The sequence below is a fragment of the Pistacia vera genome, unplaced genomic scaffold (genome assembly GCF_008641045.1).
Source record: "Pistacia vera cultivar Batoury unplaced genomic scaffold, PisVer_v2 Contig22, whole genome shotgun sequence".
NCBI lineage: Eukaryota > Viridiplantae > Streptophyta > Magnoliopsida > Sapindales > Anacardiaceae > Pistacia > Pistacia vera.
The window spans coordinates 591,266-663,354 of NW_022196024.1; the positions used below are offsets into that span (position 1 = coordinate 591,266).

At 32.6% G+C, this 72,089-nt stretch overlaps 6 protein-coding genes and 1 pseudogene across 6 annotated transcripts; 6 read left to right on the forward strand and 1 right to left on the reverse strand.

Annotated features, from left to right (window-relative positions):
- The first annotated feature begins 7,570 nt into the window (after positions 1–7,570).
- LOC116130413 (transcription factor MYB46-like) lies at positions 7,571–9,876 on the forward strand. The gene is made up of 2 exons (XM_031416166.1): positions 7,571–7,926; positions 9,223–9,876. Exons 1-2 carry the CDS (start codon positions 7,595–7,597, stop codon positions 9,818–9,820), a joined length of 930 nt encoding a protein of 309 aa, XP_031272026.1. The 5' UTR covers positions 7,571–7,594; the 3' UTR covers positions 9,821–9,876.
- Positions 9,877–18,856: 8,980 nt separating this feature from the next.
- LOC116130357 (pentatricopeptide repeat-containing protein At3g46790, chloroplastic-like) lies at positions 18,857–19,753 on the forward strand. The gene has a single exon (XM_031416106.1). It carries the CDS (start codon positions 18,857–18,859, stop codon positions 19,751–19,753), a length of 897 nt encoding a protein of 298 aa, XP_031271966.1.
- Positions 19,754–20,439: 686 nt separating this feature from the next.
- Positions 20,440–36,025, forward strand: LOC116130382 (tRNA-specific 2-thiouridylase MnmA). Its single transcript, XM_031416124.1, has 10 exons — positions 20,440–20,847; positions 32,310–32,384; positions 32,657–32,710; positions 32,958–33,036; positions 33,126–33,253; positions 34,023–34,106; positions 34,256–34,339; positions 34,679–34,830; positions 35,102–35,252; positions 35,484–36,025. Exons 1-10 carry the CDS (start codon positions 20,494–20,496, stop codon positions 35,943–35,945), a joined length of 1,623 nt encoding a protein of 540 aa, XP_031271984.1. The 5' UTR covers positions 20,440–20,493; the 3' UTR covers positions 35,946–36,025.
- Positions 36,026–36,673: 648 nt separating this feature from the next.
- On the forward strand, positions 36,674–43,880 carry LOC116130391 (GTPase Der-like). Its single transcript, XM_031416142.1, has 12 exons — positions 36,674–37,169; positions 37,489–37,556; positions 37,872–37,955; positions 38,116–38,409; positions 39,004–39,143; positions 39,590–39,677; positions 40,701–40,883; positions 41,169–41,330; positions 42,247–42,440; positions 42,806–42,956; positions 43,250–43,415; positions 43,564–43,880. Exons 1-12 carry the CDS (start codon positions 36,707–36,709, stop codon positions 43,584–43,586), a joined length of 2,016 nt encoding a protein of 671 aa, XP_031272002.1. The 5' UTR covers positions 36,674–36,706; the 3' UTR covers positions 43,587–43,880.
- Positions 43,881–50,515: 6,635 nt separating this feature from the next.
- LOC116130358 (uncharacterized mitochondrial protein AtMg00810-like) lies at positions 50,516–50,950 on the reverse strand. The gene has a single exon (XM_031416107.1). It carries the CDS (start codon positions 50,948–50,950, stop codon positions 50,516–50,518), a length of 435 nt encoding a protein of 144 aa, XP_031271967.1.
- Positions 50,951–56,480: 5,530 nt separating this feature from the next.
- On the forward strand, positions 56,481–61,553 carry LOC116130360 (annotated as a pseudogene).
- Positions 61,554–69,163: 7,610 nt separating this feature from the next.
- On the forward strand, positions 69,164–69,619 carry LOC116130361 (F-box/LRR-repeat protein At3g48880-like). The gene has a single exon (XM_031416108.1). It carries the CDS (start codon positions 69,164–69,166, stop codon positions 69,617–69,619), a length of 456 nt encoding a protein of 151 aa, XP_031271968.1.
- The last annotated feature ends 2,470 nt before the right edge of the window (positions 69,620–72,089 follow it).

Here is a 72,089-nt window from a genome sequence, read left to right on the forward strand (position 1 = left end):
TAGGACCTAGATTACACAAACTCTTATTCATAGTATTGATCATTATGCTAATTTTATTAAGCTCTTCTTACGCCAAACTCCTAAATTTCTAATAATTTTCTCTTGAACAATTATCAAATTAACCCCTATTACTAACCCAATTATCTCTAATCAAATTTAAGCAATTGGAGATCATTACGATCTATGAATTTACCAAAACCTCACAAGTCGGTAACCTTTCTTAGCGTTTGCTCAACCTATGGTTTTACTACCGTAGACATCTAAGTATCATCTCTCGATCTCAACCTAGCTCCTGGTTCATTCAATTCTTGGGCACAGAATAAAAAACATTAGGCATAATAATAAAACTTAGGAAGGAATCTTAATATAAATCAACATAAATAAATCAACACATAATCAAGAGAATGGCTAATCTTAGCCTAAGAATAAATTTAGTTCATAATCAAATGAAAGAAGCAATATTTTATTAAATTAAGACAACCATTAAAAAAAAAAACAAGAAGAACTTCCCTATATTGTGATCAAAACTTGAAATTATGACATTTTCTTCTCTACAGGTTTCCTTCTCTTATTCTCCTCAAAGAATCCCCTAAAATAATGTTAAAAGCCTTATTAATCCCACAGGGTTAGGGTTTTATTTTTTTATTTAGTTTAGACTCTTAATTGTTTTTTAAAAAACGAAAGAAAAATTCCAACTATTGACTGATGCCCTGGCACTGTGCTGTGGCACAGTCGATTCTGGACAAGTGTGTTGCGGCACAGTGAAAACTTCTTCTTCTTTAGTTTAAATCTCACCTCATTCCTTGACTCCAGAGATGATGATTTTTGAGCATGATAATGATGAAATCTGACAAGTAGTAAACATATGAAATGTAGCTTTGAATCACTTTCCAACAGTCAAAGAATTGTCTTAATAAGGTATCACTCAAGTTATTGTCAAAACACCGAGGCATGCTCAAACCAAAAGATAATATGAATCTTTTCTTTACTTCAAAGCTCCATAACTTCTTCAATTCAACTCTGATCTCGATCCGTTTGTTTCTACTCATTAATCATCGTTGCCATATGATTGTCATCTGGCATAATATTTAACACTAATAACCTGAAAAACACTTAAAACACCCTGATCCCATAAAAGATAAGTTATGAAAATATTAGCAACTTTTCAAATTAAGCTATTTCTCACAAATATCTCCATAAATCACTAAGTAAATATGTATTTTTAAGCTCTTATATAAGTTACCTCAATATTACAAAGTAACTACTATTGGTATTAAAATTATCAAAATCTTATATTACTTGACAACAAACGTGATAATTAAGTAACATAAATGACATTACTAATAATCCCAATAATCCCCAACCAAACCCCCTATAAAGTTTTTAAAAATAAAATTGAGTAAATCATTGATATTTGTACTATTCCTTTCAATTTTTTGAGGTTTAATTAAATGACAAAAAATCATGAGATTTCTAAAATAACATAAATCCTCTTGGGTTAAGTTTAGGTATTAAAACAAACTATAGAAGGAATTCAATAGATACCTATTAACTCATAAATTTTTGTAAGCTCTACGATCCTTGGAAGAATCCTCGTAGTGCAAAAAGGCTCAACAGCGGACTAACCTCTAAGATACAATGACAAACTCTATTTAGAGTGCACACTCTAACATAGGTTTAAAATAGTAATAAAAAAAATCTAGCGTGATAATATGATATCAAAATGACAGCTGAAAAGTTTTGACATAATATGAAAATAGGAGCTAAAATAATCAGATTGTGTATTCACAAATGACAAGGAATTAATCTATTATACACAAATTTATTTGGACCTACTCTCCCAAGAATTATATAGTAACAACCATCCATTTTATTTAAAATAAATCAAACCGATTTCCAAATTTAATATTATAACAACTCAAATTACTCCAATTTATTAATATATAACAGCTCTTATTACTTTGAAACTGTCCATCTCATATAGCCATCCAAAAAATTAAAAGTAATAGTCACACAAAAAATTGCCACTTATTAAAATTTGATATTTTGAAATACTATTATAACAATTCACGATTATAACAATGAAGAGACTTTTGTTAATTTATAAACCTTAAAAAGATTTTGTTATTACAAAAAATCTCAGGAGTTTTCACTATAGACAAACAAAGATTTAATTAACTTCGGTAGCTTTCATTTGACATGATATTTTATAAATTATATGCCTAACTTATCAAAACAAGTTGAATAATTATTTTCAATGGCTACATTATATACTTATAAATACATCTATTATTAGTCCTCTATGCATTTGAAAATTGCTAGCTTGCTTTGACAAGAGTCTTATATACAGGGCGTAGCCAAAGTATACTCAGTGGGGTCACTTGACCCTACTGAAATTATGAAATTATTAAAATATATATATGTTTTATAGTAATTAACAATTTTAACTCCACTAAAATTACTCATATTTTATTGAGCATATTAAGATATTTTCATATTTTATTGATCTTCGGATTCAAAAATACCCATATTTTTTCATGTCTTCTCTATTCCTTAGTTTCTCTCCTCTTCTCTTCTCTCATACTGTCTTTTTTCTTTAATTTGATTAATAAAAAAAGACTACTCTTTTAGAGGTCACAAAGCAAGACGATACTCATTTTTTATTATTTGTTATGTATAACTTTTAAAATTAAATTTTAAAATTACTTTTTTTATGTTTATTATTTTGGTATATATTTTATTGTAAATTTATCGACTAAAGTTTTTTGACTCCATTAGCTGGAAATTCTAGCTATGCCCCTGCTTATATATAATATATTATATTAATTTTTTTATAATAATAATAACCAAAATTTTACTTTAGTGAACTACAAGTCTTTTCTTGTAGAACTTGCATGCTTGCTTTTAAGTAGAGTAATCTTTACTATTATTAAACAGTAAAGAGAAAGCATTCACAACAAAAATATTTTAACCATGGAAGACTGCATACTTTTACATTAATATATAATATTTATTTTAATAATATATGTTTTTTAAACCTTGACGTACGAAAAACTTTAAACTATCTACGAAAAACTTTAAATTATCTTATTAAGTGAACCCTTATTTCTCAAGAAGAAATTTAAAATAATATGGATTTTTTTTTAGCATTCAAACAAGAAATATTTGGTATAGAAATTGAAATGAAACATAAAGGGAATTTGTGGCTCCTTTTCCTAGTTATTCTAAAATTGTATGTCTTTAGGAAAACTATTTAATAAAAAATACAATTGTAAATAAAAATAGAATTCATGAGTCTTATTAGAAATTGAAATATCAATTCAAGGTTATGAGAGAATATGAGAACATATGCATGGGTAGAGTGTATTAAAAACTGAATTGTTTTCCACTCTAGGTATTAGGTTGAGCATGGTTAGAAATTAGGATTGTTTCTATTCTATTAATTATGTATCAGATTTATGGTATTGTATACTTTTGTATATCATATTTATAAAACTATATTAGATTTTTTTCATCCGTAGAAGTAGGCGGATTATGCCGAATTTATGTAAATATCATGTCTCTTTTTGTAGTGTGATTTTATTTTTATGTTACTAATCTCGAACGTATGTTTTTCACTGCGCATCTCGATTGTTTAAAGGATATAGATAACAAAAAAAATTACACAATTTTTATTATGTTTTGTTTTGTTTTGTTTAACATTTTAAACATTTAATATGTATGATTAATTAATTTGTGCTGAGAAAATGTAAAATACGTTTAATTTTACTTTGAATATTCTATAAAAAATTTTCTATATTGTTACTTGAATATTCAATAATTCCAATAAAATTGGTAAAAATTAAGATACAATATCCTAAAGTTCTTGATATTCTTTATATGTTTATAAATGTTTATATATATATATATATATAAAATATCCAAAAACCCATTTTAAAAATCATTCCTGAAAACAATTTAAGCATATTTTTTTTAATTAAATTTCTTATATTCATTGTTTTCAGATGCTAAACCAAACAATTTCTAGACTTTGTAAATTATACATACTAATTAAACATGATTAACTACTCACTTGTGGCTGGATGGATAGAAGGGTGCATGGTTGAAAACGTCATGCCCTTTGACTTGAGTCAAGGGTTGGTCAATTACCATACCTAAAAAAATAAAAAATAAACAAGATATTACATTAAATGCAAATTAAAATGGAATTTAGAAGATAGAATTTTATAATTTTATGCATATTGTAACTTGATTTTCTAGTATAATTGTTGAGTTTGCACGTGAAAATGGTTTGGTTAGTAGGTTGAGCTTAATTTTCATAGAAATTAATTATGGTAATCATGAGATTATTTGAAGTCAATTTAATATGATGAGCATTAACGAAGTGATTAAGAATTCTGATGCGACCACCCATAAGCTTTTTTTTATTTTTTTTTATTTTTTCTTGAAAGAATTAATTTGACCTAACTGATTAAACCAATACACAAATTCTAAATTGCCACGCATATATATTTGACGCCAAAGAGTTTCATAAATACTCCAAAGAGTTTGATAATTGAATTTCTTTTCTCATCCCAATTAATCATACTCCCTCACATTTTTATTTTTATTTATCTTTTAACTAAGATAATTAAGAGTATTGGAATAAAAATTAAGATTTTTATTTTTATTTTTTCATCATTTTTCTTATTAACCTCTAATCACAATCTCGCATCTATTTTCTGGTCTCTCATGGTATGAGTTTTCCTAAACTTTTAAACATCTTTTAACATATGTGATTGACTTAAGTTTTATTTTCTCGTGTTCTTTTTGTTAATATTTACCGATCACAACTTGAAAATTTTCAAAGATAAATTGAATAAAAAAACTATCTTTACATAAATTACACCCAGAATTGACAAATGTCATACCATATGAGAAAGATCTTTACATTTTTTGTTTCTTTTGTTTTATGGGGCCTTAAAATCTATAACATTTGATTGCTCATTCTCCCCATTTAAAAATTTTATGCCTTTATTACTTTTTTGGCATCCAACGAGGGGATGGTAATTGAAACAATGAAAAACAGCAATGATATAAGAGCACAGTTAGATTGCAAATAAATCTATAACATATGTCACAACCCAAGCAAAAGCTTTTAATAAAAAAATCTTTAATTTGATCTTGTCTCTCAAGAGATTATATATTATATCTTCAACGTTTCAACGATTTCAAAAAATTATCAAATACCATTTAATAAGAGCCTTTTTTTTTTTTTTTTTTTTTTTGGAAAGGTTTATTCGGTTAAAATTGCTGAAACACTTGAAACTTAACAATCTTTGAAGTGAATAGATAAAGTTAACTCTAAGAAATATTTATACATATGTTTTTGCCACGTTTTGTAGATAGATTTAATAAAATTATCAAATATAATATATGAATAAATAGATCTTTAAATCTTTTTGACCGGGGGCATGTTTGAACAATTCAAACACAAATTAATTATATAGTTGGCCATACCATTAATTATCAAATGCATTCATTTGATGAAGCTTTTTAAACTTTGCCAATGGCTTTTTGAAATGTGTAAATTTGGATACCCCATCGCCCCTTGAAATATCATTGAGTCTAGAAATAAGAAATGATTAATTGTGGGATCATGAATCACATAAATTATTATTGTTTTTATTAGCTTTTTTCTGTAATTTTTGCATTCTAGAAGGTAAGAACTTTGTCCCCCTGCCGCCATTGACTTCAACTCTTGGATACCCACATTTGAATAATTGAGGTTGAATTTTAGCGTTCTATAAGGTAAATTTGAGATCAATCGATCACTTTATTTAATAAGTTGATATATTTTATTTGAGTTCAAAACTCAAATATTTCCGTAAATGGTATTTGATTGTATCTACAAAGTCTTAAAACTTTGCAACAGCCAACAAGAATTTGAATTCTTTGAAGTTCTATAATATTCAAGTATTGTAGAGAGTTAGTGGCTCCATTTTAGGATATATCATACTCAAAATCTTGATTTTTTAGGCCTCGCTACCAACTTAATTTAGGGTTGTTGGCACCACTCTAGCTAAGGTGGCTAATAACATAAATGAAAACAAAAATTATGAATCTTTGGAAAGAAAATACATATAGATATTAGTATTATCGAGATATTGTTATTCTTAACCAAAATATCGTTACATGATGTATTAAATAAATATTATCCGATAATGTTATTGTATATGTAAACAATTAAATGAAAAATATATTAAAATGGTAATGTCCTTTTTTTGTCACTACTCTTACATGACAAAAATGCTTTTAAGATTTTATAAAATATATAATAAATTCCATATTCACTACATGATGGAGTCATTTCTACTTTTCCCTTTCTTTTATGAATCATATAAGTGTTCAATACTTTTAGCCTATCACTAATAAAGAAACTTGAAGATTTTTGGGGGTAATGGGTATGTGCCACGTGTGTACTATCCTCTCATTATTTCTTCATTATCTTACCATCTATCTTCCCATACACGTGTGGATCATCAATATGAGAGATAGATAATGTGAAGTGGAAGCAAAAATCTTGGCTTCGTTACTAAACAAACTCCCCCAATATTTCCCATTAATCTATTATCTTCTTCTTCTGGTTTATGTTACCACAGTCTAACATTGGTATTACATTTATGTCAATTGTATACACTACCCAATAAACCATTTTTAATAAGCGTGCATAGAGCATGCTTGTATTTTCATTGATTGATTCTATTATTGAGCAGCCTTCTGTAATGTAAATAGAACATATTTTAGACTGATCCTAAAACAGATTAACCTTCCGTATATCCTATTACAATATAGCTAGTTAATGAGAGTATTTTATGTTCTCGTAAACAAAACATGTTTTCTCATCAACTGATTGTATTACAATGGAATACATAATCATATTTTTTTAATAATGATCAGGGGTGTTTAAGTTAGTTTATGCGTATTTCAACTAATCTTTTGGACCCTGAAACTATCGGTCGGATAAGAGTTTCAGTGGCCACCCCTATTAGCAATCGTGGAAACTCAAACTTGAGAAACCATATTAGATTCTCTTCTTACTCTTTTACCATTAAAAAGACTAGAATTTAAGAGATCATAATCTTCAAACAACATGTTAAATACTCATTTGAACTTTTATCACACCAACCGATGGTTTAATTGTATTACATACTACATAAGTATTATAATAGAATACACAGAAATTCGTGTATTTTAAGATTACCTTGGGAGTGAAGACTAATTTCATGGCAAAAAGACAGATTTATCATGGAGTCAAAGACAAGAAGACTCTCTCCTTTTCTTTTCTTTCTTTCTCTCTCAAATGTCCCCATCCAAACCGTTGTCTACCCAGACTCATCACCCAACTTTTCTCTCTCTCTCTCTCTCTCTCTATTTCCTATATTCTAAGCAAACCCTACAACCATCACCATCATCATGATCTCATTTCCACTTCATGAAGCCTCCTCCCTTTCTCTCTTTCTCTTTCTCTATCTCTTTCTGTTATAAACTCTTTCACTCATCTACATCACACCAGTTGGGAGAACATTAAGAACTCCAAAATTTATTCACCAAAATGAGGAAGCCTTCAGACACTTCACCAATGAAGACTACTTCCAACAATGTTTTGGACAGTAATGGTGGTGGTGGTGGTGCTGCCTCAGCCGGTGGCAGTAAGCTGAGGAAGGGCTTGTGGTCTCCCGAGGAAGACGACAAGCTGATGAGCTACATGCTCAACAATGGCCAGGGTTGTTGGAGTGATGTTGCTAGAAATGCTGGTTTGCAGAGATGTGGAAAGAGTTGCAGACTTCGTTGGATCAATTACTTGAGACCTGACCTCAAACGAGGTGCCTTTTCTCCTCAAGAAGAAGAGCTTATTATTCATCTGCATTCTCTTCTTGGCAACAGGTATTCTTCCTTCTTCCTTCTTCCTTCCTTCTTCCCTCCCTCGCTTTTCGTTGTGTCATCGTCTACATGATTGGTCTGTTTGCGATCTGTTGTTAATCGAAAGCTGTAAAATTTTGTCTTTTATTATTTATTGGTGTTAAGAGACAGGAGTCTGGATTTTGAAAAAGATCTCCTCTCGTTTTTATCATCTTCATCTACATGATTAATTTGCACTCTCTTGTTTATTGAAAACTATAAAATTTTGTCTTTTAATATTTATCCATATTAATAGGCATGAGCCTGGATTTTGGAAAAATAAGGACACCTGTATCTAAGAATTCTTCATTAGCACGATGAGATTACCAATTTGTTTATCTTAACCCCAAAAAGTGGAGACTTACTGTAATGTTTCGTGAGATGTTTCACGAAAAACTAACAATTAATGGTAGGTTAATATTGTCAAGTTTTCTCGTATTGAAAACAGTAAAAAATTTGTCTTTTAATATTATATGTAGTTAACTGATATAATATAATTAACCAATAGAAAAAGAAAACAAAAATGTTATGTGTTTAAAAATTCTTAATTTTAACTATTTGTCTGTCTTTTAACCCTAAAAGTAGAGACTTACCATGTTCAATATGACTTTTTGAAGATAACATAATTTGGTAGGACAATAATGGTAGATTTTAGTAAGGCTAATGCATGCTTATTAGTGGAGAAATGGTCTCATTTTTACTCAATGAGATGAGCACTTTTTGTCTCTAACCCTTTTCCACAAAGTGTCTCTAAGGCTTTGATGTTGAGTAAGAAATTATAGAACTAAAGGAATAAAAAGTAAAGAGTACATTTTAATTTTGTTGTTTTGCCTTTATCATCGATTGCCCCATATGAAGGCTAATTTAATACAAACAAAATAATAGTAATAATAAGAATAATAACAAATACGATAACTAATTAAGACAAATACTATCTCTATATATAGATTATGAAATCAATTCATGTGTTATAACTAGGCCGGACCACCACGCGGCGGCGGGGCAACAACCAAAAAAAAAAAAAAAAAAAATAATAATAATAATAAAAAAAATTGAATATAGTGATTTTTACTCTTGATCTTCCCTTGGAGTTGAAGACACTCTACTAGATTAATTAATTCTCCATTTTGTATCATGATTTTTGATTGATAATTAGATTCCATATAGACTTGCATGCATGGACTTTGATTGAATAATTGATTTATTTATTTATTTTAAGGTGATTGAGACTGACTGATGTTCTTAATGTTGATTTTTTTTTGGGAATCAAAATCAATTAAGGTGGTCTCAAATTGCGGCTCGTTTGCCTGGGCGTACAGACAATGAAATAAAGAATTTTTGGAATTCAACAATCAAGAAAAGGCTTAAGAATTTATCTTCGTCTTCTTCAACAACAACGACAGCACTCTCTCCCAATAGTGCCAGTGATAATTCTTCACCAAATATGGCTAATGGATTCATGTCCATGCATAAACATCAACATCATCAACAAGGTATGAACATAGCCGCCATGTACATGATGGATGCATCATCGTCGTCATCGACGTCATCATACATGATGGATGCATTGCCTCATAATAATCAAGGGGTGCTCAACATGTTTGGAAATAATTCAAGAGGGAATTGGAATCATCATCATCATCAGCAGGAGATGTATGTGCCTCCACTGATGGAGAGTATAGGCAGCATGGAGGAGAATGTTAATGTGAAGATTGAGAATAATCATAATAATTCATATGAGCATGAGAATAATAATGGTTTAATTAACAACATGAATAATAAAATAATAATAATAAAGGAGAGAATTTACGGGGTTGGGAGCTTTTGGCAAGGATCATCAGAAGAGATCAAATTTGGAGAATGGGACTTGGAGGATTGATGAAAGATGTTTCATCTTTCCTAGTAATTTTTTGGATATATTCTAGTTGATATATAATATCGATAAACTGTCTTTTCATTCCCTCATTTTTTTTTTTTTTTAAATCCTTCTAAAAAATTTGATCATACCCATCTTAATATTTTCTTTTCTTCTTCACCCACCAACCCCACCCCCCCCCCCCCCCCCCCCCCTCTTCTTTTTTTAAAAAAAAAAAAAAACAACAAAATACCCTTCAAACTTATAGCTTTTGGTTTGGGTTTGAAATTAATGTGTTGATCTTTGAATTACTCTTTGTTATAGATAGAAGTGGAAATTAGAGTCAGGAATAAGGTTGAAATAGAGGATTATTGAACGGGAATTTATTGTATTTTATTTTATATGATGTAATTAAGTAGAATCTCATGTGAATTGCCATGAGAGCATATATATATATATATACTTTGTGATAGTTGTAAGTTAGTTGTTATGTATCAAAATTATTGTAGTAAGTAAATATACATGATATATATATATATATATATATAATGAGTGTACAAATTAAGAAATTTGTTGTGGAGATTATTGAAAGTGGTCATTACATTAGTGGAGATAATTGGTTGTATTACATGATGAGAAATAGAAATCTCTCTCTCACTCATTCCCTTTGTGACAATCAAGCTTCTTCTTCTTCGTGACAATGAAGAAATAGAATCATAATAATCAATCCCAAATCTTTTTGTCTCTCCTATGTGTACAAAATATTCTTTTTGAATTGGGGTAGTTCAATCTACATTCATCGATAGTGTATGTGTATCATTGAGTAGAGATTATTAATGGACTACCATTAATCAAGTTAAGCATGCATACTTTGATTATTTTTACGACAAAGACTATATATTATTCATTGTTTCTTCAAATGGGGTTTAATTATATGTATAAATCTCATTAGTTAGTTAAGATGTCCATTTCAAATAAAAATCAATTAGGGTTTGAGAGCAATCAGTGAAATTTGGGTTTGATTGTCATTCGAATTATTAGTTAGTTAGGCTTAATGGTTGAATTTAAAAGAGTAATTATGCTCTATTTCACCTTTAATTACACTAGAAAATGAATGTTTATTGGTCATAAAAACATTTCCATTAACAAGTAATTAATAACTTGTGCAAGAAGTGAATACAAAAGTAAGTTATAATTATCATGATCATGAAAAAACAAAAGGTGCTCACCAATTTCACTTGAGACATAATAAGAAGAAATTAATATCCATTGCATTATGCCACTCTAAATCATTTCTTCTAGATTATAAAATTAAACCTAAACCCACCATGGGTAGCCCAATCGTAAAGGCAAACCGAGGGGGCTACAAATGGTCCACCATTGTCTTAGGTTCGATTCCTGTGGCGTAAAGGTAATACATTTGCCCATGATTTACCTAAGGGCCATGGCATGAGTTGTGTGGAATAGCTCCCCCTGAGATAAATCGAGGTGTGTAAGCTAGTTGAAGACTTCTTATTTTAAAAAAAAAAAATACACCTAAGACACATGTTTTTCCATACAAATAATAATATTATGTATATACTTAAATTAGTGACAATACAGGAGACATAATATTCTCTTTGACATTTTATTTTTAATTGTAAATATATTAAAAGACAAATTTTTTTTTTCCTTATGTAAGAGATTGACTAAGTTTTGTATTAATGTTGCCGTCAAGAATAGACGTTTGGATTTTAAAAAGATCAGATACGAAATAAATGAAAGATTAGGACATCCAATATAGAAATTTGACATTCAATTTTTCTTTCTCAAAATTCCTCTTTAGGTGATGTTTAATTAGGGGTTGGTGTTGAGTTATGAAGTTTACTTCATCTTCAAGAATCGTTATTAAAAAGTGACATATAAGTTGAGATATTGAAGAAAGTTGGTAGCAGAATCTAGCCTACATCTAAAGTTGAATTTTTGTCATTCATATATGGCTAATTCATTTGGCTTCTGAATTATTATTATTATTATTATTATTTGGTATATGAGATATCCAGGCCCACATTGGAGCCTGCCTATTTCTCAGGTCTATAAAACACCCTATAAGTCCAATTGACCAAAATAATTGCACAAATGTGATAAGTACCCCTCATGCGACTCAAACACAAGACCCATTAGGTAGAAATACTTCACATATAAATAATTGATTAATGTTATGGGAGAATACTAAATAATGTACTTTCTTTTGGTAGATAATACTAGGGTGCGTTTGGTTAAGAGAATATTGTATTACTGAGAATGTTATATTAATGGAAAGATGCCTTGAAGATTACTAAGAATGTTTAGGGAAATATGTTTGTTTAGGTTGAAATAAATTGGTGGATATGTTATATAGATTACTAAATTGACCTTCTTTTTAAATATTAATATGATAATATTTGTATTATTATTTTTTGAATCATTTTATTTAACCCCTTACATTTGAAATTTTACTAAAATACCCCAGCTTATATAAAACTTTAATTTGTAAAAAAATCACCCCCACCGACCCTAAGCCATTGCCGACTGCCAGCCATTATTGTCGATAGTGGTAGGAGTGGTGCACGACTGGTCAGATCTGGTCGTCGTGCGCCGATCTAGCCGTGGATCTGGTCTTTAATGGCCAGGTTTGTGGCTGTTATGCACCATGGATCTAGCGGCTAATGGATAGATCTATTCCTGCATCCATGACCATGGATTTGGCTGTTTCTAGCCATATCTATAGCCGTTTGGCCGTTTTCGGCATCAATATGGCTAGAAATAGCCAGATCGGCTCACGACCGACTAGATCCGATCTGTCGTGCGCCGTTCTGGCAACTGGCTAGGGGACGACGATGGTCTTGGGTGGCTTGCAATTTTTTTTTTTAATATGAGGGCATTATTGTCCAAAAATTTAATTAATTAGTGGTAAAATTGTAATGGAAGATTCAAGTAAATTAATTTCAAAATAAGAGCATTATTGTCCAAAAATTTTATTAACAAGGGTGTGTTTAGATTAGGGGCATATAAGATAACGGGGGTAATCTTCGTTTATTTTACAAGATTTTAGTGTTTGATTTGCAAGTAATAAAATATTACAGGTATCTTTTATTACAAATAGTGTTTACTGTTGGTAATATAGGGTGTGATCCAGTACCCTCTCCCAGGGTTGTTATTAAAAGATTACTAGGTAATAATTTTTCCCTTAATTAAATACCACTTCAGACACAATTGCCCTCAAATATTTACCAAATAACCATTACCCAGCCCCCCTTATTTTTGAGAATTTAGCTAAAACTAGCCCGGTTTGGGTTTGAAATTAATGTGTTGATCTTTTGAATTACTTCTTTGTTAATAGATTAGAAGTGGAAATTAAGAGTCATGGAATAAGGTTGAAGTATAGAGGATTATTGAACGTGGAATTTATGTATTTTTATTTTATATGATGTAATTAAGTAGACATCTCATGTGAATAATTGCCATTGAGAGCATATATATATATATATACTTTGTGAATAGTTGTAAGTTAGTTGTTATGTATACAAAATTATTGTAGTAAGTAAATATACATGATATATATATATAATGAGATGTACAAATTAAGAAATTTGTATGTGGAGATTATTGAAAGTGGTCATTACATTAGTGGAGATAATTAGGTTGTATTACATGATGAAGAAATAGAAATCTCTCTCTCACTCATTCCCTTTGTGACAATCAAGCTTCTTCTTCTTCGTGACAATGAAGAAATAGAATCATAATAATCAATCCCAAATCTTTTTGTCTCTCCTATGTGTACAAATCATATTCTTTTTGAATTGGGGTAGTTCAATCTACATTCATCGATAGTGTATGTGTATCATTGAGTAGAGATTATTAATGGACTATCCATTAATCAAGTTAAGCATGCATAACTTTTGATTATTTTTACGACAAAGACTATATATTATTCATTGTTTCTTCAAATGGGGTTTAATATATATGTAAATATCTCATTAGTTAGTTAAGATGTCCATTTCAAATAAAAATCAATTAGGGTTTGAGGAGCAATCAGTGAAATTTGGGTTTGATTGTCATTGAATTATTAGTTAGTTAGGCTTAATGGTTGAATTCTTAAAAGAGTAATTATGACTCTTATTTCACCTTTAATTACACTAGAAAATGAATGTTTATTGGTCATAAAAACATTTCCATTAACAAGTTAATTAATAACTTGTGCAAGAAGTGAATACAAAAGTAAGCTTATAAATTATCATGATCATGAAAAACACAACAAGGTGCTCACCAATTTTCACTTGAATGACATATATAAGAAGAAATTAATATCCATTGCATTATGCCACTCTAAATCATTTCCTTCTAGATTATAAAATTAAACCTAAACCCACACATGGGTAGCCCAATCGTAAAGGCAAACCGAGGGGGCTACAAATGGTCCAATCCATTGTCTTAGGTTCGATTACCTTGTTGAGCGTAAAGGTAATACATTTGCCCATGATTTACCTAAGGGCTCATGGCGATGAGTTGTTGTGGAATAGCTCCCCCTGAGGATAAATCGAGACGTGTGTAAGCTAGTTTGAAGACTTCGGTTATTTTAAAAAAAAAAAAAAAATACACCTAATGACACATGTTTTTCCATACAAATTAATAATATTATGTATATACTTAAATTAGTGACAATACTAGGAGACATAATATTCTCTTTGACATTTTTATTTTTTTAATTGTAAATATATTAAAAGACAAATTTTTTTTTTTGTTCCTTCTTATGTAAGAGAATTGACTAAGTTCTTGTATTAATGTTGCCGTCAAGAATAGACGTTTGGATTTTAAAAAGATCAGATAAGAAATAAATGAAAGATTAGGACATCCAATATAGAAATTTGACATTCAATTTTTCTTTCTCAAAATTCCTCTTTAGGTGATGTTTAATTAGGGGTTGGTGTTGAGTTATGAAGTTTACTTCATCTTCAAGAATCGTTATTAAAAAGTGACATATAAGTTGAGATATTGAAGAAAGTTGGTAGCAGAATCTAGCCTACATCTAAAGTTGAATTTTTGTCATTCATATATGGCTAATTCATTTGGCTTCTGAATTATTATTATTATTATTATTATTTGGTATATGAGATATCCAGGCCCACATTGGAGCCTGCCTATTTCTCAGGTCTATAAAACACCCTATAAGTCCAATTGACCAAAATAATTGCACAAATGTGATAAGTACCCCTCATGCGACTCAAACACAAGACCCATTAGATAGAAATACTTCACATATAAATAATTGATTAATGTTATGGGAGAATACTAAATAATGTACTTTCTTTTGGTAGATAATACTAGGGTGCGTTTGGTTAAGAGAATATTGTATTACTGAGAATGTTATATTAATGGAAAGATACCTTGAAGATTATTGGGAATGTTTAGGGAAATGTGTTTGGTTAGGTTGGAATAAATTGGTCGATATGTTATATAGATTACTAAATTGACCTTCTTTTAAAATATTAATATAATAATATTTTTATTATTATTTTTTCCATTTAACCCCTTACATTTGAAATTTTGCTAAAACACCCCAGCTTATATAAAACTTTAATTTGTAAAAAAATCATCCTCACCCACCCCAAGTCATTGCCGATAGCCAGCCATCATTGCTGACAGTGGCAGGAATGGTGCACGATTAGTCGGATCTAACCGTCGTGCACCGATCTAGCCATGGATGTGGTCGTTAACAGCTAGGTTTGTTGCTGTTATGCACCATGGATCTAGCCAGATCGGCGCACGACCGGCTAGATTTGATCCATCGTGCGCTGTTCTGGCAATTGCCGGTGGTGGTGGCTGACAGACGACAATGGTCTTGGGTGGCCTGCAATTTTTTTTTTTTTAAATATAATGACATTATTGTCCAAAAACTTAATTAATTAGGGTAAAATTATAATGGAAGATTCAAGTAAATTAATTTCAAAATAAGGCATTATTGTCCAAAAATTTTATTAACAAGGGTATGTTTGGATCGGGGGCATATAAGATAATGGGGGAAATCTTCGTTTATTTTGCAAGATTTCAGTGTTTGATTTGCAAGTAATAAAGTATTATAGGTATCTTTTATTATAAATAATGTTTACTGTTGGTAATGTAGATGGTGATCCAGTACCCTCCCCCAAGGCTGTTATTAATAGATTACAGGTAATATGATTTTTATACCTATTTTTCCTTTAATTAAATACCACTTTAGACACAATTGTCCTCAAATATTTACCAAATAACCATTACACAGCCCCCTATATTTGAGAATTTAGCTAGAACACCCCAGCCACAAAAAAATTTAAAAGTTAATAAAATACTCTCATCCACCCAAGACCACTGTCGGCCATCTGTATCAGTCGTTGTAATGGCACATGACTAGTGAGATCTGGCCGGTCATGCGCTGATAAGGCATTTTTTGGGAAATAGCCAGATCTGGCTGTTTCTATGGTCGTAAAATGGCCATAGATCTGGCTGTGAAACGGCCATGAATTTGTGATCCATGGTCGGAAATGGCTTTGCTAGCACACGACTGGCCATATACGGTTAGTCGTGTGCCATTCTGTTGACTACCGGCGGCGACCGACGGTGATGGTTGGCTATCGACAGTGGCTTGGAATGGGTGGTAAGGCTGTAAACGAGCCGAGCTGAGTCAAGTTTTTGACTTATCGAGCTCAGCTCGTTTGCTACAGGATCGAGCTCGAGCTCTCGAGCCTGTGGAGTCATGGAAAAGGGACTTAAACTCAAGCTTAATTGAGTTCAAGTCGAGTTCGAGCCGACTCGACTTCATCTTCATCATCTGCATCTTTATCTCCATCATCTTTATCTTCATCCTTTTCTTCGTCTTTATCTCCATCATCTTCATCTTCATCTTCGTCTTCGTCTTCATCTCATCTTCGTCTTCGTCTTGTAGAGCATTACGAGTTATGCTGCTACCATCTCTATCTTCTTCATCTTCATCATTTTCTTCGTCTTTATCTCCATCATCTTCATCTTCATCTTTGTCTTCATCTCATCTTCATATTCATCTTGCAGAGCATTACGAGTTACGCTGCTACCATATCTTCTTGAGCCACCTCAGGCTCGCAAAGCCTACAAGTCAAGCCTCCCCATGTTCGAACTTGGCTCATTTTATATAACGAGCTTGAGTCGAGTTGACTCGGGTAACTATGAGCCAAGTCATAAACGAGCTTCAGATCGGCTTGCGAGCCGTTCGACTCGTCTAACATCCCTAGTGGATAGGGGTGATTTTACTACAAATTAAAGTTTTATATGGCTAAGGTGTTTTAGCAAAATTTCAAATGTAGGGTGTTAAAAGAAATGATTCAAAAAATAACAATTAAAAATAATATTATATCAATATTTAAAAAGGAGTGCAATTTAGTAATCTATATAACATACTTATCCATTTATCCTCCCAACCAAACATATTACTCACCAATTTATTTGAACCAGACAAATACATTTCCTAAACAATCCCAATAATCTTCAAGGTGATATATATTTTCATCAATATAACATCTTCTATAATAAAACATTATATGATCTAAATGCCTGCTAAAGGGATAAAATTGTAAAAAAAAAAAAAATAAGATTACCAAGTAATTTTAAAATGTCTAAGAAAATGGAGGTAATCAGATTACCTCTTATATAACCAACAATAATACTATTGGTTTTGGAAGGTTATCAGAATCTTATATTACTTGACAACCAAACGTGATAATCTAAGTAATATAAGATGACATTACCTCAGTAATAGGGGATTACCCCCAACCAAACACACCTTAAGAGTTTTCTGAATGTGTAACTAAAAACTTGTAAAAAANATTGGGGTGTTTTTGTAATTTAAAAAAAATATTTAGAGGTATTTAATTAAATTATCAAATTTAAGGGGTTTAAAAAAAGTTGAATAATTTTGGGAGTAGTATTCCCAAAAATCTGAATTTTTGGGTATTTTACTGTTTAACTTTTTTGGGAATACTAAAAGTAGTATTCCCAAATGTGAAACAAACGCAGCCTTAATATTTACCGATTTCTCGAAAACATATATATTTAACCCTCTCAAGTGCCTCAACGATTTTTGAAAACTATTTATTAAATCGACTGCAATATTTCTCTATTCATGAGGATTCCACTAGAATACCTTTTATTCTTAATAGGACATGAACTAAATCAGAATCATTATTAACAAGTCCAAATGAAATGATCCCCATTCTTTCATGGGGCTCTAGTGGAGACCAAAGGTCCTAAGCAAGCAAATTACACCTACCTCTATTTTCCAAGGCCAAAGTAAGCTCAAAACAAACCTACATAAAGTTTGTGAATGTAGTCCATTTGATCAAATAATTTCAAGAAACTCTTTACTTAGATGTCACTAAAGCCTCACAAATCTACCCTCACCATCAAACAAATAAACCAAATCCATGCCCGAATCATCAAAACTCTACAACCCCAAATCTTAAACCCGTTTCTAAAACTCTTAGCAAATTCATCCACTCCACAAAACGCATTTCTACTTTACAATAAAATGCTCCACTACCCTTCTTCCCATAACCACTACACTTTCACTCATGCTCTAAATGCATGCTTCTTGGCCCAAAATTCCCCCCAAAAAGGCCTTGAAATCCATGCCCATGTCATCAAACATGGGCACTTGCATGATGTTTTCATCCAAAATGCATTGCTCCACTTTTATGTAACTCAACATGATGTTTTCTCAGCCCACAAAGTCTTTGATTCTATAAATTACCCTGATGTTGTTTCCTGGAGTAGTTTGATTTCTGGGTTTTGTAAACGTGGTTTCTTTAATAAGGCTATTGATTTGTTTGTTGATATGAATGTTAGACCTAATTGTGTTACTCTTGTTAGTGTTTTATCTGCATGTTGTGGTTTACGGTCTTTGAAATTGGGGAAAGCTGTTCATGGATATAGCTTGAGAAATGTGGATGGATTTAACATTGTTTTGGGGAATGCAATGTGGATTTTTATGTGAGATGTGGATCAATTTTGGCTGCAGAGTATCTGTTTGTGAAAATGCCTGAGAGAGATGTTGTTTCTTGGAGTATTTTGATTGGTGGGTATGCACAAAGAGGGTTTTGTGAAGATGCCATAAGGGTTTTTAAAGAAATGGTGAAAACTAAAGAAGCTGAGCCTAATGAGGCCACAATTGTGAATGCATTATCAGCATGTTCATTGATTAGTTCTTTGAGTTTGGGCCAAGTAGTGCATGACTACATCAACAATAGAGCTGACCTTTTGGTGAGCAATGTTGTGATGAATTCTTTGTCCAATATGTATGTCAAATGTGGAGAAATTCGCACAGCAATTCAGGTCTTTAATAAGGTTAAGTACAAAGATGCCATCTCATGGACCACTATTATTAATGGCTTGGCCTTGAATGGTCTTGGCAAACAAGCTTTGCAACTCTTCTCTTTAATGCATGTCAATGGGGTCCCTCCTGATGATGTAACTTTCATTGGAGTTTTATCTGCATGTAGCCACGGAGGTCTTGTGGCTAAAGGGGTGATGGTTTTCGAGGCCATGTGGAGAGTTCACAGAATTGTGCCAAAAATGGAGCATTGTGCATGCATGGTTGACATGTATGGGAGAGCAGGGCTTGTGGAGGAAGCTGAGGCTTTTATTAGGGAGATGTGTATGGATGGAGAGGATAGGGAAGAGGGATTCATGTGGGGGGCTTTGTTGAATGCTTGTAGAAATCATGGAAACGGGGAGATGTTTGAAAGGATTAAGCAAAAGATTGTTGGGAATGTGAGAGGAGTTAGTGTTGGAACTTTTGCATTGTTGTCAAACACTTATGTGGGTTTTGATAGGTGGGATGAGGCTAATAAGGTTAGAGATGAGATGAGATTCATGGGATTGAAGAAGAAGGCTGGTTGTAGTTGGATTGAAGTGAATCAATCAATCTCTTGAAAAACCAATCATATATCATTCTTAAAGGATCTCGAAATTATTACTCGGACTGTAGTAACCATCTTTACCCATCCCTAACACCAATCTAACTAGAATGTAAGGCAAAAGGGTATCAGTAATACAATTTTCAATCTTCAAAAAAGTCCATTCGATAAAAAAAAAAAAATGCGAAAATCATCATTTAGACGATAATTTTGGGGAACTCGTTGAATAAACTATTTTTTCTTTTCAAACTAATGTAATATTTCACGTATTCTGATTTGTGTAATTAGATTTTTTTCTTTGTTTGATTATAGATTTGTTGAATAATATTATATCTTAGAAAAGTGTTTCATGTGTTGCCAATATGTAAGGTGGTTCGTGAGAACGTTACGATCACAATTTCGTAAGAAAACCATACAAAGTCATTTGTATATCATTCAATAAATGATACAATCTTTTTTTGATCTAATTATCACTATATCTACTAATTTTTTCACTAAAAATTTAACATTTATTTTGAATTTGAATCAAATTAATCTCACAAATTGAATCAAACTTTAATCTCAAATTTTAGGAATCTAAAATATTTTATTTAAAAAAAAAAAAAAACTGTCAAAACCAGAACTTTGTTAATTTTGCAAAAGCACCCTCGTCTATAATATCAAAGACAACATACGGTTGTTCGTTATAAACCAAACCTCCTGAGTTGAGTTGAGTTTCAGTTTCACCTTCTCTTATCCTTGTACTCTTTCTCACAAATGCTAAAGCTGAGACCCACGTCTTCTCTTCCTCTTTCTCACTTCAAACCCTTCATCTTTTCTCTATTTTCTCCAAAAACGAGAACCCTTTTCCCCTCTAAAACCTCAACACTCTTTCTTAAACCCATTTCATTCTCTCTTTCAACATCTGCAGTTTTACCACAATTACAAACACAACAGAATAACTCTAATGTCAGCCTTGAAGCCCACCATCTCTCTTGCTGTATGCCCCACCAAAAAGGCCTTAAAATTGCTGTTCTTGTAAGTGGGGGTGTTGATAGCAGTGTTGCTCTCAGGCTTCTTCATGCTGCTGGCCACTCCTGCACTGCGTTTTACCTCAAAATTTGGTTTCAAGTATGCTTCTTTTAATTCTATTTTAATGTGTATTTATAGAGATTTTGTAGCTGTATCGGGAAAGTGAGATTTTTTCCCCATGTTTTTTGGAGAGTAATTTTGTGGGGGGATTTGTTTTGTGTTTTGTGCTTTATCTCAGTTTGGAAATATGAATGCTTTGTGTAGTTCAGCTAAAATTGGCACGTTAATATTGAAAATTTGTGTTCCTCTTAAGTTGTGGCTATGATTTTTCGTAATATGGAGGAGGGTCAATTTGGTTAAAAATTGATTAGGTTAGAGAGGAGATGGGTTGTTTTAGGTTCTATGTAGTTTTATTTTGGTGCTTAGTGTGTTAATTGTTTGAATTTCTGTGTGGTTTACAGCTTCTGGTTCTTCCATGTCCATGGTAAAGAAGATGAATCTTATTCTGAATTGTTTGAATTTTTTTTGGTGGCACTTCCTGTGATAGATGTGAGAAATGGATGGATAAGAGAACATTCCGTTTGCATATTTGCGGGGACCATGTGCGTCATTAGTCTGTTTGATCAAATTAATAAAGTTAATGCTCTCGACTCCGGTGCATTATCCTTCCAACCAAACAATATTACTCGCCAATTTATTGAACCAACCAAATAATTTTCTAAACAATCCTAGTAATTTTCAAGGTGATAATCTTTCCATTAATTAAAATCATTTACAATAAAACATTATATGATCCAAACCCCTTTAAAGGGATAAAATTGTAAAAAAATAAGAATATTTAATCTTAAAATACTTAAGAAAATTGAGGTAATCAGATTACCTCTATATAACCAATAATAATACTATTGGTTTTGGAAGGTTACGGATCTTATATTACTTGACAATTAAACGTGATAATTAAGTAATATAAAATAACATTACCTCAGTAATTGGGGATTAACCCCAACCAAACACACCCTAAGAGTTTCTGAATGTGTAACTAAAAACTTGTATTAAAAAAAAAATATATATTAAAAGATATAACCACTAACTACATGTGAAATAGTAGAACGTAGAAGTGATGCAGTCTTAAGTACACCTTAATTTTCTCCATTTCCGACACACTGAAAGCAAAGCATTTTCTTCAAATTTAAACCTTGCACAGGGGTCCTAGAACCTCCATCATCTTGAAAAAAACCATTAAAAGTTGCTTGTTATCATGAACTATAAAGGATAAATTCATCTCAAACGTTTGATGATTTTAGAAGCTAAATCCGATTAAGAAAAATGAAAACCCATTTGCAATATAATATAAAAGAAAAAAATTTCCCCAAATATATGAAGCTTAATATTTTCTAAAATTCCTTAAGACACTTAGGCTGCGTTTGGTTCAAAATTTGGGGGTTTTGGGAAAAGTTTTTTGAAAAAAGTTAAAAAAAAGTTGAATTGGGCGGGTATTACGAGGTAAAATTATAAATTAATAAAATCTCCTTTATGTTTGTTTTTTTACAAAATACCCTATAATAAAACATTAAAAGTTAACAAAAATACCCCTAACCCCCCTCAAACACCCAGCCGGCGACCACCACCGGAGGTGGCCGGAGTCAGCCGTATGGGCGCATGAGACGGTGGATCTTGCCGGTCATGCGTCGCTATGGCCTTTTAGGCCAGATCTACGGTCAGATCTGGCCGTCAACGGCAGATCTGGCCGTATTTGCTCTCAACGACGGCCAACAAACGGTCGTCGTTGATGGTCAACGACGACGTTTGTTGGCCGTCGTGACCGAGTGTACGGCCAAAGATCTGGCCGGAAAAAGGCTAGATCGGTGCACTGCGGCCAGATTCAGTCGGTAGTGCACCATTCTACCAGATTCCGGCCATTTTCGGTGGTGGTGGCCAGAATCTGGTAAATGTGGAGTATTGGGGGTTTTTGTAATTTAAAAAAAATATTAGAGGTATTTAATTAAATTATCAAATTTAAGGGGTTTAAAAAAGTTGAATAATTTTGGGAGTAGTATTCCCAAAAATCTGAATTTTTGGGTATTTACTGTTTAACTTTTTTGGGAATACTAAAAGTAGTATCCCAAATGTGAAACAAACGCAGCCTTAATATTTACCGATTTCTCGAAAACATATATATTTAACCCTCTCAAGGCCTCAAACGTTTTTGAAAAACTATTTATTAAATCGACTGCAATATTTCTCTATTCATGAGGTCCACTAGAATACCTTTATTCTTAATAGGACATGAACTAAATCAGAATCATTATTAACGAGTTGAAATGAAATGATCCCCACTTTTTCATGGGGCTCTAGTGGAGACCAAAGGTTCTAAGCAAGCAAATTACAACAACCTCTATTTTCCAAGGCCAAAGTAAGCTCAAAACAAACCTACATAAAGTTTGTGAATGTAGTCCATTTGATCAAATAATTCAAGAAACTCTTTACTTAGATGTCATAAAGCCTCACAAATCTACCCTCAGCATCAAAAAAATAAACCAATCCATGCCAAATAATCAAAACTCTACAACCCAAATTTAAATCCATTTCTAAAACTCTAGCAAATTCATCCACTCCACAAAATGCATTTCTACTTTACAATAAAATGCTCCACTACCCTTCTTCCCATAACCACTACACTTTCACTCATGCTCTAAATGCATGCTCGGCCCAAAATTCCCCAAAAAGGCCTTGAAATCCATGCCCATGTCATCAAACATGGGCACTTGCATGAGTTTTCATCCAAAATGCATTGCTCCACTTTTATGTAACTCACATGATGTTTTCTCAGCCACAAGTCTTTGATTCTATAAATTACCCTGATGTGTTTCCTGGAGTAGTTTGATTTCTGGGTTTTGAAACGTGGTTTCTTTAATAAGGCTATTGATTTGTTTTTGATATGAATGTTAGACCAATTGTGTACTCTTGTTAGTGTTTTATACTGCATGTTGTGGTTACGGTCTTTGACATTGGGGAAAGCTGTTCATGGATATAGCTTGAGAAATGTGGATGGATTTAACATTGTTTTGGGGAATGCAATGTGGATTTTTATGTGAGATGTGGATCAATTTTGGGCAGAGTATCTGTTTGTGAAAATGCCTGAGAGAGATGTTGTTTCTTGGAGTTTTTGATTGGTGGGTATGCACAAAGAGGAGATAGAAATACTTCACATATAAATAATTGATTAATGTTATGGGAGAATACTAAATAATGTACTTTCTTTTGGTAGATAATACTAGGGTGCCTTTGGTTCAGAGAATATTGTATTACTGAGAATGTTATATAAATGGAAAGATATCTTGAAGATTATTGAGAATGTTTAGGGAAATGTGTTTGGTTAGGTTGGAATAAATTGGTTGGTATGTTATATAGATTACTAAATTGACCTTCTTTTTAAATATTAATATAATAATATTTTTATTATTATTTTTTGAATCATTCATTTAACCCCTTACATTTGAAATTTTGCTAAAACACCCCAGCTTATATAAAACTTTAATTTGTAAAAAAATCACCCCCACCCACACCAAGCCATTGCCGACTGCCAGCCATCATTGCTGATAGTGGCAGGAACGGTGCACGACTGATTAGATCTGGTCGTCATACGCCGATCTAGCCATGGATCTGGTCATTAATGGCTGTTATGCACCATGGATCTAGCTGCTAACGGACAAATCTATTCCTACATCCACAACCATGGATTTGGCCGTTTCTGACCATCAATATGGCTGGAAATAGCCAGATCGGAGCACGACCGGCTAGATCCGATCCATCATGTGCTGTTTTGGCAACTGCTGGCAGTGGTGGTTGGCGAACGACGGTGGTCTTGGGTGGCTTGCAATTTTTTTTAAATATAAGGGCATTATTATCCAAAAACTTAATTAATTAGGGGTAAAATTGTAATGGAAGATTCAAGTAAATTAATTTCAAAATAAAGGGCATTATTGTCCAAAAATTTTATTAACAAGGGTGCGTTTGGATCGGGGGCATATAAGATAATGGGGGTAATCTTAATTTATTTTGCAAGATTTCAGTGTTTGAATTGCAAGTAATAAAATATTACATGTATCTTTTATTACAAATAGTATTTACTGTTGATAATGTAGGGGGTGATCCAGTACCCTCCCCTTGGGCTGTTATTAAAAGATTACGTGGTAATAATTTTTCCCTTAATTAAATATCACTTCAGACACAATTGCCCTCAAATGTTTACCAAATAACCATTACCTAGCCCCTCTATATTTAAGAATTTAGCTAAAACACTACAACCACAAAAAAGTTTAAAAGTGAACAAAATACCCCCATCCACCCAAGACCATCGTCGGCCGTCTGCGCCAATCGCTATAATGGCACATGACTAGTGGGATTTGGCCGATAATGCATCGATAAGGCCTTTTTTGGGAAACGGCCAAATCTGGTTGTTTCTATGGTCATAAAATGGCCATAGATTTGGCTGTGAAACGGCCATGGATTTATGATCCATGGTCAGAAATGGCTTTGCCAGCGCACGACCATATACGACCAGTCGTGTGCCATTCCGTTAACTATCGGTGACGGTCGACGGCGGTGGTTGGCTACTGGTAATGGCTTGGAATGGGTGGTAGGGCTGTAAACGAGCTGAGCTGAGTCAAGCTTTTGACTTATCGAACTCGGCTCATTTGCTACAGGATTGAGCTCGAGCCTGTCAAGTCAGAGAAAAGGGACTCGAACCCAAGCTCAATTGAGTTCAAGCTGCTTGACTTCATCTTCATCATTTTCTTCGTCTTTATCTCCATCATCTTCATCTTTGTCTTCGTCTTTATCTCATCTTTGTCTTCGTCTTCGTCTCATCTTCATCTTCATCTTCATCTTGCAGAGCATTACGAGTTATGCTGCTACCATCTCCATCTTCTTCATCTTCATCATTTTCTTCGTCTTTATCTCCATCATCTTCATCTTCATCTTCATCTCATCTTCGTCTTCATCTCATTTTCATTTTCATCTTCGTCTTCATCTCATCTTCATATTCATCTTGCAAAGCATTACGAGTTGCGCTACTACCATCTCCATCTTCTTCATCTTCTTCCTCAACACAACCATTATTTTGATTTTGATTTTGATTTCTGATTATGAATATTTGCAAGAACAAATTTAGGGGTTAGGGTTTGTCGATTTGGGAAATCTAATTTGGGGCTTTAATTTTGTGTTTTAAAACTAATTAGATCAAGGGGGTTAAATGTTATTTTTACAAATTTTTAAAATTAAAGAATAAAGATAAAACTTCAGTCCCCACAGTTTATAAAACTAGCAAAAGGAACCTTGCTTAGCTGAGCCACCTCAGGCTCACAAGCCTATGAGCCGAGCCGAGCCTCCCCATGTTCGAATTTGGCTCGTTTTATATAACGAGCTTGAGTCGAGTTGACTCGGCTAACTATGAGCCGAGTCATAAACGAGCTTTAGATTGGCTCGCGAGCTGCTCAACTCGTCTAACAACCCTAGTGGGTGCGGGTGATTTTGCTACAAATCAAAGTTTTATATAGCTAAGGTGTTTTAGCAAAATTACAAATATAGGGGGTTAAAAGAAATGATTCAAAAAATAACAATTAAAAATAATATTGTATTAATATTTAAAAAGGAATGCAATTTAGTAATCTATATAACATACTTATCCATTTATCCTTCCAACCAAACATATTACTCGCCAGTTTATTCGAACCAACCAAATACATTTTCTAAACAATCCTAGTAATTTTCAAGGTGATATATCTTTCCATTAATATAAAATCATTTACAATAAAACATTATATGATCCAAACACCCTTTAAAGGGATAAAATTGTAAAAAAAATAAGAATATTTAATCTTAAAATACTTAAGAAAATTGAGGTAATCAGATTACCTCCTATATAACCAATAATAATACTATTGGTTTTGGAAGGTTACCGGAATCTTATATTACTTGACAATTAAACGTGATAATTTAAGTAATATAAAATAACATTACCTCAGTAATTGGGGATTAACCCCAACCAAACACACCCTAAGAGTTTTCTGAATGTGTAACTAAAAACTTGTATTAAAAAAAAAATATATATTAAAAGATAAACTCACTAACTACATGTGAAATAGTAGAACTGTAGAAGTGATGCAGTCTTAAGTACACCTTAATTTTCTCCATTTTCCAGACACACTTGAAAGCAAAGCATTTTCTTCAAATTTTAATCCTTGCACATGGGGTCCTAGAACCTCCATCATCTTGAAAAAAACCATTAAAAGTTGCTTGTTATCATGAACTATAAAGGATAAATTCATCTCAAACGTTTGATGATTTTAGAAGCTAAATCCGATTAAGAAAATGAAAACCCATTTGCAAATATATATAAAAGAAAAAATTTCCCCAAATATATGAAGCTTAATATTTTCTAAAATTCTTAAGACACTTAGGCTGCGTTTGGTTCAAAATTTGGGGGTTTTGGGAAAAGTTTTTTGAAAAAAGTTAAAAAAAAGTTGAATTGGGCGGGTATTACGAGGTAAAATTTATAAATTAATAAAATCTCCTTTATGTTTGTTTTTTTACAAAATACCCCCTATAATAAAACATTAAAAGTTAACAAAAATACCCCTAACCCACCCTCAAACACCCCCAGCCGGCGACCACCACCGGAGGTGGCCGGANCTTGTAGAGCATTACGAGTTATGCTGCTACCATCTCTATCTTCTTCATCTTCATCATTTTCTTCGTCTTTATCTCCATCATCTTCATCTTCATCTTTGTCTTCATCTCATCTTCATATTCATCTTGCAGAGCATTACGAGTTACGCTGCTACCATATCTTCTTGAGCCACCTCAGGCTCGCAAAGCCTACAAGTCAAGCCTCCCCATGTTCGAACTTGGCTCATTTTATATAACGAGCTTGAGTCGAGTTGACTCGGGTAACTATGAGCCAAGTCATAAACGAGCTTCAGATCGGCTTGCGAGCCGTTCGACTCGTCTAACATCCCTAGTGGATAGGGGTGATTTTACTACAAATTAAAGTTTTATATGGCTAAGGTGTTTTAGCAAAATTTCAAATGTAGGGTGTTAAAAGAAATGATTCAAAAAATAACAATTAAAAATAATATTATATCAATATTTAAAAAGGAGTGCAATTTAGTAATCTATATAACATACTTATCCATTTATCCTCCCAACCAAACATATTACTCACCAATTTATTTGAACCAGACAAATACATTTCCTAAACAATCCCAATAATCTTCAAGGTGATATATATTTTCATCAATATAACATCTTCTATAATAAAACATTATATGATCTAAATGCCTGCTAAAGGGATAAAATTGTAAAAAAAAAAAAAATAAGATTACCAAGTAATTTTAAAATGTCTAAGAAAATGGAGGTAATCAGATTACCTCTTATATAACCAACAATAATACTATTGGTTTTGGAAGGTTATCAGAATCTTATATTACTTGACAACCAAACGTGATAATCTAAGTAATATAAGATGACATTACCTCAGTAATAGGGGATTACCCCCAACCAAACACACCTTAAGAGTTTTCTGAATGTGTAACTAAAAACTTGTAAAAAATAAAAAAAAAAAAAAAAAAAAATAAAAGGTAAACTCACTAACTACATGTGAAATAGTAGAACTGTATGTAGAAGTGATTTGGTCTTAAGCCACACCTTAATTTTCTCATTTCCATACACAATGGAGAGCAAAGCATTTCTTTCAAATTTTAATCCTTGCACATGGAACCTCCATCATCTTGAAAAACCATTAAAAGTTGCTTGTTAATTGTTATCATGAACTATAAAGGATAAATTCATCTCAAACGTTTGATGATTTCAGAAGCTATTATATACCTCCATGGATTTGCCATAAATCCATTAAGAAAATGAAAACCCATTGCAAATATATATTATATATATATATATTATATATATAAAAGAAAAAATTCCCCAAATATATGAAGCTTATATTTCTGAAATTCTGGAAAAACATAATATACTTAACCTCTCAAGCGCCTCAACGATTTTGAAAAATATTTATTAATCGACTGCATATTTCTATTGTGAGGATCCACCAGAGGACCTTCTATTCTAATAGGACATGAACTAAATCAGAATCATTATTAACAAGTAAATGAAATGATCCCCATTTTTCATGGGGCTCTAGTGGAGACCAAAGGTCCATAGCAAACAAATTACACAACCCTACCTCTATTTTCCAAGGCCAAAGTAAGCTCAAAACAAACCTACATAAAGTTTGTGAATGTAGTCCATTTGATCAAATAATGTCAAGAAACTCTTTACTTAGATGTCACTAAAGCCTCACAAATCTACCCTCACATCAAACAAATAAACCAAATCCATGCCCAATCATCAAAACTCTACAACCCCAATCTTAAACCAGTTCTAAAACTCTTAGCAAATTCATCCACTCCACAAAACGATTTCTACTTTACAATAAATGCTCCACTACCCTTCTTCCCATAACACACTACACTTTCACTCATGCTCTAAATGCATGCTTCTGGCCCAAAATTCCCCCCCAAAAAGGCCTTGAAATCCATGCCCATGTCATCAAACATGGGCACTTGCATGATGTTTTCATCCAAATGCATTGCTCCACTTTTATGTAACTCAACATGATGTTTTCTCAGCCACAAAGTCTTTGATTCTATAAATTACCCTGATGTTGTTTCTGGAGTAGTTGATTTCTGGGTTTTGTAAACGTGGTTTCTTTAATAAGGCTATTGATTTGTTTGTGATATGAATGTTAGACCTAATTGTGTTACTCTTGTTAGTGTTTTATCTGCATGTTGTGGTTTACGGTCTTTGAAATGGGGAAGCTGTTCATGGATATAGCTTGAGAAATGTGGATGGATTAACATTGTTTTGGGGAATGCAATGTGGAATTTTATGTGAGATGTGGATCAATTTTGGCTGCAGAGTATCGTTTTGTGAAAATGCCTGAGAGAGATGTTGTTTCTTGGAGTATTTGATTGGTGGGTATGCACAAAGAGGGTTTTGTGAAGAAGCCATAAGGGTTTTTAAGAAATGGTGAAAACTGAAGAAGCTGAGCCTAATGAGGCCACAATTGTGAATGCATTATCAGCATGTTCATTGATTAGTTCTTTGAGTTTGGGCCAATAGTGCATGACTACATCAACATAAGAGCTGACCTTTGGTGAGCAATGTTGTGATGAATTCTTTGTCCATGTATGTCAAATGTGGAGAAATTCGCACGCAATTCAGGTCTTTAATAAGGTTAAGTACAAAGATGCCATCTCTGGACACATTATTAATGGCTTGGCCTGAATGGTCTTGGCAAACAAGCTTTGCAACTTTCTTTTAATGCATGTCAATGGGGTCCCTCTGATGATGTAACTTTCATTGGAGTTTTATCGCATGTAGCCAGGAGGTCTTGTGGCTAAGGGGTGATGGTTTTCAGGCCATGTGGAGAGTTCACAGAATTGTGCCAAAAATGGAGCATTGTGCATGCATGGTTGACATGTATGGGAGAGCAGGGCTTGTGGAGGAAGCTGAGGCTTTATTAGGGAGATGTGTATGATGGAGACGATAGGGAAGAGGGATTCATGGGGGGGCTTTGTGAATGCTTGTAGAAATCATGGAAAGGGGAGATGTTTGAGAAAGAGTTAAGCAAAAGATGTTGGGAATGTGAGAGGAGTAGTGTTGGAACTTTTGCATTGTTGTCTAAACACTTATGTGGGTTTTGATAGGTGGGATGAGGCTAATAAGGTAGAGATGAGATGAGATTCATGGGATTGAAGAAGAGGCTGGTTGTAGTTGGATTGAAGTGAATCAATCAATCTCTTGAAAAACCAATCATATATATTCTTAAAGGATCTCGAAATTATTACTCGGACTGTAGTAACCATCTTTACCCCTCCCTAACACCAATCTAACAGAATTAAGGCAAAAGGGTATCAGTAATACAATTTTCAATCTTCAAAAAAGTCCATTCGATAAAAAAAAAAATGCGAAAATCATCATTTAGACGATAATTTTGGGGAACTCGTTGATAAACTATTTTTTCTTTTCAAACTAATGTAATATTTCACGTATTCTGATTTGTGTAATTGGATTTTTTCTTTGTTGATTATAGATTTGTTGAATAATATTATATCTTAGAAAAGTGTTCATGTGTTGCCAATATGTAAGGTCGTTCGTGGGTCGTAAGAAAACCATACAAAGTCATTTGTATATCATTCAAATAAATGATACAATCCCTTTTAGTTTTTGGTCAAATTAAAAAAAAAAAAAAACTCAGAACTTTGTTAATTTTGCAAAAAGCACCCTGTCTATAATATAAAGACAACATACATTGTTCGTTATAAACAAACCTCTTCATTGAGTTGAGTTTGAGTTTCACCTTCTCTATCCTTGTACTCTTCTCACAAATGCTAAAGCTGAGACCCACTTCTTCTCTCCTCTTGCTCACTTCAAACCCTTCATCTTTCTCTCTTTTCTCCAAAAACGAGAACACCTTTTCCCTCTAAAACCTCAAACCTCTTTCTTAAACCCATTTCATTCTTCTTTCAACATCTGCAGTTTTACCACAATTACAAACACAACAGAATAACTTAATGTCAGCCTTGAAGCCCACCATCTCCTTGCTGTATGCCCCACCAAAAAGGCCTTAAAATTGCTGTTCTTGTAAGTGGGGGGGTTGATAGCAGTGTTGCTCTCAGGCTTCTTCATGCTGTGGCCACTCCTGCACTGCGTTTTACCTCAAAATTTGGTTCAAGTATGCTTCTTTTAATTCTATTTTAATGTGTATTTATAGAGATTTTGTAGGGTATCGGGAAAGTGAGATTTTTTCCCCATGTTTTTTGGAGAGTAATTTTGTGGGGGGATTTGTTTTGTGTTTTGTGCTTTTCTCAGTTTGGAAATATGAATGCTTTGTGTAGTTCAGCTAAAATTGGCACGTTAATATTGAAAATTTGTGTTCCTCTTAAGTTGTGGCTATGATTTTTCGTAATATGGAGGAGGGTCAATTTGGTTAAAAATTGATTAGGTTAGAGAGGAGATGGGTTGTTTTAGGTTCTATGTAGTTTTATTTTGGTGCTTAGTGTGTTAATTGTTTGAATTTCTGTGTGGTTTACAGCTTCTGGTTCTTCCATGTCCATGGTAAAGAAGATGAATCTTATCTGAATTGTTTGAATTTTTTTTTGTGGCACTTCCTGTGATAGATGTGAGAAATGGATGGATAAGAGAACATTCCGTTTGCATATTTGCGGGGACCATGTGCGTCATTAGTCTGTTTGATCAAATTAATAAAGTTAATGCTCTCGACTCCGGTGCATTGTCTAGAAACAAGATGAATTTTGAGCTATTTTCTATTTTCCCCACTTTCATTTTGAAATCCTTTCACCGACTTCATTGCCTTACTAATGACACAGGGACATGTGATGTTTGCATATTATAGCTTGAAGTGAAATAGGCATGTCTTTTAATCTTGTTAATCTGTTAGACATTAGAACAAGCTGGTTCTGATTTGTGGTTTGGTGTAGGAAGACTTTGAGAACTTTTGGTCAGAATGCCCTTGGGAAGAAGATTTGAAGTATGCAAGAGCTGTTTGTGATCAGGTTGCTTCTCTCATTTGCAATCATGTTGCTTTGAAATATGATTATAATGGTTATTTAAAGGGTTATGTGTATTTGATATTTCATTTGTCCAAATAAAGCTTCTTTGTTTTCATTAGCATCAAACTACCTGCATAAATAGCCCCCCCTTGCATGATTTCTATGAAAGGGTTTTACTTTTATTTATGATAGGCAAAGTCTTGTCTTGATTTCCTTGGTATAGGTTGTGCAGAAGAGACAACGTCACACTGAAATTAAATGATGTTGGTTTTCAGGTTGATGTACCGTTAGAAGTTGTGCATTTGACAGATGAATATTGGAAAAATGTGGTATGTATTACTGATTCAATTGTGGATTTTTTAGATTATGTTTCACTCATTTTTTATATTATTCAGCCAGGAATCTTGTTCTCGCTAATATTTTTCTCATGTAACATAAATTATTTAACTCAAATCAACTTAAAGCTGCTGGTCATTTTGCTTCCGTCACTGCTGTCTTGTTGGATTACTGAAAAGAGGTCATGAAGGTTAATTTTGGTCATTGTAGTCATGAGAATTTCTGGTTATCCATGGTCAGGTGTCCTACATTATTGAAGAATATCGATGTGGCCGAACTCCCAATCCTGATGTTCTTTGCAATACAAGAATAAAATTTGGTATGAATTCTGCTGAACTTGGAGGATGCAACTGAATCCTATGTTATGTACCGCCTTTCTTTAATATTATGTCATTTTGAACCTTTCAGGCGCATTCATGGATGCCATCAACAGTTTGGAATTTGATTATGTTGCTTCTGGGCATTATGCAAATGTTGTCCACTCAGCTGCAGATCAAATGGATGAACTTTCTGTTTTAGAACTATCAAAAGACATGGTAGCTATTCTCGATACACTTTTATCCTATCTTAAAAGTTCCTGCATGTTTTTGTTTCTCTGCATATCTTTCCATATGCAGATTTGTTGAGTGAGTGTTTTATTGTTAGGGAGATGTTTATGCTCTTGCATTTGTGTTTCTATGATATTTTGACCGTTATAGACATGCATAAGAAATTTTGCTTAGATATGAAAAAACTTTAAGGCACCAGAAGTTCCACAGCCGTGCTTATAGTTCTAGGATTTGGTGTCTTTAGCACTGGGAGCTTACTCCACCGTTCTTTGTCATCATGCAAGGAACACTTGTCTTGAAATATTTTTAGTGACTTTGGCAAGTGCTTTGCACGCTTCTTTAGAAGGTTGGTAGCTATTTTCTAACTCTTGGTGTTAATGGTTGATTTGAGGGTTTTAGGTTGGTGGAACCACTCTGGCTTACCCAGCAACCAGTGTTTTTGTTTGGCTATATGCCATCTTCAAAGCTAATTCATGCTGATGAACGTTTACAGGTTATAGCATTTCTGTATACATTTATCAAGGTCTCTCATAGGCTGTGCGATGTATACAATGGATTTGATTGTATAACCCTATGATGAGCTCATCTATACAGTATCGATGCCTGATTTTCTCCTTTATTTTGTATTGCATGGTTGTTGTTAATCGCTCAAGAATTTTTTTATATTGCTTCTTATCCTCTGAATGTTAGAAGATCTGGTACTCGTAAATGCTTTTTTTTTTTTTTTTTTTTTTTAAAACAGTTTTTTATTTTGCAGGTAAAGGATCAAACCTACTTCCTTTCACATCTCTCACAATCTCAGCTTAAGCAACTTATCTTCCCACTTGGTTCGATTCCAAAGGTTGGTTAGACCTAATTTCTTTGTCATAGAAACTTTTACAGAGCATACTAGGTTTCTCTTGTTATTGCATATGACTCTTGCATATATTGTCTCTCCCTTAGATTTTTAATTGTTTTTTGTTATAAATTTTCTCTCCATATTATCTGCAGGATGAAGTTCGCAAGCTTGCTACAAGATTTGATCTACCTAATAAAGATAGAAAGGATTCACAAGGGATATGCTTCCTCGGCAAGGTATGTTTTCTGATTCAATCACCCTTATTGCTATTTTTTAAATACTTTTAGGCTAAATTTTTCTTCTTATATTAACCATTTTTATGCCGAATGCATGTAATTTTCATGGATGGTGAAAAGTAAAAGGGAAAAAGTTCAGAACATCATCTACTATCTCTTATTAATGTCAACCCCTATATATAAAAGTTCTCATTCTGCTTCTACTTTCTTTGTCTGTTGAAATCTTTACACCTTTTCTTTTCTTTCAATTTTTTAAGAGGTTTGTTACGGTTCTTAAGCTTGGTTTTTGGTCAGCTTTTAATTTGTTACTGTACTCTTAGTGCAATTAATTCTGGACAGATAAAATTCAGTGAATTTGTTGCGAGACATATTGGAGAGATGGAAGGTGTCATGTTGGAAGCTGAGACGGGAGATTTCTTGGGGAAACATCGCGGATTTTGGTTCTACACTATCGGTCAACGACAAGGTCTACGTCTCCCTGGAGGACCCTGGTATGCTCACGCTCTTTCAGGTTGCAATAGCAAATAGTTTTTCAGTTAATTCTATCGGTACTGTACTACTGAGATATGTTCCTCTATATTGTCATGGCGCTAACAACAGCTGTGATGAGTATCTTTCGAACTTTTGATGAATTCATATATTCCGAGTCAGAGATGCGTCTTGTGAACTTCTCGTTGAGCCGTAGATCATTTCAGTTCAGCTCCCTGTTAGGTTGTTCTTCAGTCACATTGCTTAAGGGTTTATCCGGTATATTTTATGCAGGTATGTTGTGGAGAAAGATGTTAAGAACAACGTAGTGTTTGTGTCAAGAAATTATTTCTCATTTGACAAAAAAAGGCGTTTATTCCGTGTTGGCTCCTTGAGATGGTTCAGCGGTTCGCCTCCAGCGGAGATCAATCAGCTTCAGTGTAAGGTAGAAAAACACTACTCCTTTTTTTTTTTTTTGTTTAACAATCCAAAATTCCCCTAACCTCACTTTACGAACCTGAATTCGAAACTGTAGCCCACACCAAACCTTATCATCTTTGGGAAGCAGGAAACCCCAGGAGAGTCCTCAAAACCAAGATCTTGTGAGAGCAAACCACTGGCCTGATAATTTATTGCTTTGAGTCGTCTAAATCTCACTTGTCCTGGAACTTTTCAGGTCAGGCATGGCCCTGGATTTTACAATTGCAGTTTGACAATAGAACAAAGTGAAGGTGGTCATGGAGACGTTGCAGTTGTCCATTTATCCGAAGATGATCAAGGTCTGGCGGCGGGGCAGTTTGCAGCCTTCTACCAGGGAAGAAAATGCTTAGGCTCTGGTATAATTTTAGAGTCCTGGGATGACCAAGGCTTTCCAGTATGTGAAAAAGCTCTTGAGATTGCAAGAATGGAAGATAAATCAACGCTTGGGAAACCAGTTAAGATTAAGGTGAAACCGGAGACTCCTACGAAGAAGGCGTCCGATCATGAAAGTCTCGGAATTAACGGAAATGATTTTGATGCTCAAAACGTTGTCACTGAGAAACGAAAAGAGGGTTCTGATTCTGAAGAAGAATCAATGGCTAGGTTGCCAATGAGTTGGCTCCAAAAGCTTAGAGATAGGTTGCCTAAACTACTGTAGTTTCAATGGGTTCAGCTTCTTTGAGCTTTATGATTTTTGGCACAATATTAGTCAACTCTCTCTCTCTCTCTCTCTCTCTCTCTCTCTCTCTCTCTCTCTATATATATATATATATATGAAAATAATTATTTTAAATAAAACTCGCAAGCGCACGAATCTATCGGAGTATAGATTTAGCGATATACGAAGTCGAACCTATAAGGATTGATAAATTAACGGAAAAATTAATTAACTAAATTAAATTAAATTTATTACTAACCTAGTTCACAAATTGATTCAGTAAATTAAATCTAAGATTCTAAATCTAAGAACTAAAATCAAACAACTAAAACCAGGAATGATTATCTATATCTAACTCTTAATATATTATTGTGATTTAATCTCAATTTTAGTTAACGGACAGTTAAAAAATCAATCTATTATCTCGTAGAAATATTGAATTAAGCATTATTTAATAAATCTAGTGTCAGTTCTTTTTCAGCCTAAGATATAATTTCTAAATATTTAATGTATCCAATTCAATAAAAAACGGTAGCTTTATTTTCAGATTCCACTGGACTTCATTGTACTTAGATCAAACCTCAGGGACCAAAATGTATTTAGTGTAACTCGTTAAAGATCCTGCCTAGGCTGACACTTGATTTTGATCTTAATTTCAAATTGACCATAATAGCCTCAGGCTTTTAAATTACCCGGAAAAATTATAAAACAAAGCGGATAAACCCCTCTTGGGCTAAAACCTTCGTTTCTCTGTTACAAAAATGGCAGCAGCAGTATCAGCTGCTTCTGCTACTGGACACCTCTTCTCTACAACAACTGCAACGACGAGCTCAATTTCTCTTCTATATCCAATTCAGAATCATAAAAAACTTTCCTTTTCATCATCTTCTTCTTCAATAATTCTCCGCTCATTCTCTTCTCCTTTTCTCCCTCTATTTCCTCACCCCAACCGCTCTCTCTCCCCTCGCCCTCTCCCTCTCCCTCTCCCTCTCCCTCTCCGATCTTCTTCTCCCTCAAACGATGCCGTTTTAGGAGGTGAAGGAGTAGAGGAATTCGAAGAAGATTTAGATGATGATGAGGAGTATGGAGAAGAAGTTTACGATGACGTTGATGCTGAAGAATCTGATGGTCAGAATTACACGATTGATGTCGACACGCTTGAGCGAGAAGCTAAGGACGCTGTTCGCGAGTTTTCTACCTCTTTGTCTCGCCAGTTAACAATCGGTGCGTGCCTTTAACTGTTCTTTTAATTGCCTTTTGTTCCTCTCGAAAAGCAACTCAACAAAACGCTACAAAATTAACACCAAAGTTGATTTGAGTTGTTTAAACATGCTTTTAACAAGTTGTAAAACAGTTTTTTTAATGATTCATAGCTCTTCTTGAGGTGCAATCGAACTAGATATAAAAACATTTTAAAAAGTGATTTTAATATTTAAAGGGCTCTTTTGATTATCAGATAAAGGGATGAAATAGGCACTGGAGCACTCTTTAACACATTATTAATGACATTGTGTAACTGTTCTCAATTGTCTACCGATTTCAGAAGATGAGAAGGATGATCGAAAAGAATCCGGCAGAAAGCAGAAGAGGCGTCAGAGCACAACTAGAAATGTTTGTTATCATGTTTCCTTGACTCATATTTTGATTTGATTTTATTCTTATATTTTGGTAATACTATTTCAAGACATTGAGATTGTGGAGCTTACTAATAGAACTGAGTTATATAATTGTACAATTTGAAGTCTGCCATCAACAGTTGCAATGACCTGATGAATTTCGGGTTCTTGTTATTTTCTTTCTCTGGACAGAACACTTTTGCCGAGTTAGTATGACTAATGTGTCTTGATAATGTAAATTGTGCTCTCTTTTTTTGAGGAGAATATAATTTCGCAGTTTCTTTATACTCTTGTGAAATTCCTTCTGCAGATCCCTGACCATCTTCTACCAAGGGTTGCAATTGTTGGAAGGCCAAATGTTGGTAAATCAGCTCTGTTTAACCGTCTTGTTGGGGTACTAAATCATTCATTTTGTATTTTAATTAGTTTAACTATTGCTCTTAATTCACTTACCAATATTCTGGAAAGTAAATTTGAATCTTACAACTGTACTTTTTCCTAAGTTTTTACATTACGATAATTGTTCTCTTCTTTTCATTGAATATATATTCCAGGGTAACAAGGCCATTGTAGTGGATGAACCTGGGGTTACTAGGGATCGCTTGTACGGTAGATCCTTTTGGGGAGAGCATGAATTTATGGTGGTGGATACCGGAGGTGTTCTCACTGTTTCAAAATCACAGGTTAATGTTATGGAAGATTTGGCTATCACAACAACCATCGGTATGGATGGGATTCCGCTTGCCACTAGGGAGGCAGCTGTTGCTAGGATGCCCTCAATGATTGAGAGACAAGCTACAGCAGCTGTGGAAGAGTCATCTGTCATCATATTCCTTGTCGATGGCCAGGTGCAATCTGTTATTTCGTAACTTGTATGTAACAAATAGCTGTTTTGTGATTTTTAGTTTCAACTTTTTCACCTGGTTTCGTTAGGAAGTTTCTCTCTTGATGGCTGAATGTATTTTATTGTTTCATCATCAAGGGGTTTGGGAACCATGCAGTATTTGACATTGAAGTTACTCTTATATTATTAAGGTAGATGGCTTCTTGACATGTTATTATGTTTTGTGTGTACCCTGCAGATTTTAGATTCCATTAAGCTGTAGAAAGTGCATCCACAATGGGAATGATCCACAAGGTCTAGTTGTTAAGTTTAAGCTCAATCTAAAAGCTTAGATTTATAGAATAGATCTGGCGGGATTAGATAATAAATCTAAATGGGATCATATATTGGATGGTTTCTTTCAGTATCTGTTTATGTAATCTTTTACTAGTGTAGTATTAACATCACCCATTGAGTTAGTCTTCATCCTAGAACTGTTGTTTAAATGCCTAGTTATTTACAGGTGAACTTGCCAAGCTCTTGTGCAGATGACTGAGGCAAACAAATTTATTTTCATGATTCTAAGTTATACTATATATGGTCACTGATCACTGTGCAGGCAGGTCTAACGGCAGCTGATGTGGAGATAGCTGACTGGCTACGTAAGCATTACACGGATAAGTTTATCATTCTTGCTGTGAACAAGTGTGAATCTCCACGTAAAGGAATTATGCAAGTGTCAGAATTTTGGTCCTTGGGGTGAGATGCTTTTTCTTTTTTCTTGAAAAATCTAGGCCTTACATTGCATGGTGAATACATGCTCATAACTTATCTGTAGGAATTTTTCAAGATATAATTAGGCCTAGGAAAGAATTCAGGCTCAGGTGATGTAGATTCTTTGGAAGATTTTCTGAAACTTGTGCCAAGTCTATGAACACATAACATCCATTAACGGGCTTTACAATTATGATACTCCATTTAGTGGATGCTTGCACTTGGAAATTTATATGCATTTTGATGCTTGTTTAGAGAAAATGAAATATTAGATTATATGCTAGGAGTACTTTTTCTTTTACATTTTCCTCTCATTTCTTGCCGTAAACTGAATGGGTTCAGTGGATCATATTTTATAAATGCATTAGACCTGGTTTATTTCTTTACATATCTTTTTTTATTAGTCCTAAACTTTTTTGTTGATCAACCAGGTTGTCACCAATTGCCATTTCTGCTGTATCTGGGACTGGAACTGGAGAGCTTCTTGATCTTGTTTGTTCGGGACTGGAAAAAATTGAGGTTTGTGATTCTAGGATTGGGTTTAGCATAAATGTTCTTGCTATGATCATATATCCCTATGTTCGTACAGTTTTAATCAAATTGGCAATCTGCTAAATCATTTCTTGATAATTACTTTTGCAATATTACCCAATAGATAGCCAAATCCATATCTACCTTGCACGCGGTGATGCTGCACATATTCTAATTGTGGACAGCATTTGTGGTAAAAATTTAATCATGATAGATATTGAGTTTATACATTTTATTTTATGAGTCTGATCCTGTTATGAGAGGTATTGCCACTATCAGGATGAGTTGTAGTCCCATAGTTAGGGCCAGGATTAAGGACCATATCAGTCTTGACCATCATCAGTGTCAAACTTCTTTGCAACTAATCTTGAAACCAACCAAAATCAAATTTATCTTTTTATAGAAATTTCTTGAGCAGATTCATATGCCTTTTTGATGTCAGCATTTGTTATTAGGGTTTTTCCTTTTGATAATTCACTTTCCCCTTTCATGGCTAGCAAATTTGCACTTTGTTTAAGTACTGGGTTTTGGTGGGTTCTAGCTAGTTCAGCTAGTGGGATATCTTGAGGTTCTAAAAAAGGTCTTAGGACCCAATCCCTATGCCTAGTGTTCTTTTTCTACCATTTGATCTTGATCAGCAGCTGTAGTTCTGATTCATAATCAACATTATACAACCTTGGGGATAAGATGAGGATTTGTAGTGCATTATTTGTGTGGATATAGTTACAAGAACGCATATGAACATGTCATTTATTGTTTCAAATGTCGTTTCATGTTGCTTTCCATGGCACGAAGATGTCATAATGACTGTTATAACAAAACATTTTTTGAGCTTGTTAGTTATCTATCATTACAATATTATGCATTCTTGCTGCCGTTTAGACATTCAAAATGCACCCTTATAAACTATATAATTTACCTGCAAAAGGCATGTCCACATTTTTCTCTTGTTCTCATAGTGTATGAAGCTAATAACTAGATGGTTTATAGTTTGTTGGTTGCAATTTATAGGATGTAGAAAATCTCAATGAAGATGCAAATTATGTTCCTGCAATTGCAATTGTTGGCCGGCCAAATGTTGGCAAAAGTAGCATTTTGAATGCTTTGGTTGGAGAGGATAGAACGATTGTTAGTCCTATCAGTGGTACTACACGTGATGCTATTGATACTGAGATTGCAGGACCTGATGGCCAGGTATGACTCGAGTTTTTACTACCAATTTTTCATGTTAGTTGACTATCAGTTCTACCGCATTGTTTATTGATGTAAGAAGAATTCATTGAGTTCGATTAACTGAGAGCTTCATTTGCATATTATATGTGGACTTTTAGACCCAGTAAGGACTATTCTCTCTGCACGCCAAGTGTATGCATGTTTCCATAAAATCACATTCACAGTTTTTTCTAAATCAGTGTTCAGTAAAAATTGTACTTATATATTCATCTATAAACTAAAAAAAATTTTTTTTGGGGGTCCCAGAAGTTCCGGCTTATTGATACTGCTGGTATTAGAAGAAGGGCAGCCATAGCCTCATCTGGTAGTACCACAGAGGCTTTGTCAGTGAACCGAGCATTTCGTGCCATTCGTCGTTCTGATGTTGTTGCTCTTGTCATTGAGGCCTTGGCTTGTATCACAGAACAGGTACTTCATCTGCGGCTATTCTGGAGTCATCATATTTATGGTGTTTTTAACATTTGGCTTCTGAAACTTGCAGTCAATGCACTTTTAAGTAGGGTGGGAGAGGGCTGGAGAGAGAGATTGAGAAATTGCTTTTGCCTTCCTAATTACTTTACTTTTCCCCCATAACATGACGTGGGCATATAAAGAATGTGAATAGTCAAAAGGGAATTATGAAAGACCACCAAAAAGTGGAGAAGATTTATATGTTGCTGGAGTTCTATGATTTTTTTGATTCCTGCAAACTTAGACTGCTCATAAAATATGTGCCACCTTTACTTATAACATCTCCAGTACGGATCCTGACTGATCCACAGGAATCAGTGCCCATGTCCTTCATATACCTGGCAATTACTGTGATAAAACTCTCCTAGGTGGCCCCAAGTTCTTGGCAGTGGAATTTTAAGCCTACATAGGTGTTTCATGAGACACCAAAACCCAGACTATCTGGAGGGCCACTCCGCACAAAAAACTTAAAGACTCTTACAGTTTTTACCTTGTTAATTGATTGAAATTATTTAATAGATTGAAAGTTAAACTTATTTGAATTATTCAGTAAAGTGCATGTTCCTGATAACATAAACACAAGATTTGAGCAGATGTGTTGGCATGTCATTAAAGATTAAGGCTGATGCCTATTCCCTTATAGGGGGAGGTTGTGAAATAGGAACTCTAATATATGTAGGGTGGGGTATTACCTCACGCTGTAGGCTAATTAGGGGCTTTTATATGAATATGAAATAAGATTGTTTCATTGATAGATCTTAAATATAGCGTTGGTATGTTTTTGGCCCATTAATCAAATTTTTAACTGGCTCTTTTCTTTTCTTCGGTTACCTCGTTTAATTATGTTTTATGTTTTTTGTCCCGGTTTTCCTAGGATTGCAGGATTGCTGAAAGGATTGAAAAAGAAGGAAAGGGTTGTCTGATTGTTGTAAACAAATGGGACACCATACCAAATAAAAACCAGCAGACTGCAACATACTATGAGCAAGATGTTAGAGAAAAGCTTCGTGCTCTTGATTGGGCGCCTATTGTTTATTCAACTGCAGTAGCTGGTCATAGTGTTGATAAGTATGTTCTGGACCTAATGGTGTCATTTTCTTTACTGTTCTAAAAGATACCTGACAGTTAATGCCAATCAATTTTTCTTATTTATATTATAACCCTGAAATCTACATAATAATCGGAAAAAAGATTCTTTCTTTTCTCGGTACTCCTAAAATAGACACTTAACAGAAAAATCATCTGTTGGCTTGATGAAAACACTTTTTGATCCGTTTACATGAACTTATGCTCATTGTGTTTTGTTTGATTCCTTTTTGCCTTCCTCTTAAAGGGAAAGAAAGTCCAATTCTATAGAAATAAATTTTGATTGTATAATCACTGTTACATTGAAATAAAAGAGAGAATAAGTTTTTGCTGTTGTTTTTGGTCAGAATCATTGTTGCTGCCAGCACGGTTGAAAAGGAGAGATCAAGAAGGCTAAGTACTGCGACATTAAATCAAGTGATACAGGAAGCACTAGCTTTTAAGTCACCTCCTAGGACCCGAGGTGGCAAGCGAGGACGTATATATTACTGCACTCAGGTAGAATCTCATACAAGACTGCAATTGATTATATTGTCTCTACGTGATAATTTTTCGCTGTCTTAAAAAATTCAGGCTTTACCCAGAAAAAATCTTGTTCTTTTTTAAAGTTTTACTAATGAGAGGTGTGTTTTTCATTATGTGAAGAGCCAAAATAGCTTTCTTTTTACTTATATATTGTTACTCGCTTAACTCATCGGCATATTCTTTTCTGCTACATTTCTCAATTTTGTTTTCAGCATTTTAGTATGGCCTTGGTGACACTCAGTACTGAATGTGATTCCCTATTGCAGGCTGCTATCAGACCACCAACATTTGTTTTCTTCGTAAATGACGCAAAACTATTCTCCGAGACTTACCGGCGTTACATGGAAAAGCAACTTCGAAAAGATGCAGGATTTTCTGGTACACCAATTCGACTTCTTTGGCGGAGCAGAAGAAAAATGGAAAAAAATGAAGGTAAGTACAAGCCTTTCCCCCTTTCATTGTTGGAAATGAATTCAGTAACTTCCTTAATGACGTGCTAGCATAAAATCCATGCATATAAGTTGAACCCTTGTTTCATTCAACTCTTTCGATGATATGGTTTTCCTGGACCGATATTCAGGTAGGGCTGCATCAAAAACATGAGCAAATCTTGCACCACGTGATGGAAAATTGACATTAACAACATGATCCTAAACAAGATTTTATCGTCCCAAAATTGAATTCGACTTTGTGTTAGAAGAGTTTGTAGTTCTTTGAAGGTTCATGCAAGTTTAGTTGAACAGGTTAATTAGTTTTGTCATCTCTTCTTGGTTGGAAAGTTTTATAGTTTTTATTTTATTTTATTTTATTTTTTATTTGTGTATTAGTGTATAGTATGTAGTTGTGACTATGAATATTTCGAGAGCTTGTAATGTGTAACATCTAATGCTGAAATTAATTTATTTTTTTTAAAATATCTGGAAATCTCGTGAAGTTTCTCATGTATATCATAACATCCTGACTAGAGTTTAGTTTATATATAGAGAGTAATTCTCTAATCATGACGTTTTGATATGGGGTTATGTTTAAACACATTCAGATTCATCTTATCTTATTGGGTTGAATTTTGATATATTGTTGATAAATCAAATGGTATTTAAACGTGGTCTTGACATCATGATATTAATTTTGTTAGAACTGAACTTAAAAAATTAAATATCATTGGATTCATCCGTATGGTATATGTTGTACAATATTTAATTAAAGTAAAAATTAAGTCTCTGTTTCTTTCATTTTTCGTAATCCCATCCCATCCAATCCTACTCAAAATGAATGTTTGTTTCAATATTTTTAAAATCTAATCTTATTCTATCAAACTTAAAATATTTAGATTTTTTTAACCCCTAAAGTTTGTTAATTTAACTAAACACTCCTAATAATAAAAGTTTATAAATTGACAAAAAACATCTCTACCCATCTACATGTTTTTAGCAGTCGGTCATTATCGTCAGAAGGTGGTATGAATTTGCCAGAATGACATACGACTGGCTAGATGTGGTGGTCGTGTGCCAATCTGGCATTTTCCGGCCAAATCCACTATGGATATGGCTAGAAAAGGTCAAATCTACGGTCAAAGATCTAGTGTTGACAGTCAGACCACATTTGGTCGTTGACGACTAGATGTGGCCAGATCTAGTCGTAAATTTGGCTAGAAAAGGCTAGATTGACGCACGACTGGCCAGATCTAGCCGATCGTGTGCCATTCTGGTAACTTCAGACCATCCTCCAGCAGTGGTGGCCGACTGTCAGTATTTAATAGATGGGTGGGAGTGTTTTTGTTAATTTTTAATGTTTTATTGTAGGGGTTGTTTATCTAAATTAACAAATGTAGGGGATTAAAAATAATCTAAATATTTTTAAAAATGTTCTCTAAAATTTTACTAAACACATTTTCAAATTCAAATCCTATTTTTTGTAATAACAATCCAATTCAACTTTTTCAAAAATATTACTCTAAATACGAAATCAAACATAAATTTGAGAGGAGTATTTTAGAGTAGATCATCTACGACATAATAGTAAACAAATAGTTTTTTCCTCGATACTTGAATTGAGAATTATTGGAACTCGCCAAATTTTTAGGGTATTATTTATTAATGTGTAACATTAATTGGTCGATCTTGTCCTCAAGCCATAAGGGACATCAAGATTATTACAATATTACTTGTAAAAAATAATAATAATAGTAGTAACAGACTACAAATGTATCAATGAAGCGTCTAACTCCAAATGTACTATTTTGAGTACCAATGTGATAATGTTGTCCTTGGGATTGGAAGTACCAATGTGATAATGTTGTCTTTGGGATTGGGTTACTGGATTCGATATAGAAGGGATTGGGTTACTGGACTGGATATAGAACGAGTAATACAACAATTACCGAATGATATGTACTGGATTCGTGCACTGAATGACCTAGTATAATTCTGACCATCGATTAATTATGAATTAATATTAATCGACGGTCAGGATTACGCTACATCATTTGGTGCATGAATTCGATGCGCATCCTTTGATAACTGTATTGTTTTCCGGATGGAACAGGATGATGGTACAATATAATTTTTTTCTTAGTCACCTGGGTCAAGAAGTCATATTTTCAGTACGTCTTTTGCACAATGGACTAAAATGTTATTAAATAATAGGTAATACTATGGTCGCAACCCTTTTTCACAAACGTAACGTGATAGCTCGTAATTAGTCAGTTCACAATGGATCCAGCCTATCTAACAACGAGTCTCGTCTAACCAATTACAAACTGTCATATCACATTTGTAAAAAAAAGTGAGAGTTAGTTAACCCATTCCTCAACTGGAGACGGGTATTAATATAACCTCATGAGGTATAATTAAAGAACAAAAATTCTCCTATAGTTATGAAAAAAATAGAAATCTTCATACCGTTCATTTTTCAATGTTAAAATAAACGAGTGGTAGATAAACAATTTGGTAAACATTCATCAATTCATTTTACTATAAATTCTATAACTACCAACTCCCAAATGACAATTTTTTTTTCGCTATTTCTAAATTATGAGGGGAACTTTTATTCTTTGATTAAATCTTAGGGATCGAGAAAACCCCTAGCTATTCAAAATTCTTATATAATCAATAATTAAATTAAAAATATTAAAGAATACGTATTTTATAAATGAGTTAATATATTTTAATATCTAACTAAAAATTAAAGAATAAATATAAATTAAATTAAAATTATTATACTAATAGATGTTTAAACAACTCTTTTTAAACTAATTCACTCTTATATAAATTTATATGTATTCCTAAAGATATTTTAGTTTAGATAAATGTGACGCTCATACTCTTAAAATATCTCATGTATTTTTCTCTAAATAATTCTCGAAACAAGTTATTTATCTTAATGGAATAGCGAAAATAACCCATGAAGTTTGAACAACCCTTCTCGGTTCTCACATCCTGTATCCCGTGCAACCACTTTTACTCGCATAATTTGAACTTAATTTTCTATAAAAATGTGTTTCAATTTAAATAAAGAAATGGTCCTAGTCTTACTCTCACTCTATCGATTGCATGGTGTTGTATTCCTCTTTCTTCTTAATTGCTAAAAAAAAAACAATTGAGAAAATAGAGGGTTTGATGTGATATTAAACTACTTGCAGATGATTAATCAAATCTTATGCATCATCTTAAATGCATTTAGGTATTTGTCAATTTAGTCTTCATTTAAATCATGTGAATTTGGTTACGTTAACTCTCTACATTGAATCATTATAATAAACATTCACCATTGAATCAACGACATTTTCAAATTTTGACTCTCTTAAATTGGATTAAATATCTCTCACATATGTCATCTTTTGATTATTGGACTATCGATGAAAACGATACTTAAACAATTTTATTAAAATACAAGTTCTATGAATTTAATTTTTAATAGTTGAACATTTACTAGCCTAAATTTCAGTTGAAAAAAAAAAAAAAAAAAAAAAAGTGTAGGACCTTGGTTGGTAGTTTGTCAATCCTAGAATTTATAATGTTTCGAATTAGTAATTATTTCTCTAAATTTATTTTTGCTTTTGGAAAAGTCGTTTGTGCATCAAGTTAAAATATAACTAATTAATGAAAGTATATCATATCAACGTGAGTGGAATATTAATATACTTAATTTTTTAATTTTTAATTTTTTTTTATTGGTAGGCATCATTTAATTTCACGTAACACAGTAAAAATCGTTTGTTCGCATTCACTGATAGTGGTGGAACTAGAAAATTACTTCGTAGGGTTAAAATGTAACGTTTAACTAACAACAGTGACCAAACAAAAATATATTTAGAAAATTTCATTCATGGTTATGGGTGTCAAAGTTTAAAGTTTAACTAATAAATGGACTATAGGAAAATAATGAAATTTAAAGGATGAAACAACATTGCTATATATATAATTTATATTGGGGAGGTCCTTGACTGTTTATTGAGCAATATTTATCCAGAAATTAAGTTTTAAATTTACATTTGAATTATTTTTTATCACATCAATCTATATATGTACATAAGTTTGTATAAGAAATTTTTGTGCTAACATCAAACAAATCCAATGGATATTAAAATAAACGAACGAGCATATATACAAAATTTAACTCAATAAATGATGAACAATAAATTAAAAATGTACAATCAAGCCCTTCACTTTAATTTGAGGAGGGTGTTAAATGCAAGGTTTTTATAATTAAATGTAGGCCAAAACCCACCTTATGAGAAGGATGGGAGTTAGATAGAAGCCACTTTCTCATAGGGGTATTTTCAATTTAATGCAATTTTTGTGGTCAATTCCAACGCCCACACTTTTATATTTCTCGATATGTTAACTTCTCAAATTTATAGCACCCACTACCAAATTTAATGCTCACCCAATAACAATTTACGAATTTATTTTGAGTTATTTTAGTCTTAATTAGATAAAAGAAAAATCTTATTGATGATTCCCAAAAACAAATATTTTTGTCGATTGGTGAACGTTCGGTAAGTCGTTAAAACTCACACCATTATAAGTTGATGAATGTTTATCTAACTGCTTTCTTTCTGTTTATATTAATATCTAAAGTAGGAGAACTTTTGTTATTTCATAAATTTTAGGAGGATCTTTACTGTTGTTAACCTTTTTATTTTATTTTTATTTTTAATAAGACGAGATTAATAGAATATCTTATCAAATTAGTTGGCACATAAATTGATATCTAAATTGATTTGACAATATTCTATTATTTAATATAAGGAGATTTGTAAAATGTCTTGTTAAATTAGTTATTAAAATTACAAATAATTTATACTAATACTTGGCTAAATGAAGCCCTACTTCATACTCTACGAAAGCAAATATCAACCAACTATTTATTATTTGATGTGAAATGTCTTTAATCTAAGAACAGTTGTTTAATATATGGTCTCACAATATTGCATTATTATGAAATTAATAAAATAACATAAGTTCCGGATGGTTCCTCCAACTTGGAATATTGAATATCCATTATTTATTTCAAATAATAATAATAAAGAAGTTGGAAATTAATAATTAATAAAAAATTAAACTTAGTTAATTGAAACTAATTTTTATTAAACTTTTATAATGTATGTTTAGAGTTTTTGGTAAGTTCTTTTTAGTTTAAAATATATCATTTCAAGGTTAAATTCAAAAGATTTGGTCTCGCGACAAGTGTTAGAGGCATAATCTAGTTGTGCATAGTCGTTGAAGGTTGGATTTGGCTTCGGTGGCGCTTCTAGACACTGAATTTGGCCTTCAATCTAGATCTGATAAGGGTTCAACGGCGAGGTAAAATGGGATAGAAAATTAAAAATAAAAAACTCAAGATTTTCCTTAAATAATTAGAAGGTCAAAATTCCCTTCTTAAAAAAATTGAAATATCAATTACAATCCTCTACCAATCAACTTTATGGGTGAAAACTAACAGAATGGGAATTATGTTCCTATTTTCTGAACTAGCAAGTGCTCGCATTGCGATTATTAAAACTATCCTTATCTTTATATATATATATACATATACAATAGTTCTCTAATCATGACGATATGATATAAATTTTTTTTTTTTTTTAAGACTATACTTAAACATTATTGGATTCATCTCGTTAGATTGAATTAATATTTGAAAAATAAATCTAATTATATATAAACATGATCTTGTAAAAATTAATATAAAGATGTCTTAACCTGAGAATATTGTATATCTAGATATGAAAATTCTGAAAGATGGATCAGGATAGTGGTTGTATAATCAAAATCATTAATTGATTTTGTATTTTGTTAAATTAGGAAATTAATCTCTCAAGTCTAAACCCTAGATAAATTCCTATCCTATAGCCTCTAAAAGCAAATATCAACCACTTATTTATGATTTGATGTGAAATACCTTTAATTATAAACAGTTGTTCAACAAATGGTCTCACGATATTAATTGTTATAAATTCATTATCCTAGTACTAAGAAGTCAATAAAAATTGAGCCACATAAAATAACATTAATTTCATATGGTTCATCCAGCTTGCAATATTGAATTTCCATAATTTATTTCATAAAAAAATAATAATATAATAAAATTAATAACTCAATTAAACTTACTTAATTTAAATTAATATTTTTATAATTTCAAGGTTAATTTTAAGCAATTGATGGCTAAGATAGATTTAATAAGTCAAATAAAAATTAAATTATTTAACCATTTAAAGTAATGATAAAATTAAATGTATATGGAAGAGTTGAGATCTAAGAATATTAAAGAAAAGTAACGAAAAACAGAGAAGAAAAAAAAAGAAGGGAGTTTCTGTAGATTTTGGTAAAGTGATTTCTGTATTTTCATTAGCCTGACGAAGACGCGCGCAAGACTTTTATAACACTAGTCAAAACGTTTACATGGAGTTTGTTACAATTCTAAAACAATCCACTATGTTTTGGTACAGTTGTAAGTTAACCCAGTTCTCTCAATATCTTCCCTTAAACACAACCTCTCAATATCTTCCCGTAAACACAGCCTAACTCAGCTTCTCAATATCTTCCTTTAACTAGCATTTGGCTGGAATTATAAGACTAACATACTAGACTATTGAAGACAAAAGGCAAGTGGCTCCAATTCTATTCTCAGCAACCATAACAAATGCATATCAAAACATTATGGTAAAGCAAGTTCTATTTTGTATCTCCTATTTTCTGAACGCATGGGACTGCAGGCAATTTAGACACCACATTCAATTTGGCTCTCAACAAACCAAATCTGTTTCCAGCCAGGGCCTTGGTTAGAATATCAGCTTTTTGATATTTTAAGGCAATATAATGAACAACTAACTGTTTCCTAGCAACCAACTCTCGCACGTAGTATACATCGATTTCAATGTGTTTGGTTCGTGCATGAAAGATTGGGTTAGAAGAGAGTGCACCAGAACTCATGTTATCACACCAAATAACAGGAACACCCTTGATTTCAAGGCCAAGTTCTTTAAACAAATGCCGAATCCAAGGAATTTCAGTGGCTGTTTGACTTAAAGCTCAATATTCAGCTTCAGTAAAAGAGAGAGATACAACCTTCTGTTTACGTGAGCTCCATTGAATTAAATTTCCGCCAAGAAAAATAGCATAGCCACTGGTTGACTGCCGATCATTAACATCACTCACCCAATCGGCATCCGCATAAGCTTCTAAATTGAAACTGGAGCTCTTGTGAAACATAAGTCTGTAGGAGAGAGTCCCTTTAATATACCTCATAATTCGTTTACAAGCAGTCCAATGTGCCTTTGATGGATTTTGGAGAAATTGGCGTAATTTGTTCACCGTAAATGCCAAGTTTGGTCTAGATAGAGTGAGATACTGTAGACTACCAATAATGCTCTGGTATAGCGAAGGATTATCAAACAATTCACCTCCCTCTTTGACTAGTTTAGAATCAGTAGCCATTAGGGTAACACATGGTTTAGACTCTTCCATTTGAGCCTTGACTAATAGATCTAGGGCATACTTAGATTGAGTTCATAGCAAACCAGAACTATTCCTTTGAACTTCAAAACCAAGAAAGTAGTGCACTTCTCCCAAAGCCTTCACTCAAATTGGTTGTTTAAATCTTGAATAACCTGGTCTACAAGTTGACATTATTACCGGTGACCAAAATGTCATCTACATAGACAAATAAGAACATAACTTGAGAATCTTTGTTATAGAAAAACAAACTCACATCAGATGTGGAGTTCTCGAAACCCTATGTTACTAAATCATCTTTTAACTTATCAAACCAGGCCCTAGGGGCATGTTTAAGGCTATACAAGGCTTTCCTAAGTTTGCAAACCTGCTGTGTGTGAGGAAAGTCAGAAAAACCTGTAGGAGGCAGCATGTAAACTATTTCGGACAAATCAACATTCAGAAATGTGTTGTTAACATCGAGCTGTTGAATACTCCAATTGTGGTAGACTGCTAAGGAGAAAATAATCCTGATCATTGTAGCCTTAACTACCAGAGAAAACGTATCAAAATAATCCAAGCCAAGGGTCTGTTGAAACCCCTTGACAACTAATCTAGCCTTGTATTTTTGTAAGGATCCATCAGCATTAAGTTTGGTTTTGAATACCCATTTTCTGCCAATAACATGCATACCTTCTTCATAAGGCACCAAGTCCCAAGTATTGTTTTGTAGGAGAGCATTATATTCAGCTTCCACGGCTTGTTTCCATTCTGGAATGTCCAAGGCTTTTTTGGCAGTTGCAGGTTCTTTGAGAATGTGATGTTGAGAGAGAAAAACTGTTGCTGAGGCTTTGGTTTTGGATCGTGTAGCCATAGGATGGGTATTAGTAGATATGGCAGCTGGTGCAGAGATAGGAAGCACAACTTCTAATTGAATGCCCGAAGTGGAAGTTGCTAGTTGAGAAGGTAACATGGTAGCATTTGTTGCGGGAGAAACATCTAAATGTGAAGACGGAGAACCTATAAAAGGTGCTAGATTCGGAGAGATATCAGATGAGGGCAACAAGGATGATTCAATTCTCCTACTAGCACAATATGGTGAAGCGGACGAGGTAGGCAGGTTTGAAGTGGGCTGCTTGAAGTGAAAATTTTGATAGGCAGTGGAGCTGTGCAAAGATGGTTTAGGGTGGGCCAGATCAATCATTGTCTTAGAATCTACATGAGCTGATGAGGTAGGCATGAGCTGGGCAGAGATGATAATGAGTGTACCAGATCAGTTATTATCTTAGAACTTGCATGATTGTTATCATTAGTAAAATCATGTGACGGGTCCAATGTAGAGGATATGCCATCTTGAAGACCTGTATGAGAAGACAAAACAATATTAGTAAAGAGAGGTTCACCTTGCTGATTTCCAAATCTAAACTTGAAAGGAAAATCCGTTTCATTAAAGTGAACTTGTTTAGTAATATATATTTGACCACCAGATGACAGGCATTTATAGCCTTTATGATCCAAACTATACCCCAAAAATACACATTTTTTCGGTATGGAAAGACAATTTATGTTTGTGATAGGGTCGAAGATAAGGGTAACAGTTGCAACCGAAGACCTTAAGGGCAACATAAGAAGGTTCTATGTGATACAAAAGCTAAAAGGGAGGAGCACCATCAAGAACCCATGAGGGTAGTCTGTTAAGTAGATAAGTTGCCATAGCAAATGCAGTCCACCAAAATTTCAGAGGCATAAATGCATGGGCTAAGAGAGACAACCCAAACTCAGCAATGGAATGATGTTTCCTTTCAACATGTCCATTTTGCTGATGAAGATAAGGACAAAGGTGTCAAAATTGAATGCCATGACTTTGCAAATACTTAGATAAGGGCCGAAATTCACCACCCCAGTCAGATTGTAAACACTTAAGATTAGTGCCCAATTGTTTCTCCACAAAAACATGAAACTGAGTAAAGATATTATAAGTTTTATATTTCAATTTCAACGGATAAATCCAGGTATACCAGCTGTAATCATTAACAAAAATCACATAATATCTAAACCCTTCACTAGAATAAACAGGGGCTAGTCCCCAGAGATCAGAATGAACAATTTCCAATGAAGCTTTGGCTCTTGAATTAGAACTTGGAAAACTACACTACTGGAGTTTACCAAATTTACAAGCTTCACAAAAGAAACCTTTATTAATTGTCTCTGTAGACATTTTTACATTCAATTTATTCAAAACAGAAGAAAGTGTCTTAGCACTTGGATGGCCTAACCGAGTATGCCAGAGTAAACAATTGTTCACTGATTCATTATTACATGAAAAAGACTAAGAAACGTTAGTATTAAAAGCTTGAGATTTAATGATAAATTGCTTTGAACTGCAGAAACTTTAGTTTTTATTGCTGGAACACAACTCTCAGGTGGAAAAGCCAACTGATACAATCCATCTTTTACCACACCTTGGAGCAACACATCCTTGCTACTTTTGTCCTTTACCAAACAGTGATCAGCATGAAATTCAACAATTACGTTATTATCTTTAGTAATTTGAGAAATACTCAGTACATTCTTGGCTATCCTAGGTACACACAATATGTTCTTGAGGTGCACAAGCCGATTAGAGTTATAAGAAGGCAACAATAACATACTTGTGTGTGTGATGGGCAAAGAATCACCATTGCCAACCTAAACTTGAGAACCTCCAGGATAGGTAGAATTCATCATCATATTGGATGTGTTAGCTGTCATGTGGTTAGAGGCTCCTGAATCCATGTACCAAGTCTCGTCAACAACTATCTTAGGAGTAGCAATGGTCTGATCAATACAACTTGAAGATACACCAGCATTGAAGCTATCCCTGGTACACATTGTGAGACACTAGATAATTGTTGACTCAATGATGGATTTACAAACACAGACTGATCATGATAACCAGTAACCGATGTGTTCCCAAAATTAGGATGTGAGCTGTTTGCAAACAAGGTTTGAACTGATTCATTTGTTCTTGGGAAAGTTGGCGAAGAAGAGTCAGCAGAGGTAAAGGCTACAGGTGCTTGTTGGTGTTGCTTTGAAGGATGAAGAGGTGCTGGAGAGGGTCCTTGATAGTCTTGATACTCATGATCAAAGCGGTGATAGCACTGCAGTGTAGAGTGGCCTTGTTTGCCACAGATTTGGCATACCAATTTTGGTAGAAAATACCCTCGGTCTCTTCCTCTACTTCTATTGACAAAAGGAGCACCACCATTGTAGCCTTTTGGAGTAGGATTGTTGTAGCCTTGTGGAACAAGATTATATGGTAGTTTGAATGAATCAGCCCTAGGATTTCCAGAGTAATCTATAGTCTAGCAACGTATTGAGGAGAGCTTATAGGTCCACTACCATTACTCTGAATCTATTGAATTAGAATACCAGGATTATGATAACTGCTAGCAGTGGGAGATATGCCACCAGAAGGATATTGTAGAGTCGTTCCAGAGGGATTAAGTGAACTCTAGAAGAATTATTTGTGATATTCTGTCTAGATGCTATTAGAGCAAATGACAGTTGCTCAAGAAAATTCATTAAGGAGCTTTGTTGTCTTTCCATGCGCATTTCGTGTTTGTGAAGAAGAAATTGCGCTTCTTGAAGAGTGGTCTGACTACAATTGGATTGTAGGTTTGCTACAACTGCATCGTACTCAGGTCCAAGATCATCGAGTATGTACAACAACAATTCCTCATCATCTATGTTAACCCCACTTGCAATTAACTCATCCCCTAACTCTTTCATTGGTAATACACACTCATTTACACTTTGGGAGTCTTTCTTTGTGGTTTGCAGCAAGTTCCTCAGATATAACGTTCTTGCCTTAGAGAATGATTGGAAATGTAGTTCTAAGGTATTCCATATTTCGTACACACTGTGACACTTTGCAACATGCCTGAACATTTACTCAGAAATTAGCGAGAACAACCAACTGACTAGGAATTGATCAGTCCTCTTCCAATCGGACTATTTAGGGTTTGGCTTTTTCACCAAATCATCACTTCCTTCCATGTTTTCCACTTTAAACATCGGAGGGCATAAATTCTCACCTGTCACAAAACCATCTAAACCATGCGAAGCTAAAGCAGGTAGGATCTGAGACTTCCAGTAATTGTAATTCCTTTCTATTAACTTCATAGTAAGTGAGGGGAGAGAAATTTGAGTTGCTTGGTTTAGTGTGTTGGCATGACCAAGCTGTTCCACATCTGTTTTAATCTTGTAGTTAGAACTTTTAGGATTCAGATTTGCCATGGACGCTTGTCTTAGAGCTCTAATACAAAGTTGAGATCTAAGAACATTCAAGAAAAGTAACGAAAAACAGAGAAGAAAAAAAAAAGAAGGGAGTTTTTGTAGATTTTGGTAAAGTGATTTTTGTATTTTCATTAGCTTGAAGAAGACGCGCGCAAGACTTTTATAACACTAGTCAAAACGCCGTCGTTTACATAGAGTTTGTTACAATTCTAAAATAACCCACTATATTTGGTACAGTTGCAAGTTAACCCAGTTCTCTCAATATCTTCCCTTAAACACAACCTCTCAATATCTTCCCTTAAACATAGCCTAACTCAGCCTCTCAATAGGAAGAAGATGCATTTGAACCACCCTTGGGTGACAGGGTGGGGCGATTGAAACTCTTAGGTGTATTACTTAAGAGGTCATGAGTTTGATTCCTCTCGATTGTTAATAGGAGTGACCACTGAAATGTTTACTCGGTCATTAACTTCAAGGCCTCAAGGGATTAGTCGAGGTGCGTACAAGCTGCTCAAACACTCCAAATGCCACAAAAAAAAAAAAAAAAAAAGATGCATTTGTCAATTCATTAATTATAAGTTGACGATGATAAACACACTAGGGTCCCATTGAACCCACATCGTTAATTACTGTGGTCAAGCTGATAATTACATTATAATTATTAATTTATTGGTGAGAAGAGTAATTGCATGAGAAGCTTTAACAAGTCTTATAGCAACTAAAAAGGGAAAAAAAAAGGATCTATTTTCGTCCCTATGGTTTTGCTGTACTAACAATTAAGGATATTTGTTTCAAACACTAGTATTTTTGGGTTATTTGATTTACCGAATTGTTAGTTTAAATTATATTGTGTTGATGTATGCCGGATCCAGACATATTATAGGTGGGTTCCCAGAGATATTGTTCGCTTTAAGCCTTGAGGCCCGTACAATTTTATCCTGAAAAGGGACCTCTGGGTGGTAAGAGTATCCTTGTGCTATATAAAACCCTCGTCTCGTAACCAATGTGGGACTTTTGGCACCAACAAATTATGAAAATACTAAAAAATGCACAACACAAACAATATTAAGTCAATCAAGGTTCAAATGACAATTGACTAATGATTTTTTGAGTCAAAGGATAAGAACACTAGTATCTGAAAGGAATATCCTTGACTTTAATAAACTGAAACCACAGGGATGAAAACAGAATTCGCTCCACAACATTGTTTGTGTGTATATATATATATGAAAAAGCTGAAGCACCCTGGAGAAGCAGTTAACAAACTAATATAATCAAAGGCAAAATGGAGAGAGATGTTGAAGATGTGAGAGAATATTTTTGCAGTGGCATAACAAAAGAAGCAGCATGGAGAAAAGCTCAACTTCAAAACTTGCTCACTCTTCTTCGTGAGGAGAAGAAGATCTATAAATCCTTAAAAAGATATTTGGAAAGCACCATGTTGAAGCCTTTAGATGAGGCAAGTTCACTTCATTCTTCTTCTCTTTCTTCTTATTTCTTCGTTTTTTCGTTTTTTTTCCTTTTATAAGAGGTTTTGGGATCGAATCCTGCTCGTATCTGTTTCGAAACGTTAACTAGTTTAATTTTTGTGTTTCTATTATTATATTACTGTTAAAAGATCTTTACATATATTATATATATTCCTTTGCAGATAGGGACATTAATAAAATCCATTATTTATGCACTGCAAAATCTTGAAGGGATTCAAGCAAAAGGTAATATATATTAATTCTTGTTTATGGTTTGATTAACCACTAATTTTGTTATGTTTGATTGATAGGCTAAACTACCAAAAGTTGCAGTTCTCTCATCAGCAGATGGTTCCTGACCTCTAGGCCTTGTCCTCATCATTTCATCCTGGAATTTCCCCTTTGGTGAGTTCGGGAGGCTCTCTTGATTTGATCAGCTTTTTCTTGAGTTTTAAAAAACCGAACAAAAATTTCTTCACAGTTTTTTTTTGACTGATTACAATTTGTTGTAAAATTGAAGGGCTATCTTTGGAGCCATTGATAGGAGCAATTGCAGCAGGAAACACAGTGGTTTTGAAGCCCTCAGAGCTGTCTCCAGCTTGTTCTTCATTCTTAGCAAATGTGGTGCCGAGGTACGTTGACAATAAACGTATTAAAGTCATTGAGGGTGGCCCTGAAGTTGGTAAAAACTCCTCCAACAAAAGGGGATAAATCTTCTTCACAGGTAGATTGATATTGTTTAGAAAATAATTACGTTACTTCGAGTAATGTTACAGAAGTCAGTCACCATCGAATCATGGTTCTCTAGATCGTGATCCAAAGGCTATCAACCGGACCGTACATTCTTTATTTCTACATGTTAATGGCGATGTCAATAAAATTTTCATAGATTAATTTTTTTTTTTTTTTTTTTTTTTCTGATTTTGAAAATCTGAAACTACTGGTAGGGAGTTCAAAGTCGGAAGGATAGTTAGTCAGCAGCTGGAAGCATCTAACTCCTGTAACTCTTGAGTTGGGTGGAAAATGCCCTGCGTTGTGATTTTCTCAAATCTTCTTGGGACAGAAGGTAATTTTAATTAATTAACTTTTTTACACTAATTTCATTGCCTCTAAGTAAAAAATTCTTATAGTTTTTATCTGCATATTATTAGTAGAGGTGTTTGGTTCTGGGTACCCTGCACTTTTTGAAGGAATCAGAATCAACAATTTCGGTTCCTAGGTACCAAGACCCAGAACCTGTAACAACGGTTATGGTTCTGGGTACCCTGTAAAATTACTGACCCCCCAAAAGTTTTTAAATGGAAAAAAAAACCCTTAAAAACTACAATAACCCCCCCACCTGGCACTGTTAACAAAATAAAATTACAATTATAAATTCATAATTAAAACTCCATTACTTTGTAAGTTAGATTCTCAAAAGTCAAACCAACTTACTTTAAATGTTATAAATATAAATATAAATGTATTCACATTATTTTTTCTACAAAAGTTTTTATTAACCCCCTAATCTTTAATTTTATTTTATATTAGTCTCGGTTCTTGGTTCCTAGTTCCAGTTCCGGTTCCTAACTATAGGAATAGTAATCAGAACCGCACAGTAACGGTTCCAAAAATTTGGAACCGGAACCTACCCATTGACGACTAGTTTTGGGTAGAACCGACACAACCTAGGATCCTCGCCGTTTCGGTTCCAACCGTTCTTTGAACACTCCTAATTATGGATTATATGATATTAAAAAAAAAAAAAAACTTTATAAAACAAAGTATTACGTCATCTTTATATTCATCAAATAATAATAATTATCTTTGCAGTTATTTCGAAAGTTATCGACCCTTTTGATGATTGGATAGAGAGATAAAAAAAAAAAAAAAAAAAGTTTATGCCAGATGTTTATGGTCGAAAGTATGCACGACTTGATATCCTGTCTTACCTAAGACTTTTTCATCTTAGTACCATACTTGTAAATACATATATAACATGATATATCAAGTTTAAATACCATTTTTTTTTTTATCTAACTAACTTCATATTAGTAAAGCAATTATCTTCATTAATTGTTTCTAAATGCTTGTTTGTTTTTAATTTTTTTTTTTACAAGGCGGCTACAAATCGAATTATTGTGTCAAAATTTGGGGCTTGTGCTGGCCAAGCTTGCATAGCAATAGATTATGTCTTGGTGAAGAGCAATTTGCTTCGACTCTGGTATGATTTTTTTTAAACAAATTAAATACTTATTTTTTTTTCATTTCAATACACAAATTTATAGATGGGGACATCTCGAGCTTTTAAGTGCGACTGAAGATCACCGACCAGTCAGAGGCTAACTTAATCTTTAAAAACCATTAACAATCACTGATATTTAATCCACACGTTAAAAACTTCAAAACGTTAAAAAAACCAACGTTTTAGACGAAATTTAATTTTCTTTTTTATAATTTAGGTGGGTTAATGAAGGGCAGCATCAAGAAAAGTTTGGTGAAAATCAACGGAAACAATAGTATTACTCGGATAATTAATAACACATTTTCAGGATTGAAAAATCTTATAAGTGATCCAGCAGTCAAGGATTCTGTTGTCTTTGGTGGCTCTATGGATGAAGACAATCTGTAAGTGATCTATTTTATTTATTTTATTTTTTGTGGGGACTTTATTAATAGATAAAATTTAATTAACCCAGTTAATTTTCTTCATTTGTAATGTATTCACATCAATGCAGGTTCATTGAGCCAACAATCTTGGTGAATCCTCCTCTTGAAGCAACTATATGACTGAAGAAATCTTTGGCCCATTGCTTCCAATTATGTATTGATTAATAACATTATTTAACTTTACAATAGTTTTTAAGACTATATAATATAAAAAAATTTTTTGGATTAAAAACTATAAAAATTTATCTAACTTTACAATAGTTTTTAAGATTATATTTGAAAAATGATAACTGTTTTCAAACATACTTATTTATACTAAACGCAGTTATAAGAATTTTTGTATTTCTTATTTTTAAAAACAAAAAACTGTATTTAAATTATAAATCTAATGGACCGTTATTGGATTGATCGAAATATTGTGTTATTTTTATATGTCATTTTATAGTTAATATTAGTAGCTTATAATTAATTAACAAATTAAGGTTTTATTGTTGCCTTTTAACAGTGAAGAAGATTGAAGAAGTATTGGGTTTATTAATCAAGGCCAAAAGCACTTTCAATTTGCCTTCACCAACGAGAACACTTAAAAGGAGAATGATTTCAGAAACATCATCAGGGAGTTTGGTATTCAATGATGCAATTATCAAGTAAATTATCATTAACTTAACTACTTCTTTTTTCTTTTTCCTTTTTTTTAATTTAATTTCTCTCTTTAGTTAATTACCAAGCCCTATAAGTATTAATAATTTCAAAGTGCTTTTGCAAAAAATGGTTTTAAAAAATGCTTTTCAGAAAACATCCAAATGTTTTCTGGACACATAAAAATTAGACAATTTGAGAGTATTTTGAGTCGTTTCTGAAAAATGATTTCATTTTTTTTTTTTTTTTGATTATGAGAAAAAGGAGAAAAACGACGCATATTCGACACCAAAACATTTTAGAAAATCTTTAATTTAATAAAAAAATATTTTCTAATTGTTATAAAGAAAATAAAAGAACACTTTTAAGTTTTTTCACACTTTTTTTTTTTTTTTTTTTGCCAAGTAAGTAAATTCTATTAAAGAAGAAGGATTTACAAAGGCCTACAAAAAAGCGGCCAACCTAGATAATATATCATTATTCTTGAGTTAATTGATATTATTAATATTATTTTCCGTGCAATTTTAATTTGATTTACAAAACTTAATTTTTTTATACCCAATGTTTTGAAAAAGTATTAAACCCCACTTAATAGGTCAATCTATTATAAAAACTCATAAATTTTATTAAAAATACTAGGGAAAAAAAAAGAATCTAATAAGGGGTATGTAATACCTTTTTTTTTTAAAAAAAAAAGTGGGTGTTAAAAATTAAACGATCCTTGACGAGGGTCTTCAATAACCCTTTATCATGTTCGATAATTTCTTATTCCATTTTCAAATACCGTTTTCAGAAAATAAGTCTAGTTAATCGACATTTATTCAGTTTCCAACTTTTACTTTTTGAATCATTTCTCAAAAACAAATTTTCAAAGGGAGAAAAACCCATATCGAACACCTAATGAACAAATTCTTGTAATTTTTGTTTCAGTATGCGGCTGATAGCCTCCCATTTGGAGGAGTAGGAGAGAGGATGGGGAAATACCATGGAAGTTCTCCTTCGACACATTCAGCCACCACAAGGCAGTGGCAAGAAGAAGCTTTCTCACTGATTTTTGGTTTAGTATCCTCCATGGAACAATTACAGCTTCACCTCTTTAAAGATGTCTACAATTTTGACTACCTCGGCATGCTTCTCTCCATTCTTGGTTTAAAAAAACCGAGATCAATATCAACCGCCGCTTGAACACATTATAGAAATAAAAGAAAAGAAAGCATATCTGCTACGATGAGAAAATTATAGAAGCCAGTCAGAAGATATTAAAAAAAAGGTGGTTTTTTAATGAGGCGACGACTCTCTCTACTCTCTCTCTATTATAGATTCTATAAATAGTTAATCCATGAAGTGTGATGATTAGAGAAATTAATAAAAGAAAAAAAGAAGAGAAGATTATTATATGTATAATTATTTATAAAATTGTAAGAGCTAGAGCTTCTATAAGTTGGGAATAAATTGTAAGTTTTTTTTTTTTTTGCTTTTGTAAAGAATTTAACTAAAGGTTTGTAGTTGTGTGATTTAAATGTTGTTAATGGTTTCATTGATTCAAAATTATCAAATAACTAGACATGAGGCCCGCACGTTGCACGGGTATGTTTATTTAATATTTTTGAAATAGTTTGTAAACAAATTTATTCTAATAGAATAAAGTAATTAGATTAAAAGATGATAATTGTTAAATTATACAAGTTTTAGAATAAATATAACTTTTATATATGTATAGAGTTGTGTTAAGATAAAATTCATAATTGTACATTTATAATTATTAATACCAATTAATATTATGAAAATTAATTATTTAAATTTAAAATTTATATTGAGTTCATTTTCAGGTTTGACATTGACCGGTAAATTTTTTTCTCACAGTATAGGATTCTCTCTAGCCAAGGTTTGAAAACATACTAACTACCATCTTTATACGTTTTTCTTTAAAATTGTTCGATTTTTGGAATGCCTATGTAATGCACTTATATAATTATTATTAATACTCATCCAATGTGTGAAGATGGAAGAATTAAATCAAAACTAACGTGTTATGATGGAGAACAATTTTCAATCAATTAATAAGTAACACCAAAATCAAGATAAAATTGAAAATAGAGAATAATACTTTTATTATAAAAGAAATAAGTACATTGCTTTTTATACTGTGAAGTGGGTTTGGACGATGTAGACTTTCTATTTTTCTTATAGTTGTTTAGTTCCTCTAGTGCATATGCATACTCTCTTTTGTTTATGTTATAAATAATATCTATGGCAGATTCCATGATTTGTAACATCTGGTCAATGAATTCTCTTAATTTGTCTCTTGCAGTATGTAGATCATCCAGATTGGTTTCAACTTTTTTGAAAATCTCCCTCAATTCCGGCATTCCCTGAAAAATGTCTAAACCTATTGCAGAAACAATATACAATCACATTTTATAAATATATGGAAACAGTAACATGAATGTGTAAATATAATTATGAGATGAACTCTTGACATATAAAAAAAAAATTAATGGTTTTTATATTCCGGCAAATATGTATCATCGTTTTGTTTGACATTTTGTAATTTAGAATACAAAAGACGTAGAACATTCAGACCTTCTGGTTGTCTCGGTGGAGAATTATTGTTGTTGAGGTCGTTGCTGGTATTTGTTGCAAATTCTTTTGGTTGTGATGTTTTGTCAGCCATTTTCGAATTAAATTGTGGAGAAGAAATGAACAATTAAAGTGTATAGTATCTGAAGAAAGTTAAATGGGTGATTGGTGTTAGAGCAATATTTATAGGAGAATAGGATACGAAAAGGTGGAATATGAACAGACAACTGGTAATAAATAAACATGTCAATCGAAAATGTGTTAATAATTATTTGGATAAGGTAATACGAAACGTTGGTAGACTATTTGTACAATATTAAAGAAAACCATAATAAATATTTTGTTAAGTATGCAACATATTAGTTAGATAGGTAATGATGGTTTGAAAAGATGTTGAGTTATTACGATAAATAAACACTGTGATTTACTAATAATAAAATCTTATTGATACATTTTTAAAGAATGAACAGTAAATATTTTGTCAAGTATCAAAGTCAGAGATGATATGATGATGCCATAATATATTTATTAATTTTTTAATTGTGGTTTGGCAATATGGTTATGAAACATGCATATAGTTCGACTTCGATCTTGTTTGATCAATAATGCTACAAAAGTTTTTATAAATTTGTAATAGAAATGGTAATTTCTAGTTTTTTTTTTTAATTCAGATTATAATATATTTAAATTGATGTTTGTTGAATATGTTCAATTTTTTAACATTTTTATAAACAGTTTTGCCTACTATTGTTATTAAATATCTATTAAAATTTTAAATATTTTTCATGTTTTATCAGTATTTTAGTTTGTACTTAAAATTTTGTTACTTCAAATTTGAATATATCTTGACTTGTTTTATGTAAATAGAAATAGGAACAAACAGAGGGAATAAATTTGAACTTATCTTTTATGCAAGAATGTTTGAATAATTTTTGGGGTACTATATCACACAATAAAAAAGTTGCTCTGGGAAAATTAACAGACATTTAGTAATAGATAGACACGTTGATTGAAAAAGTGTTGACAACTTATTGCACGATGAGATATGAAACGGTAGCAAAATTGTTTATGGCACATTAAAGGAGAGTGTAATAAATAGTTAACAATGGTTCGACAGGCGAGTTTCCAAAATATGTTGTGGTTCGGCATAGAATTTAATTTAATGAATAATGGAATGGAAATTTATTTTTATATGTAATAGGAGCAGTATTTAGATTGCGAAACGTTTTACTGATCATTGTAATTTTGTGATCAGTTTTTCCTTATAAGTTATTAAATATTTGGATCAATCGTAGATAATTGAGTAAGTTTTAACTTCTATTTTCATATTAAACTAAAAAGCCTTTAAATTTGTACATGTGCAAGAAATTACATAAGAAACTTACTAAAAATTAAATTTCATACAAACTATTTGGTAATCCATGTTACATCTATGACATGTGATATTTTCTGGTGACGTTGATCTGTCCCAGTGTATACGATTTTGATTCTTCTTGTTGCAAGTCCCAAATATTCGTCTTTTAATGAGAATTGTTACAGTTGGAGTTAGGGACTTGAATTCTTCCCTGCAATATTTCAGTTTGGAGAAATCATTAGGTAGTTTTATTAATTTCATTAGAATTTGTATACCTCTGTTGTCATGTACAGTAAGCAAAGCAACGACAGTGTGATATATTGCTTGCATGTTATATTTTTGGCAAATTGCAATTAGTAGTTTTAATCCCATATATGTATCATGTTCGATGAAGAAAAAATGTGTTCCCATCAGTAGCAAAGCCTGTTTATTTTCTGCTTTGCAAGTGTCTTCAGAATTGAAAGTCCCGTTGTTGTTATTGTTGGCAGTTTATGTCGTTATTTCAAAATGTCCATTCTTTGTAATATTTGTTTTAAGTTTGCTTGCTTGTTCAGAGATTTGACCTGTAAATTGTATGGTAAGTAATGGTATCGAAGTATAAGATTCGTAATAGTTAAAAAAAAAAAAATCCATAGTTGGGAATCACAATACCATTACCTTATGATTAAGCAATTAAGAACAAATAAGTGTGCCAAATATGACTCAGTTAAATATGGATCCTAAAATGCATTTTGTTTTTTGTGTACTAGAAAACTATTAACAACTAAAGATGCACATGGTTCGATAGAGTCATTGTTATGGTTAACCATTATTGTTATAAGATTGCTATGGAATAAACCACTATCTTATTGTTATTAGTTGTATGTTTAACCATTTTGTATAATATCATTTTCTGTATGACTAAGAAAATAATGAAATCAATAGATTAATGAAATACGATGGTTTTAGTAAAACTTACATTAACCTTATTACTTGTAAAGTGGTGTGATCTTTGTTGGTTGCTTTTACAATGATTCATTTTAGAATTTTTTATGGTAATTGTAACAGACATGTGGGTTGTTTTTTTGTTATTTTGAAAGGAATCATGATGTCTTGGTGCTCTTTTTTGGGTGCAAGTATATGAAAATTATGTTGTTGTTATGGTATCTCTGATTTATATAGTCCGCGTGTGGGTAGTGAACAATTTTTTTTTTTTTTCAATTGCTTAGATAATGTTCTATTAATTATTAATAGGAGTCAATGTTGTTATCTGAATCTGGTTTTTAATAGTTTTGTAAATTAATGATGGTTGTATTAATTATTTAATGTTAAGTATTACATATATTTAAATGTAAACGGTCCACATTCATGTTAATTTCTATATAGGTATATTAAGCATTTGAGACATTTGATTAATACGAATTTTTTTAAACCAGTGGGAAACGGATCGTGTTTCATCAAAATAAATGTCTTCTTTTATTAATTCCATTAATATTGTATAAATATCTATATAAATAGTGTCATTTATTTGATCAACACTTTAATAAAAATTGTACGTTAAGAATGACATTAAATATCACAATATGAGATATCATCAATATATCAATCACATCAATAAAAAAATAAGTACATTAACCCATAATGAAAACTAAATTCTAATATCCTGATTTTTAATAGTAATGTCAAATAAAAAAATATCACATAATAGTACAGTGCATTGATCAACAATAAATAAACATGGTGATCTAATAATAATGATATCTTATTGGCACAGTTTTAAAGGAAACGGTAATAAATATTTTGTTAAATATTCAAGTAAGATGTTGTGATGATGTGATAATATATCAATTAATATAAAATATTTATACGGTTTGGCATTGGTCTTGTTTAATTGTTTATGTTTTATTGAGTATGTTAGTTTATTAATTAAAATTTTTTTGATTCACATTAGAGTATATTTTGATGTGTTTTTTTAATTAGGAATACAAAAGAAACAAATGGAATATGAATAAAGATGTTATAATAAATAAACATGGTTGTTTAAGAAGAATAAGATCTAACTGGCATGAGTTTAATAGAAAGGATAAGAAGAATAAATTGGAAAAATAATATCGATTGTACGATTAGACCATTAATATTCAGGTAGTCTTCTCAACTTACATGAGTGATTTAATAACATCTGTGTATAATTGATATTAATGATTATGGAAGTATAATTATTAATTTTATCTTAACATCTGGTCAATGACTTCTCTAAATCTGTTTTCGTAACTTCGTATCACTTTAATATTATGTAAATTATTTATTTAAAATTTAAAAGTATTTATTTGTTTTTTGAGAATACAAAAGGGGCTTTGGGAAAACGAATAAATATCTAGTAATAAGTAAACATATTGATTGAAAAAAAACATTAATAACTTTTTGGTTAAGAGGATACGAAACGGTAGCGAATGTAATAAATATTTTGTTAAGTATTCATGTAAAAAACGTCATGATGATATTATAATATATCGGTTGGATCGTGAATAATGGTTCGGCAATCGTGCTCCAAATGGATGTTATCGTTCAGAGTGGGATTTAATTTGGTTGATTAAAAACAAAAAATGATTTATCTTAACATCTGGTAATGACTTCTTTGAATTTGTGTTAGTATCACTTTAATATTATGTAAATTATTTATTTAAAATTTAAAATTTTTATTTTTATTTTTTTTGAGAATACAAAAGGTTCTTTGGGAAAATGAATAAATTTCTAGGAATAAGTAAACATGTCAATCGAAAAAAGGTTAATAAGTTTTTGAATAAGAGGATACGAAACGGTAGCAAACGTAATAATTATTTTGTTAAGTATTCAAGTGAGAAACGTCATGATGATATTATAATATATCGGTTGGATTGTGAATAATGGTTCGGCAACCGTGCTCCAAATAGATGTTATCATTCGGCGTGGGATTTAATTTGGTTGGTAATAGAATGAAAGTTTTTTTCGATATGCAATAGGAATGTTTATTTATAGATTTTGTTAATTTACATTATAATATATTTAGATTGATGTTTGTCAAATATGTGTAGACAATCCAATGAGTTTTAATTTGTATTTCAGAATAAATTAAAAAGCATTTAAATTTTTACATGTGTAATAAATCATATAAAGAAATCACTAAAAATTATATTTCATACATACTATTTGGTAATCTACGTTACATCTTGTACATGTGATATTTTCTAGCGATGTTGATCTGTCCCAATGTATATGATTTTGATTCTTTTTGTCGCAAATCCGAAATATTCTCCTTTTAATGAGAATTGTCGCAGTTGGAGTCATGAACTTGAGCACTTCCCTGCAATTTTTCAGTTTGTAGAATTGATTGGTTAGTTTCACTAATTTCATTAGAATTTTTACACGTCTACTGTCATGCATAGTGATTAGAGCAACAGTCGTCTGATACATTGCTTGCTGGTTATTTTGTTTGCAATATGCAATAAGTAGTTGTAATCCTCTATTTCTATCATGTTCCACGAAGAACAAATGTGTTCCAAGCAGTAGTGAAGCATGCTTATTTTCTACTTTTGAAAGGATCTTCAAAATTGAAAGCCCTATCGTTGTTATTGCTGGTAGTTTGTGTCGTTGTTTGAAGATGTTTCTTCTATGTAAGACTTGCTTTACGTTTGTCTGTTAGTTTAGAGATTTGCACCTGTAAATTGTAAGGTAAATAATGGTTTTTAAACACAAGATCCACAATAAAAAAAAAAAAAAAAAGTGTAAATAATAGTTTCAAACAGTTGGTAATCATAATATCATTACCTGTATGATCAAGAAGTTAACAATAAAAAAGTGTGAAAAATATGGTTTAGTTAAATATCGATTCTAACATGTATTTTGGTTTTTATGTATTAGAAAGCTATCAAGAACTAAAGACACAAGTGATTCGGCATAATTCGTTTCAATTGTTAGGAGTTAACATATGGTTTTCTATATAACTAACAAAACAATGAAATCAACAAATTAACGAAACATGATGATATTAGTAAAACTTACGTTAACCGTATTGCTTGAAGAGTGGTGTTGTTATTCTGAATTGCTTTTGCAATGATGTATTGCACAATTTGTGATGGTAATTGTAATAGATTTGTGGGTTGTGTTTTTGTTCTTTTGTAAGGAATTATGATGTTTTGGTGGCCCTTTTTTTTTTTTTGGTGTAAGTATATGGAAATTATAAAGTTGTTACAGTCTTAGTAGTTTATATAATTTTTGTGTAGATATTGGATAGCGAACAGTTTTCTGTGTGTTTGGATTTGGTAGATATTATCGTGTTAATTACTAATCAGAGTTAGCATTGTTATTTGAATCTCGTTTTTAGTATTTTTGTAAATTAATGATGGTATTTTTATTTTGTTGAACATTAATTATTTGATTTTGTTATATATATCAGATATTGTTACTTCATTGTTTATTCTACCAAGAAAAATTGATTATTCTGTTCAACAAATATACACTTTTTTTGGTCATAATCATTTAATGTTAAGTATTAATTTATCTTAAGTGTAAACGATTTGCATTCATCTATATCTCTATGTAGGTATATTAAGTATTTGATACATTCGATTAGTACGAATCTTTTTAAATTCATATAAATTAATGTATTGAATGATATTTTGTGCATTGTACATGGATTATGTCCATATCTTATGCAGGAGTCTGATGCTCTAAAAGTTCTATGAGATGATTGGGCAGCTGGTCAAATAAAAGAGGGTGCCTCTGTTGTAAGAAGATGGGAGGATTTGGGCACTGACATATTGGTGAAAATCTTCCTGTGTTTTGATGTTTTGTTGACTTTAGGGATTACTCACGTTTGCAATTCATGGCATTCAGCTTGCTGTGATCCTCTGCTTTGGAAAACTCTTGATTTGTCAATATTGAGATCAAATTTCATCAAAATCCCATTAGAGCCATATGTTTACGTGGATGAGTGTTCTGATAAGACACTCACTCGTTTGTTGAAGATTTTGTTGAGTCTCAGCCGGGGACATATAAGAACCTTGATTTTTCACTTCAATTTGTTTGTAGGGGAGGAACAATTTACTTATATTGCTGAAAGGTAATTTTTTTATGTTTCTATTTAAAACCTTGCTGAAAGGTAATTTTTTTTTTTAATTCTTGCTGTTTATTGACTGAGTTTTTGGCATTGCCTTTGGTACTAGTGATCATCATCTTTAATTTTCTTTTTGGTATAGTGAATTGGGAAGTAACCCTCCATATATTGTTGTCTGCAAGTGCCCTTAGCTGAGGCGTCTCGTTATGCCAGCTTGGAACAAAATAAAGAAGGATGTAATTTGCAAGACCATTCGTACATGGAGATCTCTTGAATCCCTGACAATGCCTAGTATAGTAGATTCGCCTTATCTTATAGAGGAAATAGCCCTAAATTGCAAGAACTTCAGTGAACTCAAGGTCATGGGTCCTTTTGACGTTCTCTTTGCTTCTACGATAGCCAAATTTCCAAATTTGAAGATTTTGAGCTTAAGATGCTCAATGATAGTTAAGGATGCCCTAATGCTTATATTGGATGGCCTACCAAATCTGGATGTCCTCAACATATCACATTGCCTTCTTATAGGAGGTCAATTGCTTCCTCCGCTGATGCTCGAAAAAATTATTAAGAAGCCAAATAAAATTATCTTGGAGAAGGCTGCTCGATTACATGAGTTCTTAACATGTACTGAGCACTCGTGCATCATGTGCCAGTGTACTTGAAGTGGTGAAAGTTTATGAGGTGGTACAAGTATGAGGAAGGCCTATGGAAAATGGATGAGGCGAGGTCTCTTTGATTAGAACATTGTAGAGACTATAATTTTAACATTTTGTTTTGCTTGTATGTAATATCTACATAATATGTTGTTGAATAAGCATATATAGAATTAGTCCATTGTGTTTTAGGTTGTCATCCTCCTAATGCTTTTGTTTTAGGTCGTCAACATTGTAATACTTGCATGATGATCATTTCCCATGGAAAAAGTATTATCTGTCTGCATAATTATGTACATATGGTAAAATTAAAATGGTTTCAAAGTAATATGCAATTGAGTATTTTATGTGTTTTCAATTCATGTTATTTATTTTGTAATTGTTAGTGTCAAATTCATCTCTATTGTCAGGTTTAGTATTTGATAGTGAGATTTCGAAAGAATCTTTGATTTTCCCTTCTTTTATACTTTGATGTTAAGTTATAGTGACATTGTTCGGCTGAAGTGGTAATATTAAAGTTTTACAGTGCATTGTCGTTTTGGTTTTGTAAAATTCATAAATAATGAAAAACGTTGTCTTTTAAAATGTTGTTGATATTTAAAGAAACTATGCGGATTTAATATTCAGTATTTTACTTGAAGTAAATTTGGGGATTTGGGGATGTAGGGTTTTCTTTATCAGTTTCAGCTTTAAAGGCATTTGTCCCAGTCCATTTGTCACGTTTTCCACGTCCTTCTTTTTATTTTACATTGGTCTAATTAATTTATCATCGATTTTAACTTTGATTAAAGTGCATGTTATTCTTACGAAGTTATGAGATTTGTTATTATTGTTATAAGAAGTTGTTGTTAGATGGTTGTGCTGATAATTTGTTGTGCTCAGGTTGTTTATTGGACTCTCTAGTAGTCGTGTTGCAAATTATTTTCTCCATAAATTTACTGCTAAAATTGGTGTCTTTCTTACTACGATTTTGTTTGTTTAGGTCAGGTTGTTTATTTGTTGTTCTAGTAGTCGCATTGCACATTATTTTCTCAGTAAATCTACTGCTAGAATTGGTGTTCTTCTCATTACGATTTTGTTTATTATCTTGTTGTATGTAGTGTATATTGTAATACTATCATTGTTTTATGAATTGATGTTATGAAATGCTAGTGGTACAAATGCTTTAGAAGTTACCATCATTGTTATCATGTAATTATCTATTTATTTTTCGAGACAGTTACCAAGGTTTTGGTATTCTCTTAGTACGTCTGAGATATTGTTGTTTTAATTTGTGTCTCTATCATGTATCACGAAGAATATATGTCTCTCAAGTAATAACAAGGTCATACAATTTCTATTAAGTTGAATGATTGTTTGTTTTCTCTATTTTTATTTATTTGATGATATTATTTTTTCATTGTAGTAATGACTTCCAAAAACTTGATGAAATTTATTTGAAGACTTGATTCCGAAGTTTTGTATAAAGGATGATCAAGTAGTGATTCCAAGTCAGAATTGTTAACGCCTTTACAGACTCCTGTTTTACCTACTTTAGCCTCCAATTCTGTGAAACCTAATTCTGGTTTCTACCATGTTAAATTGATTGAAGAAGAAGATAATCAGTCAGAAGAAATTCCATTATGTAAATTAGTGAAACGGCAGAAAACCTGTCAGCAAGAGGGTTCAAATACGAATTCTGAACGAAAATGGAAAAATCTTTCTACGGAAGAGCTTGACAACAAAACATTCAGCCTAAGGAAAGAGGTAACCTTTTTTCACTTTATCATGTGAGTATATACTATGTTTGGCATGACAACGTTAACGCGGTTTCATTGTTCTTGAAATAGGCTTATGAAGGTTTCTTAGAAATCAGAGAACGTTGGCTTGTTTCAGAAGATTTGAAAAAAGAAACGAAGTTGTGATTTTTGAGGTTCGCAGATTGGAAGAACAGTTGAAAATATCAAAGGAGGTGTTTGAAAAGGTCAAAACCGAATTCAAACATTGTCAAGAATCGTTTAGAAATGTTGAACAGTCTTTTGCAAATGAGTGGCAGCAAAAGGAGGCATTTAAAAAGAAAAGTAATGAATTGTTTGAAGAAATGATAACATCAAATCTTTAATTGCAGAAGCTGAGAAAGATAAAGAAGAGGCTTATGATTTGGTGTCAAAAATGTTTTTGGCCACCAGAAAAGCTTATGTCAAAGAATATAAGCATAGATTCCCAAATGAGGATTCTAGTTTTTTAGAGACAATTGTGTTGAAAAATGAGAAGATGACGCCTAATAGAGATTATATTGATTGCAATGCTGTTGTAACTTTCTCTAGTCCACTTAATGCTACTTCTGTAAATTTTTAAACCGTTTGTTAAATATTTTGATAGTATTTGCCAATATTTTGACAATATTTGCCACGCAAGTGTTTATAGTTGTGTTATTATTACGGACGTGGATGTATTCAGTTGATGCTAATTTTTGTGTATATGGAAAAAAGTCTCCAGC

Excerpts from the sequence above, each read along its gene's own strand:
- LOC116130357 (XM_031416106.1), top strand. The coding sequence starts at position 18,857 with ATGCCTGAGAGAGATGTTGTTTCTTGGAGTATTTTGATTGGTGGGTAT.
- LOC116130382 (XM_031416124.1), top strand. The coding sequence starts at position 20,494 with ATGCTAAAGCTGAGACCCACGTCTTCTCTTCCTCTTTCTCACTTCAAA. Across the intron at positions 34,831-35,101 it reads CGTCTCCCTGGAGGACCCTG|GTATGTTGTGGAGAAAGATG; the intron begins GTATGCTCACGC and ends TATTTTATGCAG. Across the intron at positions 35,253-35,483 it reads TCAATCAGCTTCAGTGTAAG|GTCAGGCATGGCCCTGGATT; the intron begins GTAGAAAAACAC and ends GGAACTTTTCAG.
- LOC116130361 (XM_031416108.1), top strand. The coding sequence starts at position 69,164 with ATGCCAGCTTGGAACAAAATAAAGAAGGATGTAATTTGCAAGACCATT.
- LOC116130358 (XM_031416107.1), bottom strand. The coding sequence starts at position 50,950 with ATGGAAGAGTCTAAACCATGTGTTACCCTAATGGCTACTGATTCTAAA.
- LOC116130413 (XM_031416166.1), top strand. The coding sequence starts at position 7,595 with ATGAGGAAGCCTTCAGACACTTCACCAATGAAGACTACTTCCAACAAT. Across the intron at positions 7,927-9,222 it reads CATTCTCTTCTTGGCAACAG|GTGGTCTCAAATTGCGGCTC; the intron begins GTATTCTTCCTT and ends AAATCAATTAAG.
- LOC116130391 (XM_031416142.1), top strand. The coding sequence starts at position 36,707 with ATGGCAGCAGCAGTATCAGCTGCTTCTGCTACTGGACACCTCTTCTCT. Across the intron at positions 40,884-41,168 it reads TTGCAGGACCTGATGGCCAG|AAGTTCCGGCTTATTGATAC; the intron begins GTATGACTCGAG and ends TGGGGGTCCCAG. Across the intron at positions 42,957-43,249 it reads GTATATATTACTGCACTCAG|GCTGCTATCAGACCACCAAC; the intron begins GTAGAATCTCAT and ends TCCCTATTGCAG.